The 71083-nt window shown below is 46.1% G+C and overlaps 1 protein-coding gene across 1 annotated transcript; it reads left to right on the top strand.

Moving 5' to 3' along the window:
* Positions 1 to 21882: 21882 nt before the first annotated feature.
* PARP1 (poly(ADP-ribose) polymerase 1) lies at positions 21883 to 70341 on the top strand. Its single transcript, XM_003930290.4, has 23 exons — positions 21883 to 22169; positions 26572 to 26737; positions 35943 to 36058; positions 37626 to 37840; positions 39472 to 39571; positions 42069 to 42185; positions 42853 to 43029; positions 45854 to 45998; positions 47830 to 47970; positions 48876 to 49118; positions 49379 to 49447; positions 49733 to 49865; positions 51958 to 52153; positions 55379 to 55507; positions 59321 to 59404; positions 61423 to 61545; positions 62105 to 62233; positions 65088 to 65186; positions 65967 to 66119; positions 67053 to 67180; positions 67948 to 68009; positions 69315 to 69429; positions 69796 to 70341. The coding sequence occupies exons 1-23, from the start codon at positions 22050 to 22052 to the stop codon at positions 69875 to 69877; spliced, it is 3042 nt and encodes a 1013-aa protein (XP_003930339.3). The 5' UTR covers positions 21883 to 22049; the 3' UTR covers positions 69878 to 70341.
* The last annotated feature ends 742 nt before the right edge of the window (positions 70342 to 71083 follow it).

Raw genomic sequence — 71083 nt, 5'->3', positions numbered from 1 at the left:
TCCAAGCATGCTGCCAGCAAATGAAACAAGACGACCAGCCAGGCTGGAGTAGATCTCGCGGACTTCTTTCATCAACATCACACCTGGTTAGGTTGATCTGTGTTTCCAGAGAGACAAGTGCCGGGTGTGTGTGTGTGTGTGTATTTTGAACACCATCTAGTGGACAGTAGGGCAATTGATTTCCAGGCTATAGAATGAACTCCCCAAGCCCTAGTCAATCTTTCTAACATCAAAGATTTAATAAGTAGCCAGATTTTAAAAGCAAAGATTGTTTTTGACCCCATAACAAGATCAGAGGCAAAGGCAACTTGCAGGCTGTGTTAGGAGCTCCACTCTGCCAATAGGCCAGAGGGACAGGAGGAGTGGGATGGTGCCAAACGCAGGTCACTTTGGCCCTTAAGATCCTTTCATCCATTGCTCTAAGTGCTGGTTCCTTGCTCTCTTCATAGCTTCAGATTCTCAGCTGGTTTCCCATCCCTTTTCCGAAAAGGACAAAAGCCCTGCCTAGCAGATTTCAAATTTCGGTCCACCAAGCACTGCTATTTCTCTTTCTTTTTCTTTCTTTCTTTTTTTTTTTTTTTTTTTTTTTTTGGAGATGGAGTCTCACTCTGTCACCCAGGCTGGAGTGCAGTGGCATAATCACAATCATAGCTACTGCACCCTTGAGTTCCTGGCCTCAAGCCATCCTCCCACCTTAACCTCTGGGTCTATAGGCCCATTCCACCATGACTGGCTAACTTTTTAAAATTTTTTAGAGAATGGTTGGGTGTGGTGGCCCACACCTGTAATCTCAGCACTTTTGGCAGGGCAAGGCGAAGGGATTGCTTGAGCCCAGGAGTTCAAGACCAGCCTTGGCAACATGGCAAAACCCTGTCTCTATAAAAAATTCCAAAATTATCCTGGCATAGTTACACATGCCTGTAGCCTCAGCTACTCGGGAGGCTGAGGTGGGAAGATCACTTGATCCTGAGAGGAGGAGGAGGCTGCAATTAGCCAAGATTGTGCCACTGCACTCCAGCCTGGGTGACAGAGCAAGACTCTGCCTCAAAAAAAAAAGCGTTTTTGTAGAGACAGGGTTTCTCTGTGTTTCCTGTGCTGGTCTCGAATGCCTAGGCTCAAGCAATCCTCCTGCCTTGGCCTCCTAAAGTATTGAGATGACAGGTATAAGCCACCACGCCCAGCCTCCAAGCACTGCTATTTCCCATGGTAAATTAATAAATTGGTGTCCCGATTTTCGTATCAATCTCTCCATTGGTTCCCAACATATTCCTTCTGGATATGTGGACAAAACTGAGTTACGACACTAGGAAAGCTCAGTATCAGACCCTAGAACACGGTGAGCCCATCAGGGTCAGGCCACCTGGTCATTCCCTGAGCACCAGACAACTGACCTCCCTATGGAATGGCCATCTTGTCACCACAACCGTTACATCCCAAGAATGTGAGTGCTCAGAGCATGGCCTCTGCTCAGGCTGGCAAGTCTTGACCAGAGGGCTTTCATTTACTATATTTATGGAGCTTCCTCTGTGGCCACACTAGGGCCTTAACCTGCATTGTCTTTCCTAATCTTCACATTGGCCTCGTAGGTACATACTACTGTTATCTCATTTTACAGGTGAGCAGATGGGCCTAGAGAGGTGAAGAATTTTGCTTACAGACACGGAGCTAGGAGGTCTGTGGCTAGAAGCAGGTCCTCCTTCACAACCTGGGCAATTTAACTGCCGTGCCTTGTATGACTCGGGAATGAGGATAAAGATGATCTGTCAGGGACCTGGTCAGCATCTTTCTTCCTCCCTTACATTCCGAGAAAACTATACGCTGGACTCGTTGAATGGCTAGCTCTCTAATTTCTCAGAGGCATCAGCTCAGTCCTTACTTTTAACAAGGACCTATTGATGAGGGACCCCAAAGAACCTGTCTGTTAATGGGCACCAGCACCCACTGGGCACAGACCCTTGATAAACATAGTTTGTGGCTACAGGGTAGGGCTGTTAATTTATTTCCCCTTTAAGGATGTTCAGAAAGAAGTGATCCTATGGAGACACAGTTCCCTGGACCAAAGACACCTGCCCTTCCATGACCCTTGCTTACACTACAGGCAGACCCCCTCAGTTACAGGGGCTGCACTCAGCAGATGGACACACGCTTCAAGCTGCGATGGATCCCTGCTTCAAACCACAGCAGACTCACTCACTTCAAGGACAGTCTGACTGCCTGAGAGCCCTGCACTCTGTGACATGTTGCTTCCCACCTCCAAAGACAGACCCAGGGCAGAAGTACTGGGGAGAGCTTTCAGCGCGTGTGTCTGCTTTCAGTTTGTTGTTTGAAACTTTTTATTGTGAAATTGGGCCAAGCACAGTGGCTCATGCCTGTAATACCAGCACTTTGGGAGGCCAAGACGGGCAGATCACTTCAGCCCAATAGTTCAAGACCAGCCTGGGCTACATAGTGAAACCCTGTCTCTACAAAAAAAAAAAAAAAATACAAAAATTAGCCAGGTGCGTTGGCAGGTGCCTGTAGTCCCAGCTCCTCAGGAGGCTGCTATGGGAGGATCAATTGAGGCCAGGGGTTTGAGGCTGCAGTGACCTGAGATCCCACTACTGCACTCCAGCCTGGGCAACAGAGTGAGGCCCTGTCTCAAAAAAACAAACAACAAAAACCCTTTTATTATGAAATATATGAATGTGAATATTATATATAACCCCTTTGAAGATTAGTAATAATAGAATCATGTACTCATCGTCAAGCTTAAGAAATGGAATAATACCAATAACTTCGAAGCTCCCTGAGTTTTCTTCCCTTGTTGTATTTCTCTCCATCACCCCAGAAATAACAACTATTTGAAAATGTTAATCATTTCCTTACTTTTCTTCAATGTGTTACAATGCATGTGTATAATTTTAAACAAAGTATTGTTTCATTTTTCCTGGTTTTGGATTTTGTATAAATGAATCCACAATCAATGAATTATTTTCTGAATTACTCACTTCACTTAGCCTTGTGTTTTGAGATTCATATGTATTGACGTGTGGGCTGTAATCCATTCATTTACATTGCAATATGGTATTCTATTGAATGACTGTACTACAATATACTTACCTATTCTACTGTTTGTAGATATTTGTGTCATTTCCATTTGGGGCTATTATGAACAATTCTACTATAAACATTTTGGCAATCTTCCTGTCTTCCTGGTGGCCCTGGGAAGGTTTCCTAGGATACGCCTAGAACTGGAATTATGGGTCAGAGAGGACGATCAAGTTCAAATTTATTAATCAATGGCTGGCAGTGATTTCATGCTCCCCTGTGGTTTGCTCTACATGGGACAGCTACTATTGCTCATTTATTTTGCAAACGTTTATTGAGTTATTTTTGTGCCAGTCACTGTGTTAGGTACTAGGGTTTGAAAGATGAGGAAGATACTGCCTTTGTCTTAAAGGAATTCACAGGTTAGATGGTACAACGGACTGAATGTTCGTGTTCCCTCAAATTCATGTATTGAAATCCTAACCCCCAAGGTGACAGTATTTGGAGGTGGGGCTTTTGGGAGGTGATTAGGCCTTAAGGACATAGCCCTTGTGAATAGGATTAATGCCCATCTATAAAAGAGACTGCAGCATTTTGGGAGGCCGAGATGGGCAGAGTGCTTCAGCTCAGGAGTTCCAGACCAGCCTGGGCAACATGACAAACCCCGTCTCTACAAAAAAAAAAAAAAAAAAAATGCAAACTTTTTTTCCTTTTCATCATGTGAGGTTACAGTGAGAAGGCGGCATCTATGAGGAAGCGGCCCTCCTCAGACACTGAATCTGCCAGCACCTTGATCTTGGACTTCCCAGACTCCAGATTGTGAGGAATAAATTTCAGTTGTTTGTAAGCCACCTGGTCTACGGTATTTTGTTATTGCAGCCCAAACAGACTAAGACAGATGGGAAAGCCAGATATGCGAGCAGATTATTGTAAAAAAAAAAAAATATATATATATATATATATATATATATATATATATATATATATATATACACACACACACACACACACAGAATTCAGCACATGGCAGAGGAAAATCTGTCAGTTTAGATTAGGCTCTGGGCAAATTCGCAAATGCCAGTCTGCTGTCTTGGGTTCTTAACTATAGCTGACTGGTCAGCTTTGAGAGAAGGGCCTCTGGGTCATGTCCACAGGACACAGTCCCATTGCTGATTCTAAATAGGGGCCTGTGCTCTGTGCCTGTCTGTGGTATCATCAAGGTGACCAAGCCTGTCTTGGGTCAACCTGCTTTCTGAGCCGAAATCATCACAGGCTTGCCCATGGCTACCTCCTTAGATCCCTGCCCACTTACCATCTTACAATTATGGAATGCCTCTTTCTAGAACACTAGCCCTCAACTCATAAATTAATTGTCTCTGCTGGGCCAGTGTGAGGAAGGCATGGATCTTGGGTAACCTTTGGAAAAGCAATTACCTCTGCCCTTAGCTGTAAATCTAGCAGACCAGGAGTGCCTCCACAAACCCTCTCTGTTTTAAAAGTCTGAAGGTTTTGGCCTGGTAGAAGTGGCTCACACCTGTAATCCCAGTGCTTTGGGAGGCCAAGGTAGAAGTATCACTTGAGCCCAGGAGTTAGAGGCTGCAGTGAGCTATCGACCACACCACAACACTTCAGCATGGGCAACAGAGCCAACACCCTGTCTCCAAAAAAAAAAAAAAAAAAAAAAAAAAAAAAAAAGTCTGAGGATTTTGGCACATGTAATTGTATACTAGAGAACTCAATTCAACTCAATTATTTTTCAATGTCAAATAACAAATTCTACCACAATAGGGTTCTATTGTAATTCCAAAAAATCAAATCTTAAAACATTAAATTATGACTGGACGTGGTGGCGCAAGCCCATAATCCCAGCACTTTGGGAGGCCAAGGCGGGTGGATCACCTAAGGTCGGGAGTTTGAGACCAGCCTGACCAACATGGAGAAACCGTTTCTACTAAAAATACAAAATTAGCCAGGCACGGTGGTGCATGTCTGTAATCACAGGTACCCGGGAGGCTGAGGCAGAAGAATCATTCACTCTGTCTCAAAAAAAAAAAAAAATTAAATTATTTGTGTTTAGTTCTAGCTGAATTTTCTGTCCCCGAAATTGTAGAGAAAGAAGAATCACAGAATTTTGATGCTATTCTTTTTTTAAAGAAGAGTTATTGGAAAATAAATCATAACAATTGAAAAGAATGTCTGTGTAAATATGGTTAGGAAATCTACACTCTGATTAGAATTATGTAACAATTTCCGAAGCAGCTCCATTTCATAAAAGCAAAGATGCCCAGCTGGGTTATAATGTAACTGTGGTTTGCTGAAGCTATTTCCCTCTTGGATTGGTAAACTATCTGTAGCTTTATTTTCTTTCCTTTCCTCTATGGTGTGTTTAAAAGAACAAAGGAGTAACATAAGATCCACTCAGTCACTAAGAAAACAAGGACAAAGATTCTCAAACTATAATCAAGGAAATGAAACAATCTACAGGTCTCATGGTTTTGCTGTCATTTGAGAAGTCAGCTGGCTGTGACCACCGACGCTCCCACATCAGGTCCAGCCCTACAGATCAAGTTGTGCTCTCCCGACATTTCTTTCCAGGGTGTCTCGTTCCCTCACAACAAAGCCCCATTCTTGACAGAAAATCAGCATCCAGGACAATTGTGTGGGCTTGGAAAGGAACATAATTTTCGGAGGCAATTGCGAGTTTCTGTATGCTGGCCTCATGTTTTAAAATAACTGGGCTTATTTGCTCTGTGAGAAATGTGCTCAGTAGAACTGGTCTACGTGGGCAGAGCTGTGGCAGCGCGCCGGGCAGAGCGCTCTGCACGTGGCAAAGACAACCAGCATCAGCTGAACCGAATTAACTAGATGCCACCCAACTAGCTCTGCCCTTCATCTCACCCTGTTGAACTTGTCCTGACTTCTTTAGACGCAAGTCCAAAAAATTCATTTGACATCTCTATGTATGTATTCAATCACTCATTCATTCACTCAGAAATGTTTACTAAGTACCAACTGCGTGCCAGGTACTAAGCTGAGTGTTAAAAAGACAAAAGACTTCACATGTTAAAACTTAACCTATACTGCCAAGTAGGAGGACTGTGCTGTTCATTCATTTTCTCATTCATACATTCATTCACTGGGCAGTGGGGGTATAAAATGAGTTAAGATTCTCGAACAGAAAGTGTCAGTCCTCAATGTCTAGTGGAGTAAGAAAATGTAATCATCATGGTAAAGACTGTTACAGACAGCTACCTTTAATTAAGGTATTGCTTATTTCTTCTCTGGAGAGACTATTTTTTCTAAGTTAGCTGTCCCTTTGGAATAGATCAGTGTTCAAGTGTTGTCAATCACTTAAAAAGAGCTGGGCGCGGTGGCTCACACCTGTAATCCCGGGCCCTTGGGAGGCCAACGTGGGTGGATCACCTGAGGTCAGGAGTTCAAGATCAGCCTGACCAACATGGTGAAACCCTGTCTCCACTAAAGATACAAAAATTTGTTCTGTGTGGTGGTAGGCGGCTATAATCCCAGCTACTTGGGACGCTGAGGCAGGAGAATCGCTTCAACCCAGGAGGCAGAGGTTGCAGTGAGCCGAGATGGCGCCATTGCACTCCAGCCTGGGTGACAAGAGCAAAACTCCACTTCAAAAAAAAAAAAAAAAAAAAGAACAGAAACCCCCTAGTTCCCCTACAACATTGAGGTGTGGCTCCACAAAGATACCCTGTACGCTATTCCTTAGCAGGTAGAGCTGCTCCTGGTGTATGGAAGAAAATAAAACTGCCCAAGAGCCAAGGAGACTCCTAGGAGAAAAGGGCAGGACCCCAACCTCCCCAGCCCTCTCACCAAAACTTCTCTGACTGATTGAGATTGTTCCGTCTGGGTTCCGTGGGCAGTAATGGACCCGAGGGTTCCAGAGACCCCAGGGCTTAGACTATCAGGTGGGTACAGTTTAAAGCACAACTTGTGGTCTGTGTTTTGAACTAAACAGTTAGAATCTCGTGGCTATTCCCTCTTCTCCACCCTGAGCCCCAGGAGGGCTTAGTGCCCAAGATCTTCCTTTGGTGCAAACCATGCATCTCTCCCTTGCAGAGGCTTGGGAAGCAGTCATGAAAGCGAGGGGAGAGCCCTGGGGTCATCCATGCAGTCATGTTTATGCCAAGCTCTGCTCCTGGTTTGAGCGTTACAGCAACCAATGAAAATTGAGACCCAGGACTCCTGCCCCAGGATGCCTGCCTTCTGGGGTAGTCACCGAAGCATTAAGGCGGTCGGATAGCAGGTGTTGTACATTCTTCCTTATACTTCAGAGGAATGTGGTTTTGTCTTGTTTTCACCGACTTTGTACATTATTTATATAATCAGAAAAAGAGACAACAAGGCTGTTTATATTGTGGTTTTTTTAAAAAAGGAAAAAAGAAAAGGAGAGGCGTATGTGGTACAGGCAGCCATGGAAACCAAGCCCCCTCTGCCTCTCACACCTCACAGGCCTCTGGCTTAATCCACCCACCACAGGCTCCCTTAAGCGTTTCTTTCTTCCTTCATCATGCGAGAGCATCTTTTTTCTCTAGTCTCACTCTTTTAATAAACCAGGCAACATAATGTGTGTTAAAGAGCATTTGGAAGTTAAGAGCAAACAAGGGAAATAAAGTAAGCCGTGTTTATATCACTTTTTAAAAAAAGACTGTGACGCTTAAAGTAAACAACATCGGGAATTATTTTTAATGGGCCCAAGGTGGTACAGGAAATTCACAGTGGAAGAAATTGCGACAGCCAATGAAACATAAAAAGACATTTAACCTTGTTGCCAACTGAAATCTACATGAATAAAAATAACATGGTGGCTCACACCTGTAATCCCAGCACTTTGGGAGACCAAAGAGAGTGGATTGCTTGAGTCCAGGAGTTCTACCTGGCCAACATGGTGAAAATTTAGCCAAGCATGATGGCACCTGCTTATAGTCCCAGCTACTCAGGAGGCTAAGGTGGGAGGATCACTAGAGCCCAGGAGGCTAAGGTTGCAGTGAGCTGAGATCACACCACTGTACTCTAGCCTGGGGGGGCAGATTGGTCTCAAACTCCTGGCCTCAAGCAGTCTCCTACCTCAGCCTCCCAAAGTTCTGGGATTACAGGTGTAAGCCCCCACACCTGGCTCAAATTTTTTTTAATACAAAAGTTAACTAAAAAGTGACAAACGCAAGGGTGCCTGTCTGTAGTCCCAGATACTCAAGAGGTTGAAGTGGGAGGATCACTTGAGCCTAGGAGTTTGAGCCTACAGAGAACTATGATCATGCCTGTGAATAGCCACTGCACTCCAGCCTGGGAAACAGAGAGAGACCATGTTTCTTAAAAAAAAATTAACTCAAAATGGATCAAAGTTCTAAACGTAAGAGATGGCAAATTATATGTGCATTTTACTAAAATTAAAATACATTTTTAAAAAGCAACTTTTAATCTTTTATATTTTACCTTCATTTCTTAATTTCACTGATATCTGCTCTTATTTATATTATATCTGTTCTTATACTTTCTTTAGGTTAATTCCATTGTTTCTTATAACTTCCTTTTTTACTTTTTCTTTTTCTTTTTTTTTTTGAGATGGAGCCCAGGCTGGAGTGCAGTGACATGATCTCAACTCACTGCAACGTCTGCCTCAGAGGTTCAAGTGATTCTCCTGCCTCAGCCTCCCCAGTAGCTGGGATTACAGGCATGCACCATCATGCCTGGCTAATTTGTTTGATTTTTAGTAGAGATGGGTTTTCACCATGTTAGCCAGACTGGTCTTAAACTCCTGATCTCAGGTGATCCACCTGCCTCAGCCTCCCAAAGTGCTGGGATTACAGGCCTGAGCAACTGCACCCGGCCTATTTCTTATTCTTAGCTATGGACATTAGCTCACCCATTTTGAGGCTTTCTTCTTTTCTAATATAAGTAAGACTGCAAATTGCCCTTAAAGGACCAATTTTGCTTCGTCCCAAAAGTTTGAAACAAAATGTTTTCATTCTTGTTCAGTTCTGGGCATTTACTTTTTTTCAATTAGCTCTGTTTTTTTTAAGAGAAGCATGACTTTGTAAGACATCAGAGTAAAATTTGCTACAATAAAATACACAGATCTTAAGTGTTCAGTTTGGTGACTCTTAACAATTGTAAAACCTAAGTTATTGCAATGCAAAACAAGATACAGAATATTTCCATTGCCCCAGAAAGTTACCACATGCCCTTTCTTATAGAAATTCTCTCCCTCCACCCCCAAATACTGACTGGATTCTATCACTAGAGTCATTCAGTATTAATGTTTGGTATTTGGCTGCTTTTACTCAATATAATGTTTGTAATATCTGTCCATGTTGCGGCATATTTCAGTAGGTCATTCCTTTTTATTGCTGAGGTGTAGTCCACTGGGAGACTATACAGTGTGCTTATCCACCATCCTTTTGCTGAATATTTGGGTTGTTTCAAGTGTTTGGCTACCATAAATGAAGTTGCTATGATTCTTTACAGCAATTTTTTTTTTTTTTTTTTTTTTTTTGAGACAGAGTCTTACTCTGTCACCCAAGTTGGAGTGCAGTGGAGTGATCTTGGCTCACTGCAACCTCTACCTCCCTGATTTAAGTGATTCTCTTGTTTTAGTCTCCCAAGTAGCTGGGATTAGAGGCGCCCACCACCACACCCAAGTAATTTTTGTATTTTTAGTAGAGACGAGGTTTCACCATGTTGACCAGGCTAGTCTCAAACTCCTGGCCTCAAGTGATCTGCCTGCCTCAGCCTCCCGAAGCGCTGGGATTACAGGCTTGAGTCACCTCACCAGTCACTCTTTACAGTCTTTTCATGGAATATATTTTCATTACTCTTGAGTATCTTGGAATGGAATTCCTGGATGATGGAATAGATATACATACAACTTTATAAGCAGCCAGGCCAGGCATGGTTGTTCACTCCTCTAAACCCAACACTTTGGGAGGTGCAGAGGACAGATCGCTTGAGCCCAGGAGTTGGAGACCAGCCTGGGCAACATGGCAAAACCCCATCTCTACAAAAAATACAAGAACTAATCAGGCATGGTGGCACATACCTGTAGTCCTAGCTACTCTGGAGGCTGAGGTGGGAGAAAGGCTTGAACCAGGGAGGTAGAGGTTGCAGTGAGGCAAGATCCCACCACAGCACTTCAGCCTGGGCAACAGAGCACAACTCTGTTTCAGAAAAAAAAAAAAAAAAAAAAGGCAGCCAAACTGTTTTCCAAAGTAGTTGTACCATTTCATAATCCCATCAACAATGTAGAAGACAGCTTTAATTCCTCCACAACCTCATCAGCACTTGATATTGTCAGTCTTCTTAATGTTAGCCATTCTAGCAGGTATGAAATAGTATCTCAACACGGTTTTAATTTGCATTTCTCTGCTGATTTATGGTGTTAAGCACTTTATATGCACTTATACGTTATTTGTATATTTTCTTTTTTTATTATGTATTTATTTTTATTATTTTTTTTTTGAGATGGAGTCTTGCTGTCACCCAGGCTGGAGTGCAGTGGTGTGATCTCTGCTCACTGCAACCTCCAACTCCCAGGTTCAAGTGATTCTCCTGCCTCATCCTCTCAATTACAGACACGTGCTATCATGCCCAGCTAATTTTTGTATTTTTAGTAGAGACGGGGATTTTCAATGTTTGCCAGGCTGGTTTTGAACTCCTGACCTTGTGATCTGCCCGCCTCAGCCTCCCAAAGTGTTGGGATTACAGGCGTGAGCCATGGTCCCTAGCCAGTTGATGCCTTTTTCTTCTCCTAAAAAACATGTATTTTGGAATATATCTCTGAATTTCTTCTCATCAATACTACACAATTTTGCTGTTGAAAAATCTGATGTCAAATTGATTCATTCCTCACTGCAATCTGTACTTTCCTCTGTAAGTTTTTATAATTTTCTCTTTATCTTTGAAATTCTTGTGATGCTATGTAATGAGTCTGTGGGTGGGTTTTTTTTCTTTTCTTTTCTGTCTGAATTTTTATAGCCCTTCCAACTGAAGGTCTTTCTCTCTCTTTTTTTTTAATTTCGAGAAATTTATCTTAATTATTTCTTGAAATATTTCCTTCTCTGCATTAATATTTTTCTCTTTTTAGGATTTCTGTTATTCAGATATTAGCATTTTTATTTCTAGCCTCAAGTGGGTAGGTAACAATGCCAATATCCAAAATCTAAAATAATGAGCACTGGAAAAAGGAGAAACAGGAAGAGTTCACTGTCTTTAATAATCAAAAGTTAGTCATACATTACTTAAGTACAAGTAACTTTATCTGTAATTGAAGTACTTATGGAAAATAATAATCTTTTTCAAAAACAAAAGCACCATATGCAGACAAAATCTGAAGAATGTGACCAAAGTCGTACTCAGGATAAAGAATATAGCCTTAGCAGCCATCACCTAAGCGGGAGCTGCCAAAATGAAGTTCAGTCCCTTTGTGACTTCCGACCGAAGCAAGAATCGCAAAAGGCATTTCAATGCACCTTCCCACATTTGCAGGAGGATTATGTCCTCTCCTCTTTCCAAAGAGCTGAGACAGAAGTACAACGTGCGATCCATGCCCATCCGAAAGGATGATGAAGTTCAGGTTGTACGAGGACACTATAAAGGTCAGCAGATTGGCAAAGTAGTCCAGGCAAAGTAGTACAGGAAGAAATACGTAATCTACACTGAACGGGTGCGGCGGGAAAAGGCTAATGGCACAACTGTCCATGCAGGCACTCACCCCAGCAAGGTGGTTATCACTAGGCTAAAACTGGACAAAGACCGCAAAAAGATCCTTGAACGGAAAGCCAAATCTCGCCAAGTAGGAAAGGAAAGGGCAAATACAAGGAAGAAACAATTGAGAAGATGCAGGAATAAAGTAGTCTTGTATACAAGATTTCATTAAAACTTGAAACGAGGTAAAAAAATATAGCCTTAAATACGTATATTAGAAAAAAATAAATAAAAATAACTGACAACTCAGGAATGGAGGCACAGGTGGATAATGAAGTAAAACGTCCATCTTTTGTTCTGTATACTTTTGTATTATCTTTTTTTTTTTCTTTTTTCTTTTTTTTTTTTTGAGATGGAGTTTCGCTCTTGTTACCCAGGCTGGAGTGCAATGGCGCGATCTCGGCTCACCGCAACCTCCGCCTCCTGGGTTCAGGCAATTCTCCTGCCTCAGCCTCCCTAGTAGCTGGGACTACAGGCACACGCCACCATGCCCAGCTAATTTTTGTATTTTTAGTAGAGACGGGGTTTCACCATGTTGACCAGGATGGTCTCGATCTCTTGACCTCGTGATCCACCCGCCTCGGCCTCCCAAAGTGCAGGGATTACAGGCGTGAGCCACCGCGCCCGGCCTTACTTTTGTATTATCTAAATCAGCTCATCCCAAAGAAATATAATACAAGGCATACACGTAATTTAAAATTTTATATTAGCCACATTTAAAAAGTAAGAATAAATTGGTAAAACTGGCTGGGTGCAGTGTCTCACACACGTAAAATTTATTTTAATAATATATTTTGAAGCCAACATCCCAAAATATTCTCATTTCAACATGTAATCAATATAAACAAATTACTAATGAGATTTCAAACTCCAATGTGCATTTTACTTACAGCACATCTCCATTCAAACTAGCCACATTTCAAGTGCTCAACAGTCACATGTGGCTAGTGGCTACTATATCAGACAACACAGATCTAAGTCTTTTACAAAAGATGTATTTCTATATCACATGTGAAATACGAAAACTCGGCCCCGGCTGTGGCCCCTGGCTGCGGAGGAGTCCGAGACGCTGCTGCTGAGCCGGTGCCGGAGCGGCCGCCACCTCCTCCACCGCCCAAAAACCCGGAGTACCCCACACAGGTTTAGACCCTGGTGGGCTGTGCCCAAGTTCAGAGTCATGCCACCCCGTGGGTGAATCTTGAGGCAGCAGCAACAGAAGCAGCCACACCTGACTCCTCTGCAGATGGATGCCAGAGAGAAGCAGGGCCAGCAGATGGGAGAAGCCCAGCTCTTATCCAAGAGCTGGCCACACAGCCAACTCTCCTTCTGCCACACTGGAAGGCCTTCTGGCAGCACTCCCTTGGGTCCATTAGCCAGAGTTCCAGCCACCACAGCAGTGGCCCAAGGTTTTAAACGGGACAACGTGCACTCAGAGCCTGAGGAAGAGGAAGGAGATTTGGAAGATGAGGATGGGGATGATGAAGACCTGCGCCTAAGCCTGTGTCCCTGAAGCCAGCAGTGGAGCCTGGCCCAGGCCAGCCTCCAGGATGGACACTCAGTTTCATCTGCTGTACAGGTATGGCCCCCAGTGTCTGTCCTCTCTGTGCAAAGCCTGGGCAAACTAAGAAATCACCTGTCTCTGCCTTTTGGAACTAAGAATTCAAATGGATTCAAAATCAACGGAAAAAAAAAAAAGAAATATGAAAACTCAGTCTAGATGAAATAAATTCAAGTAACTTTATCATTCCTTCAAAAAAACTATCACATTAATACAAGTATGGTTCACCTACATGACGAATTGTCTCACAGCTGTTAAAAGGAATGCAGTGTCCCATATGCTGACAGGAATAGGTATCTCTGAGAGGCTGAAGAAAAAAAACTCAAGGTACAGTATGTATATAATGTGATCTCAAATTGTGTATGTGTGCAATTGTGTGTGTGTGTGTGTGTGTGTGTGTGTGTGTGTGTGTGTGTGTGTAGAGAGAGAAGGAATCCAGCAGGAAAGAAGCCAAACTAGAAACAGGGAAAGTGATGACCTCCAGGGTGTGGGGATGGAGAGGGATTGAGGGGAAGGAAGGTTTTCACTTATGCCTGTGCTCTTTAAATTTTTGTTTCTTTGTTTACTTTTATCCAAGAGAAACCACAAGAAAGCTCAATCTCTCTGTCTCTGTCTCTCTCACACACACCCCAGGACAGCAGTATTTGAGCTCTGGAGTTCCATGAGGGACTTCTGGGCAGGTCCCACGAGACAGCGAGCCTGTGAGGTCACATTTCCTTGCTCCTGCTCAGCCCCTCTGCCACCCACCATGCCAGGAACTGTGGTTTATTTTGGGTCAATAGACACTGGGAGCCATAGACACCTACAAAATTCAGAGAAAATTGAGGATGCTTGAAAAACAGGGATTTAATTAAACACACATTGTTTGAGGGTCAATGAAATGTCAGGCATCAAGAGAAAAAAAAAATGAGTAAGCATAGTTTCTGCCAAGGAAGAGATGAAACTGGCAAAGGGGCCAGCTCTGGACGCAGCTGACTGCAGCACAAGGAAGGGACAAGGAGGCAGCAGGGCGATCAGCCCAGAGAGCAAGGAGCCTGGGACGAGGTCGGCTTACAGGGAGGCTCTGCAAACAGGGAACGCATCTCTCTAGTCCATCTGCATTTTAGTTTAGTTCTTCCATAATTTTTTGTCTCTTCTTTCTATTCTATGAGATACCCTGGTATCCTTCCAATGCATTTCCCTTTTGATTTATCTTCTTTCAAGCTAAGTTTCTATCATACATAACCATTAAGTTTATTACAGGAGTTCAATAGAGGGTTTTAAATAAAGTAGAAGTCATGATCAAATTTATTTTTAAGAAATAGAACTTTAGCCGGGCGCGGTGGCTCAAGCCTGTAATCCCAGCACTTTGGGAGACCGAGGCGGGTGGATCACGAGGTCAAGAGATCGAGACCATTCTGGTCAACATGGTGAAACCCCGTCTCTACTAAAAATACAAAAAATTAGCTGGGCGTGGGGGCACGTGCCTGTAATCCCAGCTACTCAGGAGGCTGAGGCAGGAGAATTGCCTGAACCCAGGAGGTGGAGGTTGCAGTGAGCCGAGATCGTGCCATTGCACTCCAGCCTGGGTAACAAGAGTGAAACTTCACCTCAAAAAAAAAAAAAAAAAAGAAATAGAACTTTAGGTGCGGTGGCTCACGCCTGTAGTCCTAGCACTTTGGGAAGCCAAGGAGGGTGGATCACCTGAGGTCAGGAGTTGGAGACCAGTCTGGACAACATGGCAAAACCCTGTCTCTACTAAAAGTACAAAAATTAAGGCTGGGTGCAGTAGCTCATGCCTGTAATCCCAACACTTTGGGAGGCCGAGGTGGGTGGATCATGAGGTCAAGAAATGGGGACCATCCTGGCCAACATGGTGAAACCCCATCTCTACTAAAAATACAAAAATTAGCTGGGCATGGTGGCGAACGCCTATAGTCCCAATTACTCGGGAGGCTGAGGCAGGAGAATCACGTGACCCCAAGAAGCAGAGGTTGCAGTGAGCCGAGATCACACCACTACACTCCAGCCTGGAGACAGAACGAGTCTCCGTCTAAAAAAAAAAAAAAATTTCAGGTATGGTTGTACATGCCTGTAATTCCAGCTACTCAGGAGGCTGAGGTAGGAGAATTGCTTGAACCCAGGAAGCAGAAATTACAGGAAGCCAAGATCACACCACTGCATTCCAGCCTGGGCGACAGAGCGAGATTTCATCCAAAAGTAAAAAAAGAAAAGAACTAGAAATTTAACAACAGATGGGTTGGAAGAGGGAAAGGATGATGGTTAGATGACGGATGAGACAGTAAGGGCCATGACAGTAAGGGGAATGGTCAGGTGGTGAGGTGGCAGACAAGGTCTAACGACCAAAGCATGAGCAATTCACCAGAACTTTCTTTTTCAAATTTTTAAAAATTTATTATTTTTAAATAGAGATGGACTCTTGGGCCAGGCATGGTGGCTTGTGCCTGTAGTCCCAGAACTTTGGGAGGCCGAGGCAGGCAGATCACTTGAACCCGGAAGTTCAAGACCAACCTGGGCAACATGGTAAAACCCTGTCTCTACAAGAAATACAAAAAAATTAGGCTAACGTAGTGGCATACACCTGTATTCTCAGTTACTCTGGAAGATCACCTGAGCCCAGGGAGGTAGAGGCTGCATAATCAAGCCACTGTACTCCAGGCTAGGTAACAGTGTGAGACCCTGTCTCACAAAAAATAGGTAGGTCTCAGTCTCACTATATTGTCATCTCAAAACCAGACCCCAGACAGGTCTTGAACTCCTGGCTTGAAGCGATCCTCCTGTCTCAACCTCCCAAAGTGCTGGGATTACAGGTTTGAGCCACCACACCTGGCCACACTAGACTTTTCCAGGTTCATGTTGTTATCTGAAAACCAGGTTAAAAAAAACCCTACCTCAACAGCTGTGAAAAGAAGGTGGAAAAAAATACCTACCTAGAGGCACTGCCAAGGTGAGGGCTGAATGGACATTGAGTGAATCTGTGCGTCACTGAGCAGAAATAACTAAACATGGGGAAGGAGAACCCAGTGATCCCGGGGGCAAAATGTCATCAAAGACATCCTGCACACACTTGCCAGCATACAGGAGAAGCAACCAGACACTTTGTTCACCTTCTCAGAATGTTCATTAACAGGCTGAGAAAGGTGGAAAACCGTACTTGCTAAAGAGAAGGAAATTGGAGGCATAGCCAAGAGTGTTCAAGCCCTTTATGAAAAAGAAATGAAAACTTATATCAAAAGAGATATAGAGAAATAAAAAAGAAAGAAAACAGAAACTCAGGGATTCTACTGCCCCCGATGCATTTCCCTTTTGGTTTATCTTCTTTTGAGTTAAGTTTGAAAGGTCTCCGTTGGCCTTTCACTTTGTGTTCTGAATTCTGCCCCCAAATCAAAGGTGATCCTTGTCTGTCCATTGGCAGTGATGCCAAGAACCTGGGAGGGACATGAGTGACCATGCTGCAGGCTCCTCGACTGAAGGAAAAGTACCAAGAGCAGAATGCTGCATAGCCGGCAAAAGGAAAGCTGATGTGGCAAAAGCGATGCTGTCAAGGCCCAAAAAAGCAGGGTAAAATACGAAGAGAAGAAAGACAAGAAAGGTAAAGTTAAAAAATAAAGTTGATAATGATGACAAATCCGGAGGTTCTATGCAGCTTTTTTTTCCCTCTTGTCTATAAAGTATTTAACCTGCCTCAACACAGCTCACTCGTTTTAAAGAAAAAAATTGGTATGTAAAGCCCATAAGATTTATTTGTAAACTGAATGGGGCCGGGCGCGGTGGCTCACGCCTGTAATCCCAGCACTTTGGGAGGCCAAGGCGGGTGGATCACAAGGTCAAGAGATCGTAGACCATCCTGGTCAACATGGTGAAACCCCGTCTCTACTAAAACACAAAAAATTAGCTGGGCATGGTGGCGTGTGCCTGTAATCCCAGCTACTCAGGAGGCTGAGGCGGGAGAATTGCCTGAACCCAGGAGGCGGAGGTTGCGGTGAGCCGAGATCGCGCCATTGCACTCCAGCCTGGATAACAAGAGCAAAACCCCGTCTCAAAAAAAAAAAAAAACCTGAATGATGGCATTCTTTTTTCATTTTTGTATTATTAACAAGAATTATCAAGTAATTCTTCAGACAACCCTGTCCTGATGGTATTTTCAATAGCCACCAGCCTTGCCTGGTATTTTATAGAGGTTATAAATCAGCATGGGAATTTCAAATTTAAGGTTCTTGTTGGTGCACATTATAAGTTAATTATACACAAGTGTGAAGTAACATTATTAATTAAACAGTTGGGCTGTGCAAATGGAGGGCCAACTGTAGGATTCAGTCATTCATTCAACAAATATTGTTGAGTATTTGGCACCATTCCAGGCACTGAGGATATTGCAGCAAAACAGACACAAGCTCCTGCCCTCATGGAGCTTACATTCTGGTGAGGAAGACAGATAGTAAACATATATATATAAATACGCATTAAATATGCTGTGAAGGATAATAAGTGCAAAAAAGAACTTAATGTAGGGCAGGAAGCAGTGGCTCACACCTATAATCCCAGCACTTTGGCAGGAGGATTGCTTGTGTTTAAGACCAGCCTGAGAAACATAATGAGACCTTCTGTGTGGCTGGGGCAGTGGGATCCCTGGGGAGCAGGCAGCAACAATATCTGAGAAGTAGCCAGGGACCAAGTCCAGCCTTGGGGACAAACTTGCATTTCTGTCTAAGTGTGATAAGAATCTGTGGAGGGTTTTGAACGTGGAATTGACACTAGTTGAGTTCTAAAGGGACCTCACATGCTTTCATGGGGAATAAAAGACTGCAGGAGGGCAGGCATGGAAGAGAACAGGTTTGAGACTGTCTCAGAGCCACCAAAAAGGATGGCGGCTGGGCCATGAGAAAGGATCAAAAGTCAAGAGGTTAGAATTCAGAGATGGGTTAAACGTGGGGCCAAAGAGAAAAGAGCCAAGTTGACTACAAAGCACTTGGCCTAAGTAACACGGAGAACGGTGGGCCATTTCCTGAGATGGGAAGCTCTAGGGCAGTTTTGAATATAAATGGAGGTGCACATAAGCCATTCAAACCGAAATATTGAGAAGACAGTAGACGATAGCTGGCTTTTCTTAGGTTCTAGGACAGGAATTCTTTAAATTTTTTTTAAATTTTTTTTTTTTTTTTTTTGCGATGGTGTTTTGCTCTTGTTACCCAGGCTGGAGTGCAATGGCGCGATCTCAGCTCACCGCAACCTCCGCCTCCTGGGTTCAGGCAATTCTCCTGCCTCAGCCTCCTGAGTAGCTGGGATTATAGGCACGCGCCACCATGCCCAGCTAATGTTTTGTATTTTTAGTAGAGACGGCGTTTCATCATGTTGACCAGGATGGTCTCGATCTCTTGACCTTGTGATCCACCCGCCTCGGCCTCCCAAAGTGCTGGGATTACAGGCTTGAGCCACCGCGCCCGGCCCTAGGACAGGAATTCTTAACCTTTTGTGTGTGTGCTTAGGACCCCTTTGGTGGTCCTGAAGCCTGTGGACTCCTTTCTAGAATAAATATTGTGGAGGAAGCTACCTTAATGCAATAGTAGCTTCTAAGTACATTATCAGGCAAACTACCCCGGAAGTTACAAAACAGAAAGCCCCACAGACCAAATTATGATGCCCGAATTGTAGGGTGTATTGAATCCGTTTAAAACCACTTACAGCAGGGACTCAATGGGTTGGATAACATACACAGCACAGGGTACAGGCAAGGTGGATGGACCACACCACCAGAACCCAGAGTTAGGCAATAGTTGCATCTTTTCTTTTCTTTTTCTTTTGAGACAAAGTCTTGCTCCGTTGCCCAGGCTGGAGTGCAATGGTGCAATCTTGGCTCACTGCAACCTCTGCCTCCCGGGTTCAAGCAATTCTTGTGCCTTAGCCTCCCCAGTAGCTGAGATTACAGGTACCCACCACCATGCCCAGCTAATTTTTGTATTTTTAGTAGAGATGGGTTTTCACTGTGTTGGCCAGGCTGGTCTTGAACTCCTGACCTCAGGTGATCCACCCTCCTCAGTCTCCCAAAGTGTTGGGATTACAGGCATAAGCCATATCACCTGGCCAATATTGATGTTTCCCTCTCTCTGCTGCATCAGCCTGTCCCACTGATGGTGGGGTTTTGAGAACCAGAGTTGAGGATGCTCATGGCGGCTCAACAGAGGGTATCTGGAGTAACTCACACTGCTCTACAGAGAGACACAGGGGCAAGCACACTCAGTCACAGCTGCAGCTCACCAATCAGCCTGCTGAACAGACCTGAATTTTATCTGCGTTTTTGGGGGCAGAGCATATGGTTGCCGGGATGAGACCATAAACTTATCACCAGTGAGTGGCCCTTTGAGGATGATATAGCTGTCAACCCAGAGGATGGCACAATCACACCTTTTGACTTAATCATCCTCTAAGGAAAACTCTTCTTCGTTCCATCCCATTTTCCACTTATTCTGTTTACCTTCAAAAAAAAAATTATTTTTTGAGACAGGATCACACTGTCACCCAGGCTGGAGTGCAGTGACACTATCACGGCTCACACAGCCTCAACCTTCAGGGCTCAGGTGATCCTCCCACCTCAGCCTCCTGAGTAGCTGGTACTATGGGCACCTGCCACATGCCCAGCTACCTTTTGTAGAGATGAGGTTTTGCCATGTTGCTCAGGCTGGTCTTGAACTCCTGGGCTCAAGGGATACGCCTGCCTCAGCCTCCCAAAGTGCTAGGATTACAGGCACGAGCCACCGCTCCCAGCCTACCTTCAACGCATCTAACTGGTTACTAACTTTTAGGATTCGGCCTATGTCTCACAACATTCTTGCTTACCCAACATCCTTATCTCTTAAGCTACTGACTTCTCTGCGGTTAACACTTTTTATGAGTTTTATTCATCTGCTTATTTTTCCTGTCCCCTACAGCAGAGCTGAATATTTTCAAACACAGCACACTCATGTTACAATCTTTGAGATGAAAAAAAAAATGCATAGGATTAGAAAAGAAACCAATTGTAATAAACTATATTTTAAAGTATAATTCTATATTAAACAGCAAGATCTAGGCCAGCTGCAGTGGCTCATGCCTGTGGAGAAACATTAAGTTTACCCTGCCCCCACGGCTCCCTGGTGGAAGTTGCTTTTGGTTTGTCATTAGTGGTAGCCAGGTAACACCTACCTACCTGGTATATTCCTGAGTTATTCGTACATGTAGAACATTTGTGTATTAATAAGAATCACCTGTCAAAGAGCAAATAACTGTGTGGATGAATCTCTGTGGGGCCTTCAATCCTGGAGAGCTGTCAGCCCCACAGGCTCTCAGGCTGTTGGTCCCTAGGACAGATACACTCCGTTGCCTATGTGGGTGTCTGCCTCTATCAATACCTTCAGCCCGCCTGGGTGGGAGTCTCTACTGCCTTAGCTGGTTCTTTGTACATTCCTGTAATCTAATCCCAGCACTTTGGGAGGCTGAGGTGGGAGGATTGCTTGAGGTCAGGGGTTCCAGACCAGGCTGGGAACATGGAGAGATTGGCCATCTCTTTCTTTACACACACACACACACACACACACACACACACACACACACAGAGAGAGAGAGAGAGAGAGAGAGAGAGAGAGAGAAACAAGATCTAGTAGCAACAGGTCTAGTCATTACTACGATTTCAAGTAGTGAGGAGCTTAAGAATATTCTGAGTTACCACCAACAACTGTAAAGTAACATAAACACATCTGTGATGACTATTGCCCACAAAGTCACAGGTACTGCTAATACTCCTGGGATTTGTAGTCAAATTCAAAATGAAGAAAATGCTAGGTTTTAGTTGGTATTTTGTCCCAATGGTCTATGGACGGCAGATTAGAACGCTCGCCCAAGCCAGGCGGGCTGGCCTCGAACTTCGGGAATATGGTTGGGCTGATCAACCATATTCCCGAAGGGGCCCTGCGCCTCCGGGACCCAGCCGCCCTCAGGGGAGGGTGGACACACTTATAAAGCGAGTTTGGGGCCGACCTAGTGGCTCACGACCGTGACCCCAACACTTTGGGAGGCTGAGGCACGAAGATCACTTCGGAGCCAGGAGTTTGAGACCAGCCCGGCCAAGCTGGCGAGACCCTGTCTCTAAAACAAACAGAAAATTTAATTAGTTAATTGTGCTGGTGTGCCCCTGTAGTCCCAGCTACGCGGGAGGCTGGAGTTGGGAGGATCACTGGGCCCGAGAGTTCCAGAGTGCAGGAGCCATGATCACGCGACTGCGCTCCAGTGCAGTGAGACTCAGAGCGAGACCCAGTCTCAAAATAAAAAGGCGGGGGATGGGGGGGAGCGGGGAGACTGGGGGTAAAGTTAGTTGTGAAAACAAGTAAGATTTCCTGGGCTAAACGATTAAAGGGGCGGCGCCCGGTCCACCAAAGAGTTACCAGCGTAGCCCAAGCCCCGCCTCAGCGCCCCAGGCAGCGACCCGCAGACCTCCACCCGCAGGCGCCCGGAAAACTCCGCCCCTCGGCCCGCAGGGCGCGCGCGCGCCGCCAGCCCCGCCCCGTGGACGTAGGCTTTGGGGGCGTTCCCGCGGCCAGGCATCAGCAATCTATCTGGCAGCGGCGAGGGTCGGCAAGGCGTGCTAGACGCGGTTCTGGGCGCTCAGGCGCCTGCGGCCGGGTGAGCGCGTGCAGGGCGGCGAGGCGGCGGCGTGTCTGCAGGTCTTGGCGTTGGGCTGCCGAGCTTCGGCGGCGGCTGGAGTAGAATGGCGGAGTCCTCGGATAAACTCTACCGAGTCGAGTACGCCAAGAGCGGGCGCGCGTCTTGCAAGAAATGCAGCGAGAGCATCCCCAAGGACTCGCTCCGGATGGCCATCATGGTGCAGGTGCAGGCCGCTGTGCCGTGGCGGGGCGGACACGCGGCGCTCCGTGTTAACTGTGTCGGGGAAGGTTGGGGGAGGGCGGGCCAGGGGAGCGAGCGGGCCTGGGCCCTCGGAGAGGCGCTTGGGGCCTGTGGGCCGCGGCCGCCCCTTCTCCCCCGAGCGGCCCGGCAGTGCCTTCCGGAAGGTTTTGCTGATGTTGCAGGAAAAGCCCGGGAAAATACAGGCTGCAGCTGGTGCTACCTTTCGCTTTGTGAAACCGAGGAGCCGCTTCTCTCCTCCTAGCTGGGTGGTGGAGTTGTTTTATTATTGCCTTTTGCCTCATGCGTGGGGGGTGGGAAATTGTGCATGGTCTTCTTAGGCTAATCTGATTTTGACCTATTTTATTCTCTAAGATTTTTATCCTACATGGATGGTGGGGACGGGCATGCGGGGATTTTTGTTTTTGTTTTTGTTTTTTTTGAGACGGGGTTTCACCGTGTTGGTCAGGCTGGTCTCGAACCCCTGAGCTCAGGTGATCCACCCTCCTCTGCCTCCCAAAGTGCTCAAGTACAGGCATGAGCCACGGCGCGTTTTTTTTTTTTTAACCTATTTTTGGCCGTTATTTCTACACGTTATTTCAACGCTCACCCTCATTTTGTATTTTAATTAGGCGAAACTATGCAGAGTTGTCATTTCTGTACAGTGCATTCACTTTGAACCTAATTTGTCCTTTAAAGTAACATTTTTCCCAGACTTTCCAGGTTCACAGTCACGTTCTCTTGGTGCATTTGCAGCTGTCTGGTTTGAGTTTTACATGTTGGCTTTTTGATCGATTGAAGAGGTTTCCCGAGGCTTCTGTGAGGTGCTGGGCTTGAAGGCCCCTGACAGTTCCCAGGGGCTCCTGCCTGCAACTTCAGTTTGCTGATGTCTGCCTTTGTGTTAGTAATTCTGGTTCTCCCCTTCCCTGTTCCTCCTCATTTCCAACGTATTACCCAAGCTTAGTGTCCTGGTCAAGGTAGCTTGATTTTCCTCCCTGCCAAGAGCTGTAATGTGTTTTAGGAATGACCGGAAAGGCCTCAGTGGATTTTCAGTACTTAGAGAGTACAGGGGAGGGTGGGTGAGGTTTACTGAGTGGGTACCTAAGCGCCAGGTGTACTTCCGATATCTTATTTCACAATGTGTCTGTCATCTTGGTGTCCTCAGGGCATACCTAAGTCCCTACATGGCACACATTACTTGTTTGGTAGGCATTTGTTAAGTTCTAAGCACTCTGTTATGTTCTAAAGACCCTTGGATTTCCAGTTTGGTTAAAGGGGAAGTGACTGGTAAACAAACATTGTAATCCCAGCACTTTTGGGGCGGGCAGATCACTTTAGCTCAGGAGTTCCCAGACCAGCCTGGCCAACATGGTGAAACCTTGTCTCTACAAAAAAAAAAATGCGATGATTAGCAGGGCGTGGTGGTGCATGCCTGTAGCCCCAGCTACTTGGGAGGCTGAAGCTGGAAGATTGCTTGAGCCTGGGAGGTGGAGGTTCATTGCTGTGAGCCAGGATAGTGCCACTGCACTCCAGCCTGGGCGACAGAGCCAGACCCAGACCCTGTCTGAAAAAAGACAAAAAATAGCAATAACAGCATTCTGGGCTTTCCTTTGGTATACTTGGTAGTGAAAGAAACTCTTTATTAAAAGTAACTGGTTTTTCTGTAATTGTGATTGAGGGTGGATTCGGAGTTTTAATTCAGAATTTGAAGTTGGTCTGGTAGGCTGAGCTGGTGAAGGCCAGAAAGAAAGAAGCCTTTTTTCATCGTGCTTGAATTTAAATATCTTCTTTTACATTTGTATGGGAGTATTGTTCTCTGAGTATCAGATACCTGGTACTTTAGCCCTGGGGCATCCTGGGAGGGATGAGCTGGGCCCTCCAGCATTTTGATGGCAGGAGGATGGTGGGTGGACCTGTGAGTTGCTTTGTCCTGGGAGGGTTTGAGCACCCGGAGGCATACGGGTGAGGTCAGTTCCCTCTGGCTCTGGTGGGCCAGTATCGAACTTAGTTCCCCAGCTGCTGTTTGGGTGAGGACCCTGGTATGTGTCAGGTGCTCAGTTTTTGCTCGGGTACACAACCAAAGATTCTGTGCCTTTTGTGAGCTGTGCAGCTAACAAATGGAGTCGATAGTCTCGTGACCTTGGTCTGGTGCCTTTCTGCCACATCATTCTCAGTCCTAAGTTTTGGGGTAAAGCATATCTTTGGTCAAGGATTCTTCCACTGGGCCCTTGTCCTGTAAGCTTATGCTGTGATTGCACCATTGGGCAGCACCGTGCCGGTGATTGGGGGAGACAGCACCCAGAGCAAAGGGCAGCAGGTCTGGGGCCCCTGGCAGAGCCAGGAAGAAGTGCCCTTTTATACAAGGTAACCTGAGCATTGCACAGGAGGGGTAGACAAGCAGGCAGAGCCAGGTTGAGGCCACTGCAAATGTTCCATGATAGCCAGATGCTTAAGAATCTGTATCAGCAGCCTGGGGGAGAGCTGGTGGAATGTTTGAGAACTGGAACATGACTGCTCTCAGAAATGCCATTTGTTGTCTCTTCTACAGCGTCCTTCCTTCTTTTTTTCTTCTGTCTGACTTGGAGACCTCAGCAAACACTGTGTGCCCCTGTGACAGGTGTTGCTAGAGAATAGCAATATAGGCATCTTGCTCCTTCACGAGCTTCTAACTGGGTGCAGGACACAGGCATTGATCAAATAATCTCCAAGTGCATAGTTCCATTGCCCAGGCTGGAGTGCAGTGGCGCAATCTCCGCTCATTGCAACCTGCGCCTTCCCAGGTTCAAGCAATTCTCCTGCCTCAGCCTCCTGAGTAGCTGGGACTGCAGGCGCCTGCCACCATGCCTGGCTAATTTTTATATTTTAGTAGAGACCAGGTTCCACCTTGTTGATTAGGCTGGTCTCAAACCCCTGACCTCAGGTGATCCACCCACCTGGGCCTCCCAAAATGCTGGGATTACAGGCATGAGCCACTGCCCCCAGGGCTCTGAACAGGGCCTGTAGCATTCCAGACCCAGGGGAAAGCTGATGTTGAGCTGCCATAGCCTTAGGTTTGCATTTTAATCCATCACGTCCAGAAAGAGGTTATTCACAGTGGAGAGAGCTAGTGGAACACCTTATTGTTGCTTTTCCAGAGTATTTTCCCTGTCCCCACAACTCCGCCCTAAAAATTCAGTGCAATATTTACTTTTAATGCTGTTTTAATATTCTTACTGCATCTGTGTGACATTTAGTTTCATGTTCTGTAAAAGCAGATGTTTGGGACTTCCTTTACTTTAGTTAGATCTCAGTTGGTATATTTTTAAGTAGCTCTTCCTGCTGGGCAGTGGAGTGTGGTGGGAGGAACCATGGTGTCACGATTATTCATTTGCTGCCTCTATGACTCCCAACCCCCCAGGCAAGGATTTCCAGCCCCACTGTCTCTTCTGTGAATGGAAGTGCTGATTCCCACCCAGAGGCAGGTTGTGATATTACACTGGATGGTTTAGGAAAGGCATAGGGACCCACTATATGCCGTGTCTTCCTCTTCTTCCCAGTTGCTGTCCCCGCCCACTCAGTAAAGCCAGGGCTAGGCAACAGAGTGAGACTCTGTCTCAAAAAAAAAAAAAAAAGGTCAGACAGTGCTTGAGGCCTGGGAGCAGAACCTGACCCTGTCACAATGAAAGGCCTAGTGGGAAGCAAACCACCTGGAGAGGGGAACCGCTTCCTCCGTGGCCGGACTTCCCCGGTCCTGCACCTGGGAAACTGCACCCCCGAAGGCCAGTGAGCAGCTGACTCCAGTTCCAGGCATACTGCCCCGAACCATCCAAGTCAGGGTCCCTTCACAGACCTTCATTCATTCCACTCCCATCTGTGTGGTGCTGCGAGCTTGACACTTTTTTCTGACACACTTTCTCTGCTTTGCTCCTTATCTGGGTCTTATTCCTCGTTATTCTTAACTGCAGAAGCACTTAAAGAGCCCTTTCTAGGGCACACAGGCCCTTTGAGTCCAGGCGTGCCTGGAGCAGTTGTCTGGCCGTTCCCAGCAGATGCCACAGGGTTGTGATTCTGCATGGTTGTCTTTGTGTGTTTCACTAGGCCATGAGGCAGCTCACCACTGAATGTAGAGGGATGTGGGGCAGAGCTCAGTGGTAAAAGGCCATCTTTCTCATGGCTGTGTTTGGTATCCTGGGAACAGTGGGCCACAGTCTTGTAAGCTGTGGGGAAGATCGTGAGAAGGATGCCGCAGCTCTTCACGTGAGAGTGGAGACTGTCCTCCTTTCACAGATAGGAAAACAAAGGTTTCATGTGCTGTTCCAGGGCTGGCGCTGGGCCTGGGGTCAAGGTCTAGTGGGTCTAAGCCATAAGTTAACTGCTCACTTACCTCCCTCTGTTTCTCTTCCTTCTAGTCGCCCATGTTTGATGGAAAAGTCCCACACTGGTACCACTTCTCTTGTTTCTGGAAGGTGGGCCACTCCATCCGGCACCCTGACATTGAGGTGGATGGGTTCTCTGAGCTTCGGTGGGATGACCAGCAGAAAGTCAAGAAGACGGCGGAAGCTGGAGGAATGACGGGTGTGTACAAACAGGGGCACACAGGCATTCAGCCCCCACCCTGAAGCTACCAGGGGGGCCTCTTCTCACAGAGCAAAGGCAACTTTCCCAGCCTTCCCTATCCCACATGTGCAGATCAACCATATGGTACCCATGTTATTTCAGCAACAGCCCCTGGACTCTGCATCATCCGTTGCACAATATTTGGTATTTTATTTTCTAGATGCTTGGAAGGTAGCCTTTAAATTTGTTTTTTTGTTTTGTTTGAGACAGAGTCTCACTCTGTCACCAGTTGGGAGTGCAGTGGTGCCATCTTGGCTCACTGTAACCTCTGCCTCCCAGTTTCAAGCAATTCTCCTGCCTCAGTCTCCCGAGTAGCTGGGACTGCGGGTGCATGCCATCACTCTCAGCTAATTTCTGTATTTTTAGTAAAGACCGGGTTTCACCATGTTGACCAGGATAGTTTTGGCACCGTGACCACATGATCTGCCTGCCTTGGCCTCCCAAAGTGCTGGGATTACAGGCATGAGCCACTGCACCTGGCTCGTTTTGTTTAATAGACTTTATTTTTGTTCATGGCAAAAGTAAGCAGAGAACAAAGAGTTTCTGACACCTCTCCCCCTCCCACCACACAGCTTCTTCCTTGTCAACGTCTCCCACCAGAGTAACTAACACAGTTGCAATTGAAGCACCTACATTGACACATCATTATTGCCCAGAGTCCAGAAACTCCTGACGTGTACATTCTATGGGTTTGAACAAATGTATAGTGACATGCATCTGCCTTTATAGTATCATAGAGTAGCTTCAGACCTGCACCGTTCTGCAGCCCCTTTAAGATAAAGGAAGAATAGCTCATCTCTGAGAGGGGAATGAGGTCGGAGGAAGGGCTCAGACACCAAACCAACCTAAAGACTACCTAAAGCAGGGACGGGGAGGAAGCAGCTTTCCATAAAACACCCACCAGTGTGCCGTATCTGTTAACTTTTGCCACGGCAATACCTGGAAGTTCCCACCCCATTTCTTAACATGTCTGCATAATCTACCTGTTAATTTGCATGTAATTAAAAGTGAGTGTAAATGTGACCTCAGAACTGCCTTTGAGCTGCTGCCCTCGCCTGTGGGGTAGCCCTGCTCTGCAGGAGCAGTCATGGAGCTGTAACACTGCCGCCTCAATAAAGCTGCTTTCTTCTACCACCGGCTCACTCTTAAACCCTTTCCAGAGCAAAGCCAAGGACCTTCCGAGGCTAAGCCCCAATTTAGGGCTGGCCTGCCCTGCATCAGTTTCACTGCTCTTAAAATCCCATGTGCTCTACTTGTTCATCCCTACTCCTTCTAATTCCTGACAACTACTGCTCTTTGTAACGTCTCCACAGTTTTCTCCTTTTGCATCTTCTCCCATGTCTTAGTGCAGGTCATGTCAGGTGACGTGGAGAGCAGAGCAGAAAGGAAAGCTATTAAAAGCTTTATTAGGAGATGTAATCCTAGGGCAGCAAGAGAGAGGAAGGGAGGTAGGAGGGCAAGCACAGTGCTCTATGTTATCAAGCTGGCCATGGCTTCATGAGAGACAGCCAATGGCTTGGTCATGCAGGATGCCCTCGCCCAAGTCCTTTGCCACCAAGCTTCAGAAGAGCCCCTTGGAGCAGGAGGAAGGGAGCAGCGTTATCCATTCTCCTTTGTTTCTCATTGCTTCAGGCTCGCCTGAGGTGCTGTGGTACTCTGCACTTGCAGATCGTGTTGCTGGCCTCTGTACAGTCACAGCCTGCAGCCAGAGCTGCCTCTAGATCTGGAAGTGGCGGGAGGACTCATAGTCCCTGGTTTTGACAAAGTTTGCCTGTTGGTGACAGTGCTGTGTTTGCTACTGTGGTGGTCACTACAGGGTAGGTAGGTATGCCAGGATGTAGCCCTTACCCTGAGGTAGCAACAGTGCTAGGGAACAAGGCTATGGCGCCAGTGGCCACTGTCAAGTAGCCCAGCCTGGGGATGCGAGTGAACTATGTCTAGTATGTGTATTTTTAGTTTATACTAAACTCCGTCTAGTATGTTTCTTTTTTTTTGGAGACGGAGTCTCCACTCTGTCGCCCAGGCTGGAGTGCAGTGATGCCATCTCCGGTCACTACAACGTCTACCTCCCAGGTTGAAGCAATTCTCCTGTCTCAGCCCCCTGAGTAGCTGGGATTACAGGTGTCTGCCACCAGGCCTGGCTAATTTTTGTATTTTTAGTAGAGATGGCAGTTCACCATGTTGGTCAGGCTGGTCTCAAACTCCTGACCTCGTGATCCACCTGCCTCTGCCTCCCAAAGTGCTGGAATTACAGGCGTGAGCCACTGCACCCACCAGTTCCTTGTTTCTTTTAACATGTAAACGTGTACTCTGTTGGAAGTTACCCTGGTGTGTGCTGATGTGTTGTATGAGGCATGACTCCAGTTTCTTTTTTCCCCCAGATGATGATAATCTAGTTTCCCTGCTTTGTTTATTGGCTTATTCATTTCCCCCATTGATTCCATTGTATTTTGGGGTCCTTTTAAAAATTTCTGTTCCATTGTCTGCTTAACCTTCTTTTTTTAATAGACTTTTTTTCTTGTAGCAGTTTTAGGTTCACGGCAAAATTGAGCAAAGTACAGAGTTTCCATTTATCCGCTAGCCCTCCTTACCCCACACATACACAGCCTTGTCCACAATCAGCATCGCCATCAGAGTGGTCCATGGTTATAATTGTTGTGCTACATTGACATATTATTTCCCAAGGTCTGTAGTTTACATGAGGGCTCACTCTTGGTGTTGTACGTTCTGTCAGTTTTAACAAGTGTGCACTGATAGGCATGTACCTTTAGGTAGCCTTCAGAGTCCTTTCACTGCCTGGGAAATCCTCTGTGCTTTGCCTATTCATTCCTCCCTTCCCTCTAACCTCTAGTGAGCACTGATTTTCTTGCTTTCTCCATTGTTTTTCCTTTTCCAGAATGTGACATAGTTGGAATCATACAGAAGGTAGCTTTTTCAGTTTGGCTTCTCTCACTAGTAATATACCCTTAAGATTCCTCCATGTCGGGCTAGTCACGGTGCTCACTCCCGTAATCCCTGCGCTTTGGAAGTCTGAAGCAGGCAGATCACGAGGTTAGGAGTTCAAAACCAGCCTGGCCAATATGGCAAAACCCCATCTCTACTAAAAATACAGAAATTAGCCAAGTGTAGTGGCACGTGCCTGTAGTCCCAGCTACTTGGGAGGCTGAGGCAGAAGAATCCCTTGAACCTGGGAGGCAGAGGTTGCAGTGAGCTGAGATTGCATCACTGCACTCTAGCCTGGGTGAAGAGCAAGACTCCGTCTAAAAAAAAAAAAAAAAAAAAAAAACAGATTCCTCCATGTCTTATCGTATTGATAGCTCATTTCTTTTTGTTACTGAATAATACTCCATTGTCTCGATTACCACATTTTTTTAATTCATTGACCTGCTGAAGGACATCTTGGTTGCTTCCAAGTTTTGGTGATTATGAACAAAGCTGCTATAAACATCCATGTGCAGATTTTTATGGAATATAAGTTTTCACCTCCTTTGAGTAATCAAGGCGTACTGTTACTAGATCATGTGGTGAGAGTGTATTTTGTAAGCAGCTGCCAAGCTGTCTTTCAAAAAGCTGAATCATTTTTGCATTACCACTAGCAATGGATGAGAGTTCGTCGCATCATCCATCTTTGCCAGCATTTGGTGTTGTCAGTGTTTTGGATTTTGGCCATTCTAATAGGTGTGTAGTATTTTAGTATTGTTCTAATTTGCATTTCCCTAATACTGTAACTATCTTGAACATCTCATACTGTTTATTTGCCATCTGTATATATTTGGTGAAATGTCTTCTGCCTGCCCCTATCTCCACTTTTTTGTTTGTTTTAAGATTGTCTTGCTCTATCGCCCAGGCTGGAATGCAGTGGTGTGATCACAGTTCTCCGCAGCCTTGACCTCTGCTCCTACCTCAACTTCCTGAGTAGCCGGGACTTGAGGTGCACACCACCATGCCTGGCTAATTTTCTTAAATTTTTTGCACAGACAGGGTCTCATCTGTTGCCCAGACTGTCTCAAACTCTTGGTTTTGCCCTTTTTAAAATCAGATTGTTTTCTTATTATTGAGTCCTAAGAGGCCTTGGTATATTTTGGATGACAGTTCTTTATATCATATGTCTTTTGAAAATATTTTTTCTCAGTGTATGGCTTGTCTTCCACAGAGCAAAAGTTTTTAATTTTATGAAGTCTAGTTTATCAGTCACTTCTTTAGCAGATTGGGCTTTTGGTGTTTATAAAAAGTCATCATCAGACCCAAGGTCACCTAGATTTTCTTCTAGAAGTTTAACAGTTTTGTGTCTCACATTTAGGTTTGTGATCCATTTTGAGTTACTTTATGTGAAGGGTGTAAGGACTGTGTCTAGATTTCTTTTTTTTTTTTGCATGTGGATGTCCAGTTGTTCCAGCGCTGTTTGTTGAAAAGACTATCTTTTCTCCATTTTTGCTTTTACTTCTGTGTCAGAGATCAGTGGACTGTGCTTGTGTGGCTCTGTTTCTGGGCTTCCTGTTCTATTCCACTGGCCTACTTATCTTTTTGCCAGTACCGCACTGTGTTAACTGGTGTGACTTCATAGTAAGTCTTTAGGTTGGGTAGTGTCAGTCCTCTAACCTTGTTGCTGTGTCTCCAGCACAACCTTAGTACGATGTTGGCTGTTCTGACTCTTTTGCCTCTCCATATAAACTTTAGGATCAGTTTGTCCGTGTCCACAAACTAACCTGTTGGATATCTTTAAATTTTTAAAAATCAGTTTTTGAAGACAATCTGAGACTGCATTCTCATTTCTCTGCCTTCCTAAATTGAACCAGTTTAACCTGTTTTCATGACTCTAGATATTGATGGGAGCTCAGCCATCTTCCACAGGGAGGCTCTTTGTGCCTGCACTAAAGTATGTCTTCTCCATCTACCTGTATTAGTCTGTTCTTGCACTGAGACTAGGTAGTTTATAAAGAAAAGAGGTTTAATTGGCTCATGGTTCTGCAGGCTGTACTGGAAGCATGATGCTGGCATCTGCTAAGCTTCTGGGGAGGCTTCACAAAACTTAACAGTCGTGATAGAAGACGGGGGAAGCCGGCAGTTCACATGGCCGCAGCAGGAGGAAGAGAGTGAGGAGGTGCTACCCTTTTTTTTTTTTTTTTTGAGACAGTCTCACTGCGTCCCCAGGCTATAGTGCAGTGGTGCAATCTCAGCTCACTGCAACTTTGCCTCCCAGGTTCAAGCAATTCTCCTGCCTCAGCCTCCCAAGTAGCTGGGATTACAGGTGCGCCACCATGCCCAGCTAATGGTGCTACACATTTTTAAACAACCAGATCCTGTGAGAACTCACTTAGTATCATGACATAGTACGATACTAAGGGAGAAATCTGTCCCCATGATCTAGTCACCTCCCACCGGGCCCCACTTTCAACATTCAGAATTATAATTTGATATGAGATTTGATTGGGGACACAGATCCAAACCATTTCACTGTCTGTCCTTCTTGCAAATGGTCCTTCTTGCACCTGTTGGTATGTTTGACCAGCTGCTTGCTGGAATCAGGTTAGTAACCACTCAGAATTGGGAATTTAAAAATAAATAAATTTGCCAGGAAAGGGTTCAGAGGGTGATTATATGTCAGTTTTAGCAGAGGACAAGTCTCACACTTGTCTAGGCTGGAATGTACTGGTATGATCATAGCTCACTGCAGTCTCTAACTCATGAGCTCAAGCAATCCTCTCACCTTAGCCTCTGGAGAAGCTAGGACTACAGATGCCCAACTAATTTTTTAACTTTTTTTTTTTTTTTTTTTTGGGTAGAGACAAAGTCTTACCGTGTTGCCCACGGGATCTTGCTATGTTGCCGAGGCTGGTCTCAAACTCCTGGCTTCAAATGATCTCGCCTCTGCCTCCTAAAGAGCAGGAATTACAGGCATGAGCAACCACACCTGGCTGACATTTTTCTTGTTCTGTGGCTGTTTTCTCTTTTGTATTCAGGATACTAGAAGTTACAGGTTTAGGGGCATAGATGTGTTATATCTAGTTGTAATTTAAATATGCCTAAGTACATAGATAGATAGATAATCTCTGTCACCTAGGCTGGGGTGCAGTGGTGCCATCTAGGCTCACTGGCCTCTGCCTTATGGGTTGCTGGGATCACAGATGTGTGCCACCATGCCTGGCTGGGTATTGATAATGAATATTATGAATAATGCTGTAATGAACATCAGTATACAACTATATGTTAGAGACCTTGCTTTCACTTCTCTGCTGTGTATACACAGAAGTGAAATCACTGAATCATTGTAACGCTATGTTTAGTTTTTTCAGGAGCCTCTATACTGTTTTCCACAGCAGCTCTTCCATTTCCACCAGCAAGACAGGGGGTTTCCAGTTTGTCCTCATTCTTATGAACACTTTTTTTTTTTTTTTTTTGGATAGTAGATAGTAACCATCCTAACGTGTGTGAAGTAGAATCTCGCTGTGGTTTTTGATTTGCATTTCCCTAACAGCTAGTAATGTTGACCTGTAGTACTTTAGCAACTTGGTATTTGGTCTTTTCATGTTAAAAGTTTACAGATTAAAGTGTACGTAGTAGTATTTAGTGAGGTCTTGCTAAATTTTGTGCAGTATTCCAAGCACTTGACATATTGATCTGATCGTGTCCTTACAATAGGTCTTTCTCAGTTTTTACAGTTCAGGAAGTTCAAGCACAGAGAACTTAGGTAACTGACTCAAGGTTATACTGGTAGTAAATTCCTGAGCCAGGATTCAAATCCAGTCTGTCTTGCTTTTTTTCTTTTTTTTCAAGACAAGGCCTTGCTCTGTCCCTCAGGCTGGAGTGCAGTGGAACAATGACAACTTCCTGCAGCCTTGGCCTCCTGGGCTTAAGCAATCCTCCAGGCTGCTGAGCAGCTGAGACTCCAAGTGTGAGCTACCGCACCTAGCCTTGTCTTGTTTCTGAGACTAGAATTTTAACTTTTCAGTTATATTACACATAGAGCTGCTACAAACTTCTCGTACATCTCAGGTACCTGTACAGTTATTTCTTTAATTCTAAGATGTGTAGTTACTGTTCAAAGGGATGACCAATTTTAAGGCTTTCTATGTATATGCCAAATTGCCTTCCAGAAAGGTTGCTTCAGTTGCAGCTACTGTACAACAATACACAATATACCCATTTCTCTACTTCCATACCATTCCTAAGTGTCTTCTTTTTTTTGGAGACAGGGTCTCACTCTGTCACCTGAGCTAGAATAGAGTTGCACAGTCCTAGCTCACTGTAGCCTGGAACTCCTAGGCTCAAGCAATCTTTTCACCTTAGCTTCCTAAGCAGCTAGGAATACAGGCATGTGCCACCATGCTGGGTTGTTTTGTTTGTTTCTTCCTTAAATGGAGGAGATCTCTCTGTTTCCCAGGCTGGTCTCGAACTCCTGGGCTCAAGTGATACTCCCACCTCATCTTTGCAAAGGCCAGGCATGAGGCAGCATGCCTGGCCTTTTCTTTTTCCTAAGGAAATGTACATTCTTACATTTTTTTAAGGAAATGTAAATTCCTGATTCCTTGTCATAATATTTACAAATATTTTTCCAAGTTTGACATTTTCTTTTAGTTTTGTCTATTGTATTTGTTTTGCCACATTAAAGTTTCATCTTTCACTAACATTTATGTAGTCATGTCTGTCGTCATTTGTGGTATGTCTTTGGTATTATATTTGGAATTTTAAAAATAATTTACATAGTTACATGCACAGATCTTACGTATGCAGTTCAGTGAGTGTTGACAAATGTGTATACACATCTAGCATATACACCATCAAGTTATAGGCATTTTTCCCTGACTCAGGTAACCACTGTTCCGGTTTCTATCCCCATAGATTAATGTTGCCTGATAGAATTTCAGGGGGAAAAAAATTGTGTATACCCTGTTACATGCTTCCTTCACTCGGTACAGTGCCTGTGAGACTCATCCAGGTCATTTTGTGTGTCATTAGTTAGTTCTTTTTAGTTCTGGGGAGAATCCTTTGTTTGGATATATCCATCTGTTTTTCCATTTTTCTATTGGTGACCTTGGGCTTGTTGCCATTTTGGGGCTATTACAAATACAGCTGCTAGGAATTTGCTTGTCATCCCACGGAATCTCTGGATCAAATTGCAGATAATTGATATAACAATCCACGAACATAATGCATTACTTCATTTATTTAGGTCTTCTTTGATTTCAGCAAAGTCTTAAAGCTTTTAGCATAGAGATCTTGCATGTCTTTTGTTAAATTTATCTAAGTATTTTACGTATTTTAACACTGTTTGAATAACAGTACGCTTGCTTTTTCCAGTATGTTTATTGCTAGTATATAGACATTTTTGTATGCTTGTATATGGACAGCATGCCCTGTGTATTTGCTAAATTCACTTAATTTAGTAGCTTTTAAAATAAATTTCTCAGGGTAGCTCTTAGGAGTATTAAATAGAGTCATCTACAAATAAAGATGGCTTTATTTACTCTTTTCCAAACTTACAACTTTCTTTTTCTTTTTCTTTCCTTAATGCACTTACTAGAACCTCCAGTACAATGTGGAATAGAAGTGATGGGAAAATAGCTTTGTCTCTTATTCCTGATCTTAGGCAAGAAACATGCAGTCTGGGAACATATTTTTATAATAAGAATCTAGCTTTTGTCCCAAATGACTAGCCAGGGATCCCCAAAACTCTATTGAATAATTCAGCCTTTCCCCACTAACTTGAAATGATACCTTTACCACATATTTAATTCTTACATATACTTGTATTTGACCTCTATCAAAATATTTCCTATAATTCAACACTTAACTTTGGTAGATAAAAGCATAATGGAAATTAGAAAGCTTAGTTAGACTCTAGTATGGTTCCAGGCATTTAAGGTAAGCCCCTAATAAATGCTTTCCAAAGTGCGGGAGGGAACGCCAGAAGTAGGGGAGGAGGCAAACAGCTGACTACCCCCTAATGTGCTGCTCTAAGGAGCTCATCTGAGAAGGGTCCAGAAAAGAAGCTCTATTAGCTGACTACTGTTGTTACAAACACGGGGAGATGAACGAATGATGGTCTCCCAAGCACAAAATGTTTTAGTGGAAGGATCCTGGGGAGGTGGAAGAGGACGGCGGCTCCTCTGAGCTGCACTGTGGGGCTGTTGAGATGAGCATTGCTGTGTGTCTGATTCTTCAGGCAAAGGCCAGGATGGAATTGGTAGCAAGGCAGAGAAGACGCTGGGTGACTTTGCAGCAGAGTACGCCAAGTCCAACAGAAGCACGTGTAAGGGGTGTATGGAGAAGATAGAAAAGGTAAGATCTTGGGGCCTCATATCCCTCAACTTGATGGATTGCTTGCATTGATGTCATTGACTATCTCGAGAGAAAAGAAGAAATGAGTGCTTTAGGATGCTAGCTCAACGCAAGTGATTAAAAATAAAGTGAAGATGTTAGTACTGACCAGATATGGCAGTGACTTCCAGACAGGTCTGGCCCTACTTATCATGGTCCATTTCTCGTGGATGCATGCATCTGCTCTTGGAAAGCATTAACAAAAGGGATCTCTTTTGCACCCAGCAGTAGCTGGGGAAGAGACTCTCTGTGTTTTATGGTAGAATTAGGTGTTGGGCGTGTGTTTGCCCTGATATGAGCCTCCAGCCATCTTCTGTTTAATCAAAGGAAATTTGTTAACCAGGCTTTCCCACCAGTTCTAGTTCCTGAAGGCTGACAGCTAGTTAGACAAAATGGACAGAGACACTGGTAGAAGGGAAAGCTTGTGCCCTCCAGCCTTCTCACCCTTCTCTAATGTGACATGCACATACTAATTGATTCATATAAGGCATTAATTGAAAGTTTCTGCCTCCTGGAGGTATTGTACAGAAAATTGAGGTAAGCAGTGGGTATTTAGAAAAGAAAAACATGGAATTGCTTTATCTTTTCCAGCTACCTTCAGCCACCAAAAATTTAAGGCAAACATTAAGATCCTCTTCACCTCAAGGGGAATGCCAGGTGCTATGTGCTGCTGGGTTGCTGCTTTTATGTGTTGTCAGGAGCCCATTGTTCTGCATTCTCTGGGTTGAGCCTCGTAGGCATGGAACTCTCCAGGGAATATCGGGCCTGGGGATTGGGGGCCTGGGCAGGCTGGCAGGACTGGATTCTTACTGTGGGTTTATTACTCCTTCTTAGGAAGTATAGTCTCTAAAGAGACTGAGGCCATTGGAGGGTGGGGGTGGACAGAAAATCTCTGCTAGTACAAAAATGCTGCATTGGGGGCTGGGTGCCACCGGTGGCTCACGCCTGTAATCCCAGCAGTTTGGTAGACTGAGGCAGGAGGATTGCTTGAGTCCAGGAGTTCTGGATCAGCCTGGGCAACATAGTGAAACCTCGTCTCTACAGAAAATTAGCCAGGCAAGGCTGAGGTGGGAGATTCGTTTAAGTCCGGGAGATGGAGGTTACAGTGAGCTGAGTTCAAGTCACTGCACTCCAGCCTGGGCAACAGAGCGAGACCCTGTCTCAAAAAAAAAAAAAAAAAAAAAAGGGGGTGCATTGGAATCCCATGCACGTGTGCTTTTATGCCTGCCCCAGGTCAGCAGAAACATCTTAAGGGGAATGTTAGCAATTCTTCACATGTCCAGACAGGTAGGTAGGTAGCCAGCCAGCCATTTGGATTTAAGGAACTCTGAGTCTTGAGGGTAACACACAATCCTTGAAGACCTGAGCGAGCCAAAACCTCTCGAAAGCCCTTGAGTCCTCAAGTTGTCATGCAGGCCGCCTTGGCTTGGACCCGCAGCCCCTCACTGACTGGAGCACAGGCTGCCCCTGTCATGTTCACCATCATTCCTCATCACTCCCTTGGTACCACATACGGTTTTTCCTGCAGGGCCAGATGCGCCTGTCCAAGAAGATGCTGGACCCAGAGAAGCCACAGCTAGGCATGATTGACCGCTGGTACCACCCAGACTGCTTTGTCAAGAACAGGGAGGAGCTGGGTTTCCGGCCTGAGTACAGTGCGAGTCAGCTCAAGGGCTTCAGCCTCCTTGCTACAGAGGATAAAGAAGCCCTGAAGAAGCAGCTCCCAGGAGTCAAGAGTGAAGGGTGGGTGGAGTGCCTCGGGGTTGCCCTGGGGGTTCAGTGAGGGGCTTGAGGGAGGTCTGAAGGCTCTACAGGTTCCACACCACTCCTGTGTTTTCCTTCGCTACTGTCAGTAAGCCAGGGAGATGCAAACTGAGGAGCAGTGACTGCGGAGATGTTGGGGCAGAGGACAGGGTAGGGAAGGATAGCAGGGGGTTTCCATGGGCCGAGAGCCCTCTGCCCTGTGAGACCTGCTTCCTGGTGGTCTGTTCCCCTTACAACATCTGATCTCCACGGACAGGCTAACTACACTTTCCCACGACAGCCCTTTAGATGCTTAAAAGAGCACCCTCCTTCCCTGGGCGAGTATTCATTTTGCCTGGGTTGATCTCTAGGAACGATGCTGGGAGAATTCTGACCATTTTTAGTTAGTGGGTAGGCAGTAGATAATTTTCCTGGCTTAAGAGTTCAAAATGATAAGGATTTGGTATGGTGATAAAATTTAGAATGGGAGGGCCCATCAGTGACTGTCTTGAATCCATGGACGCCTCTTGCTCTCTCCAGTTAACCCTCTGCTGGTCCCTCAGCCTCAGTTTGGAGAATTGGTTGTTAGCAAGTACCCCAGGGGTGGTGTGGCAGGGCCTAGTATCACCCTGCTCTTTGGACAGCGACTGGGCAACCATCAAACAGCAATCACGTTATCTCAGTTCATAACGCCTGTTCATTACAGCAGCACTTGTAGCTCCAGAATGTGCAGGAAAACTGAGAGATCAGGCCATGGGTCAAAAAGCCCACAGGGCATTGCAGAACGTGATACAGGTGTCAAGAGTTAATCAGCTCCCACTCAGGCCATGATAACCAGCAGAATATGTGGAGCACATTTTGTATACCAGGCACTGTATCGGGCTCTGTATTTGGGCTGTTTCGTTTGCCCATCACCAGAGTTCTGTGGGGCAGATGGTATTATTTTCCCTATTTTATGGACAAGGAAAATGCAGGGTTTGTGCTCAGGTCTATGCGATAGCTGAGACTGACTCCAGACCACTGTGGCTGTCCTGCCCCTGTGCCAGCTGGGGTAGGCTGGTTAGCACTGCTTTGACTCTCACTTCTTGTGGGTTTTGCATGGCAGTACAGCCCTACCTCTGCGAGCAGCTTCTTGGCCTTGCAATCAGCTATGTGTTTTAGCTGGAAAGGCTTGGCCTCCCCACACTTGTGCTTTGTCTTTCTGCAGTCCCTGTCCCTTGGCCATGGCCTTACGTCTAGCCTAGTCCCTGCTAGAACCTTCCAGGCCAGGAGATACATGGGTTTGTTTTTTGTTATTATTTTTTGTTTTTTTTTTTACTTTAGACAGGGCCAGAGCCCTGGATTCTTAGAATGGGCTGTTCTAAGTCCCTGGCACAACCTTAGCCCCTCTCTTCGGCTGGGAGAGTATGTTCTGAAATGGATGGTGTCTCCTGCTGTCCTGGTTGCAAATACTGCCTGAGTAGACAGTGATTGCCTGAGACCACTGAGTGGGGCAGGGGTTGGGGAGTGACAAGCGTGAGCAGGCCCTACAGGGAGTTGATAAAATGACATTAGGATACTGCATCACCACAAGTCATTGGGTATCAGATTTTTAATGGCTCTGGCTCTTTCTCATATCCCGTGTCCTTCAGAAAGAGAAAAGGCGATGAGGTGGATGGAGTGGATGAAGTGGCTAAGAAGAAATCTAAAAAAGAAAAAGACAAAGATAGTAAGCTTGAAAAGGCCCTAAAGGTGAGTTGTCAGCTCTGTTTCTCCTTTTGGCATTCTGCTGTCTGGATTCTCTCCCATTCTGGGAAGACAATTCAAGTTATGTCCCACTTATTAAGACCTAGCAAATTGATAGCTCTCATTAAATAGCATGGCTTTTTCCCCAGGTTGTTTTCCCTCATCCCAAAGAAACCATTTTTATTTGGAAGAAAATCCACATTAGGTTGTAGATGTCTGACCTGCAGCCAGGCTTGAGCAAGGCCTGAGTGCTCTGTTCCCACTCACCAGCCTCATACCAGGTGACAGAGTCATGCTTCTGCCAAATTATGCACCACTGTACACCCTGCACCTTCGTGGTCACTTGCAAACATCAGAAAGTAAATGCTAAATTAGAGGATGCCAAAGATTCTTAGCATAGACAAATGGATTGAAGAGATCAAGTGTCTTCACGTTTTTTAAATTAGTATCTCTCATTTTTAAAAAAGGAATAGATGCATGATAATGACAGGAGAAGACTATCCATTAAATCAGTGGTCCGTGACCAGAAAGATTCATCCCTGTGTTGATTATTGATTATGTATGTGTTGAAGCAAAGCAAAAATTTTTTTTTTTTTTTTTGAGACGGAGTTTCACTCTTGTTACCCAGGCTGGAGTGCAATGGCACGATCTCGGCTCACCGCAACCTCCGCCTCCTGGGCTCAGGCAATTCTCCTGCCTCAGCCTCCTGAGTAGCTGGGATTACAGGCATGTGCCACCATGCCCAGCTAATTTTTAGTAGAGACGGGGTTTCACCATGTTGACCAGGATGGTCTCGATCTCTTGACCTTGTGATCCACCCGCCTCGGCCTCCCAAAGTGCTGGGATTACAGGCTTGAGCCACCGCGCCCGACCTTGCAAAGCAAAAATTATTAATCAGACAATGCTGGGTGTTTGGGAAATTGGGGGGGGACAGTTGGTCTCTTCTTGAGAACATGATTTCCACCAGCCATCTGCTTGTGTCTCTTGTATGAGTATTCAGCTTTTACTGGTGGTAGTAAAATTAGAAGCAATTTCTGATATGTCTCTAGTCGCTAAAGAAGAGTCACACATTTTGTTCAATTGTCTTACAGTAAAAAAGTGTCATGCCCCAAAACTGGCTGCAGAGAACCATGGTGCCACTTCACATTGGCCATTCAGTGAATTTAGTGCTCTTCCCCAATAATGGCAGAGATGTTGAGTCAGAAAATTAAAATACCCCTCAGCATTCCCACCCTGGCACATCTGTGTCTGCCGGCTCCCCGTCCTTGGTCACCTAGGTGAGATTGTACTCCTTCCATTTAACCTTGTAGCTCTCTACCTTTTCCTCATGCTCTCGTGTCTCTATTCCTGGTGTCCCAGTCTGTGCTGTGTGCATCAGAGAGGGGACGTGAAAGAGCCCTTAAGAATGAAGCTGGGAAACAGGTGCAGACGTGTGCCTGCAGCTTCGCCAGTGGAGTTAAAATCCTCTCTTGGTGCTAATACCAACCCTGTGGGGTATGATAAGGCTGGCATTTTTGTCTCCCTTTTACAGCAGTGGGATCTGAGCTGAGGTGGTGAATAACTTGCCCATTTTCCTGGGGAAAGAGGAGACTCACCTTAGCCTTTAAAATGGGGAGGCTGATACCTTCCTCAGCAAGCTTGATTGTTGTGAGAATAAATTAGATGAGGCCGGACGCCATGGCTCATGCCTGTAATCCCAGCACTTTGGGAAGCTGAGGCAGGTGGATCACTTGAGGCCAGGAGTTTGAGACCAGCCTGGCCAACATGATGAAACTCCATTTCTATTAAAAAAAAAAAAAGTTAGCCAGGCATGGTGGGGCATATCTGTGATCCAGTTCCTCAGGACGCTGAGGCAAGAGAATTGCTTGAACCCAGAAGGCAGAGATTGCAGTGAGCTGAGATCATACCACTACACTCCAGCCTGGGCAACAGAGCGAGACTCCATCTCGAAAAAAAGAAAAAGATAATGAGATGACACATAAAAGCATCTAACCAAGAGTAGGCACTTAAAGATTAAAACTTTCATTTTCAGAAGAGCTTAAATACATGATACTGAATATAATAGACCATCAAGGAAATTGGTATTTGGGAATCAGTTCTACTCTTAAAATTGGTGAAGAACAGTCATACGCTGCCTCTAGTTGCTGATGAACCTGGGCCTTGGGCCCTGGGCTCAGCCTAGCACTTCCAGGTTCCTACCTTTGTCTCCTAGGACTGGGTTCTGAGGGATGGTTTCAGGAGCCTAGTGCAATTTTCCCCACACTCTTAGGGCTTCCTTCCCACTTTCCACAGTATTCTCTGAGAGACCACACTCCAGGTTTAATTTGGTGTCCACAGGAGCATGACTGGGAGTCAGCTCCTGTGCTGATCACCCAGGTTTGGAGGGGTAGCTCGCTGGTGCGCAGCTATATAACTGGAGGCTCAGCATGTCCAGGGCTCCTCCTCCAGTGGGATTCTTTCTTTGAAAAGAGCCGGCCTCTCAGCCTCTGGGTTTTGTCCATAGGCCCAGAACGACCTGATCTGGAACATCAAGGATGAGCTAAAGAAAGTGTGTTCGACTAATGACCTGAAAGAGCTGCTCATCTTCAACAAGCAGCAAGTGCCTTCTGGGGAGTCGGCGGTGAGCTGCCTTTGTGTTAAGTGGGACACACATGTGAGGCTGACCCCGTCGTTGTGGAGTGACTGTCCCAATGGAGTGTGGGAGGCCCTCCGTGTGAACGCCTGCTGGTATTAATTGCGAGGATATAAAAATTCGTGGTTGTGTTGCATGGTCATCACCACCATCGTGGTCACCATGTTTCTGGGGTGGATGGGGCCAGCATTCACACGCCCCACTAGACATCTTCCACATGTTACTGCTTGCTCTAGAGTGCTAGGCCTGTGGAGAGGGGAGAGCCCCCTCATGAGGGGTGGCATGCCAGCGTCCCATCAGTGTCTCCAGCTGGCCCTTCTCTGTTGTCATTCTTGGGAGTTGGCTTGGCACTGACCTTGTTTAATACCACTGGATGCTCTGGGCTCTCCCTTTATTTCTAAATTACTGAGGGTTGGGACGGGGGGTGGCTGTAGGATCACTTGGAAATAAGGTCTCTTACATTACAAGGATCCAAGCTCCAATTTAAACCAAGGATGGTGGGGGGATGGTGTTAAGAGCCCCACACCAAGGCCACAGCAAGAAGCCTCTCTTTGTAGTGAGTGAACTCTGTGCAGTTTCCTCCATCCTACATTAGTAAGTGTCCTTTTCTGTAGTCCCGCATTTGCCTTCTGACATGTGTCTCCACTGGCTGCAGATCTTGGACCGAGTAGCCGATGGCATGGCATTCGGTGCCCTCCTTCCCTGCGAGGAATGCTCGGGTCAGCTGGTCTTCAAGAGCGACGCTTATTACTGCACCGGGGACGTCACTGCCTGGACCAAGTGTATGGTCAAGACACAGACACCCAACCGGAAGGAATGGGTGACCCCGAAGGTAAGGGGCAGAAGATCCTGGGATCTGTGGGCAGAAAAACCTGCCCTACTTCCTGCGTTTGTCCACACTTCAGGTCCCTGAGATTGCAGGGCCATACTCCTCAGACTTCTTTATAGCCGGGTCATCCTCTTAACCAGAATATAAAATTATATGCTTGCAAATGGCACAAATGTAGAACGGAAGCTTCTCTAAGTATGGAGTAGAGGTTTGTAAATTTGGTGTAAAATCTTGCTTGCAAAGACCATGAATAATTTTGATTTATTAAATGCCTCCTATGTGCCAGACACTGTTATAGGCTTGAGGGACATATGGTGAAGAAATAGAATAGTTATTCCTGCCTTCTGATGGAAATTTTTTTCAAGGACATTTCGTTGCCTTAATGGTAGGAGGAGAATTGGATCCAGAGTTGACATATCTCCCAGGATTGCACATTCTCTCTTTTTTTTTTTTTTTTTTTTTTTTTTTTTTTTGAGACGGAGTTTCACTCTTGTTACCCAGGCTGAAGTGCAATGGCGCGATCTCGGCTCACCACAACCTCCGCCTCCTGGGTTCAGGCAATTCTCCTGCTTCAGCCTCCTGAGTAGCTGGGATTAAAGGCACGCGCCACCATGCCCAGCTAATTTTTTTGTATTTTTAGTAGAGATGGGGGTTTCACCATGTTGACCAGGATGGTCTCAATCTCTTGACCTCGTGATCCACCCGCCTCGGCCTCCCAAAGTGCTGGGATTACAGGCTTGAGCCACGGCACCCGGCCATTATTCTCTCTTTTTTTAATGGAACTGCTTATGGAATTCTCAGTGCAAAATACCTCCATGGGGAGCCTCCTTTGGAGCCATGCTGGTGGGGTTCTGGCAGTATCTTTGTGAGTCTGGCTGCTCCGAAGATCTCACCTGTTCCCCCTCAGATTCAGCAGGATGAAGGCCCAGCAGCCAGGGTAGGTGCAGAGCTCTGCCACTTAGCAAGCTGATTCCTTCTCTGTGCCTGCTCCTGGGTGCAACACTTGGAAAAGCGGCGCGCAGTACATGCTCAGGAATTGTTAGCCGAGTAACAATTGGCACCACCTGCTCTACACCTAGATCTGAACTCCATTTCCACTGACCCCTGGCTCACTTGTTTACTGCCATGATTGCATCGCTTCTAGTGCTCTATGCCTTTACTTGAGTGATTCCTCTAAAGTAAATCTGATCTCGTCACTTCCCACACCCTTAAAATCTTATACTGATTCCCCAGTTTTTCTGGATATGCAAATCTTACAGACCCTTACGTGATAATTGCATTTCTTTTACTATCTTTGATGGGGAAATCCTAAGATGGCAATAAGCAATATGCGAGCCCTTGTGTTTTATATATCAGTTACAGAACATCTGTACATTTGTAAAGGGTGTGTGCATGCGTGAGGCAAGTTTCAGCCTGGCAATACTTGCTACTCATGCAGCAAGGCTGTTGCACCCCCGCCCCCTACCGGGCACTTGGCCCACGTAATCAAGACCAGCTCCCTAGCTTGTCCTCAGAGCCCTGCAGCCTCCTTTGCCACCTTCTTCCTCCTCCTCACGTACCACTCTCCTCACCCACCACCAGTGTTGCTCATTCTTTTTTTTTTTTTTTTTTAGTTGAGGCATTAAAGCAGAACTCGTTCTTCTTAGGAGTACATAGCAATAAGACAGCTAGCCAGGATGCCCCACATCCCACCAGGTGCTACTCGGATGGCTGTGTTTAGGCAGTCTTCTGTGTCTTTAGTTCCCAGCAGGCTTAGCAGGTCACTGCCTCCAAGTACATGCTAGCATTCCTGTCTTACGTCACCTTAGCACACCTCTGGCATAGCTTAGCTTCTGTGTTAAAGTTCATCTTTATAGACTGGGCGCCCGGTGGCTCATGCTTGTAATCCCAGCACTTTGGGAGGCCGAGGTGGGTGGATCACCTGAGATCAGGAGTGTAAGACCAGCTGCCTGGCCAACATGGTAAAACCCCATCGCTTAAAAAAAAAAGTTCACGTTTATATAGTTGACTCTCAGTCATGAATGAGATACTTTCTCAAGGGCATAAACTGTCTTTTTAACCAAACTGTAATTAGTAGCACATATTAGGATGGTCAGTGTGTGTTGGAAGGAATCTGTGACCTCTCATATCCAGCTGGCACCCTGAATGTGGGCACAGCTGGGAAGGGCAGTTTCCTGTTTAGATGAAGACCTGGATCTTTCCCTGAGTGTCATGTATTTGATATTTGAGTGACCATTTAGAGCAAGGAGTGAAGATTGAACTGTGCTGACGGAAGAATTTGTAGTGAATACTGTAGGACTCTGCATTCATTTTTCCCTTCTTCTAAAAAGGGAAGGGAATACTGTGATTTCCTTTTGGGTAATAATCTCCCAGTGCACATAGTGTTGGGGGTTTTGGAGTTCTAGAGTAGGTGTGTGACCCCACAGAGCCCTATTAACTCTTGAAGGGAACAACTCAGGAATGAGGCCAGGTAGGCTGTATTCACACAGCAGTTCAGGGGTGGTTCCACGGCCAAATTGTCCACTGATTTGTTTTAAAGGGAAAGATTTTTCTCTTAAAGCAGCCATAATACCAGCCCTACTATAAATGTAAAAATAACCAGAAATAAGTACTATAGCCCCAGTAATAACAGTCTTTCATCCTAGAAGCCCCGCATTTTTCTATTGTTTGTTGTAAGAAGAAAAAACTAAAAAGAAAAAAGAAAACTCTTTATTGTAAGAAGTAAAAAAGAGATGATTTAATTTGGACAAGCCAAATCCTTTTTGGTCTATAGGGTGGTTACTTCAAGGGAGAGCTGGCTTCTTAACTAAAACTTAATATTTTTTAGGAATTCCGAGAAATCTCTTACCTCAAGAAATTGAAGGTTAAAAAGCAGAACCGTATATTCCCTCCAGAAACCAGCGCCCCAGTGGCTGCTGCACCTTTGCCCTCCGCAGCCTCGAAGCCTGCTGCCGTGGACTCTGCTCCAGCAGGTACAGCGCGTGGGGCCCCAGTCTTAGAGCTGCTTTGCAGGAATCATTTGCCCACTACTTGGTGGTGGTATGGAGCTGGTAAGAAAGTATCCTTCAGGGGTCTCTCTTTGCTGACCCCACCATTGGGAAGCCTTGCCCTGCAGAGGATAGGCCTCTTCCTTTGACTTGTTACACGCCCAACCACAGCAAGGCGAGAGGATATTAAGAACATAACATCGGCTGGGAGCAGTGACTCACACCTGTAATCCCAGCATTTTGGGAGGCCAAGGCAAAAGAATTGCCTGACGCTGGGAGTTCGAGACCAGCCTGGGCAATGTAGCGAGGCCCCATCTCTACAAAAAATTTTAAAATTATCCAGCTGTAGCAGCTTGTGCCTTTAGCTCTAGATATTCAAGGAGGCTGAGGCAGAGAATTCCTTGAGCCTGGGAGGTCAAGGCTGCAGTGAGCTATGATTGCACCATTGCACTCCAGCCTGGACACTGGATCTCTAAAAATAAACATCTCTGAAAATAAGATAAGCATGGTAAAAGAGCAAACGACTCTTATTCTGGGGGGCTAGGAGGGAGCTCCTAAGAAAGGCTAGGTCGACAGCCTTACCTGGAGTAGCGCGCAGGGTCTCCTTCCTGACTACACTACAGAGAAGCGTGCCAGGCCCCACTCTTCAGGCCACCCTGTGCGCCTGCCAGTCATCCCGGCCCAGGTGTGATGCTCAAGTCTCTGTTGTATGCAGAGGGAGTTACACCCCAAGCCAACCAAGACAGTGAGAGCAATTTGTTTTTTTGGCAATAGAAGTGACCTCCTGCCTATTTACTCAGCGACACGTGGCATGGTCTAATGGTGAAGGTCACAGTTTGGTGGGTGGAGGATGAGGGTTCCGTCCTTGAACGTAAACCGCATGTTGACCTCCGTTTCATATTCTTAGAGGGACCAGTGGTCACTGCAGTGTGTGGGTGGTCATCCCAAGTCCGCTGTGCTGCTGGCAGCCTTGGGTCCAGGTGCCCACGTGAAAGGCTGGGTGGGGGCTGGCATTCTGACCCCTCCTTGGAGGGTTTCCTCCTCCGCTTTCCCCTGACTTGCAGTTCAGCACAAATCAACAATTTTGTTCTCTGGAGACCACACCAGTTTAAACTGTCGGTGTTTCCTAGTTGTTTGCCTTTACAGGGTAGGCAGGAAGGACTTTTCCTTGTAGCATCTCCAGTTCTGAAAATGTGTCACCAGCACTGTGTTATTTGCTGTGAACAGAAGGCACACCCCTGTCCAGGCCTTTCTGGCCTGGGTCAGTGCACACCTGACTCTACTGCTTTTCGCCTAGAATCGGTTAGCTCAGCTCAGTGTGATTGTGCTGGCCACTGCTTTGAGGGGCTGTCATGGACATGTCTCATTTTTAAAACAGGGTTAATTAATAAGAATTGCAATTTGGGAGGATAACAGAAGGAATTGGGGGTTCATGTGGAAGAACCCCCAATTCCTTCTGTTACTCTCTTCCCATCCCACTCCAGCCTCCTGGTCCCTCGTCCATAGATGCAGCCTTCTTAGGCTGCCCATGGAGCTGACCTTGGGTAACCCCCAGCTGCCTGGTTCACACCAGCAAGGCTGGCCTGGCCATGGAGTGGCATTTTGTGGCTTGCTCCCTGCCCAGTCCTTTCTGTGTTAAGGGACATCTGTAGGTGCTCAGATGGCAGCTTGCTGTCCCATCCGGTTTTCTTCCAAGTGTATTTTCATAGGCTTCCTCAGGAGCTCACCGCTTGGCTCACCTGCTGCCCCACCTCCCCTTCCTGGGGAGCAGCATCAGAGTTGGCCTTGCTGAATGATCCTGTCCTTTCACCCCCAGGTAAGCCATTATCCAACATGAAGATCTTGACTCTCGGGAAGCTGTCTCGGAACAAGGATGAAATGAAGGCCATGGTCGAGAAGCTCGGGGGGAAGTTGACAGGGACGGCCAACAAGGCTTCCCTGTGCATCAGCACCAAAAGTGAGTTAAATCTTAATTTGCAACAGGGATAATGCTTCTGTATCTTATGATTGTGATGTCGGTTCAGTGAGGAAGAGTCGAACACTGCACTCAAAAACTGGATCTTACTATCATCACTCGGTTCTTTATGAAGGGAAACCAGTATTCGCACTGGGTGTTGCTGCTGTGTACTATAGATTCACATATGTTGCATGTTCTCAACTAAAGACTGTAAGCTACTCCAGGGTGAGTCTCCCTAATTCCAAAATCCAAACAAATCGCCTCAAAATTAAAAACTTTTTGAGTGCCAACATGTTGCTCAAAGGAAATGCTCATCGGAGCATTTCCGATTTCACAGTTTGAGATTAGGGATGCTCAGCCAGTAAATACAAAACAAGTATTTTAAAGTCTGAAAAGTTTCCTGTCTCAGGCATCTCGGATAAGGGAAACTTCTCGACCTGTATTCTCATCACTTTGCCCTGCTCTGCAAGATGTGTGTAGATCACTGCCAAAATAAGAGTTCACGGCTCAAGTGTGTTTGGAAAAGGAAGGATGAAACAAAGGTAAACAGGTTTCTGTGTGGGTTTATCATGCTGGTTACCGTGGCAGATCTTCAGGAACCAGAGAAGTAGAATACAGGACTTCCCATGTATATTTGACATCAGTGTGTTTTTTCTGTGGAGTGTCTATTAACATTGTGCTGTACAGTGGTTTGGAGAAGGCTGCTCTGGCTCATCATATCTTAGAAAAGGGAATGTTGCTGATCAAGATGATCATTAGAATGAAAAACACTCTTGGGAGCATTAGACTTGGAAGCAAAGGAGAGCAGAGTTTGGAAGTAAACAGTAAATATAACTAGTAATTTGAGAGTTCAGTTTTGTTTTAAACTTATGTTTAGTTCGGTTTTTTCCTTGCAATTTGAACAGAGGAGGTGGAAAAGATGAATAAGAAGATGGAGGAAGTGAAGGAAGCCAATGTCCGAGTTGTGTCTGAGGACTTCCTCCAGGACGTCTCCACCTCCACCAAGAACCTTCAGGAGTTGTTCTCAGCGCACATCTTGTCCCCCTGGGGGGCAGAGGTCAAGGCAGAGCCTGTTGAAGTTGTGGCCCCAAAAGGGAAGTCAGGAGCTCCACTCTCCAAAAAAAGCAAAGGCCAGGTCAAGGAGGAAGGTGAGAGCCCCGAGCTGCCCCCTCCAGGGCCATTGGTGGCCAGGTCGACCTGCAAGGAGCCTTTCCCTTTGTGTCCCTGACATGGCCTGTTGAGTGCTGCAGAGCCAGACACAGAATGGCAGGCGCCTTCAGGTGGTGGGAGGAGTGTGCAGATGCCAAGTTGACAGATAATGCCAATGAGAACAACTCATTTGCCTTCCACCTTCCCGTTTGTAGATAATGTTTAACTTCATGTTTACGTTTCTCTGTTCCCTTCCAAGGTATTAACAAGTCTGAAAAGAGAATGAAATTAACTCTTAAAGGAGGAGCAGCCGTGGATCCTGATTCTGGTAAGCAAGGAGAATCGCCAGCCGACTGGGCTACACTCTCCCAGCTGACTAGAAGTACACGTCCAAAAGCCTGCAGCACACCTGGGGCAGTGTGGTCATGCCTTTGCCTTTAGGCCTCCTTCACCAGCTTCCCTAGTCTTGAGAACACACGCTGGTGGGGAACCTCTCAAAGGTGGTGTGAGTGTATCCAAGAGTTGTGAACCTCAGGCCTATAGACCCCTTCTCCCCAAGAGCACTGGGCCCTCAAGGGGAGAGAAAACTGTAGAAGCTTTGCCTCTGTGACAGGTCTGGAACACTCTGCGCATGTCCTGGAGAAAAGTGGGAAGGTCTTCAGTGCCACCCTCGGCCTGGTGGACATCGTTAAAGGAACCAACTCCTATTACAAGCTGCAGCTTCTAGAGGATGACAAGGAAAGCAGGTGAGTTCTGCGGATGAAGTCTAGTTGTACAGAGATAGCTGTGCCATGAGCCTTGTGAAACCCAGGCTCAGTGCCTGGGGAATGAAATCTAATCACAGAAAATAAAGACAGATCATAAGGCCTTTGGTTCAAGGGGAGAAAGAAGCCACTCACTAACAGTAGTGTTGCTGTTCTTGTACAGTTGTCCCGAGGTACGGTTTCATGTATTCTCCCAGCTGGGTTTTCTTTTTGTTGTTGTTTTTCACTATTTGTTTTGTCTTTTGAAACAGTTTCTCTGTTACTCGGGCTAGAGTCACAGCTCACTGCAGCCTTGACCTCTTGGGCTCAAGCAGTCCTCTCACCTCAGCATCAGGAGTAGCTGGGACTTGGAGGTGCACACCACCATGCCTTATTTTTTGTAGAGACAGGGGTCTCGTTGTGTTGCCAGGCTGGTCTCAAACTCCTAGACTCCAGTGATCCTCCTGCCTCAGCCTCCCAAAGTGCTGGGAATATAGGCATGAGCCACTGCACCCAGCCCCAACTGGCTTTTCTTTCAGCTACCTGCATCAAGATTTTCTGATTTTACATATGTTTTAAAACTTTGAAACAAATAAAGCTTGGCAAACACTGGACTTAGTCTTTAATGTTCAAAGTCCCTAGTAACAAAGAGGTTTTGGTTTGCCTTTTTTTTTTTTTTTTTAAACATGGTGAAACAGGCAAGGATGGATTCTAGATTGTGGGGTTACAGCAGCTGGGAAGTGGTGAGTGGAGTGCTGGCGTTTTTCCTTGCGTTTCTAGGCAGAGTGGTCCTTATCTAGTGAGTTCATTGCCCCTCAGTACAGCCAACACAGAACAGGATTTATATGTCAGTGGAAAGGCATGTGGAAGGAACTCTTACTGAATTCTACTGTTGCTTGTGGATGTGGACATTTTTCTGGTGGTGTAGATTTGCTGGTGTTAAGTGAAAGGGTAGTGTGGGCTCTTAGGGTCAGAAAAAATTTTCAACATAGATCAAGGTAGTACTTCCCAAAAATTTTCACAGGAAAAACCAAGCCCAGAGAATGAATTTTTATACCCCTGTCCAGTAGCCCAGAAAGTGGCCAGGGAGTCCCAAATTTTCTTTGAAGTCTCTAGTTCTGTCTTTAAAATGTACACAAATCTTGTATGTGGGTTTATGATATATCTGTATTTATTGTAAAATGAAAATTAATTTTTGCATTATTGAGTTAATGAAAAATTAGCTCGTCCGAAGCTGAGCAGCACAGCAGCTGGCTGTGTGATATGTGCCCTCAGTTGAGATGGAATTTGAACATGACAGCCTGCATCTCTGGGTCACCGGGCCTGATGCCACTGCCTCCCTCATTTCATCGTGTCTTGGCCTCTGATCTGAGTCGAAAGTTTATTATTTTTAGGGTACAGCTTTATGGGTTGTCTCCTTGAATACATGACTTCCAGATAATACTTTCTGTATGTCTTGAGGGAGACGAGTGGAATTGTTTTTACGCAAAAGGCTATAGACTCCAGGATTCACTCCTCGGGCTTGGCTCCCAGAACCAAGTTTAACCCATTCTTTGGCATTTTTTTTTTTTTTTTTTTTTTTTTTTGAGACGGAGTTTCGCTCTCGTTACCCAGGCTGGAGTGCAATGGCGCGATCTCGGCTCACCGCAACCTCTGCTTCCTGGGCTCAGGCAATTCTCCTGCCTCAGCCTCCTAAGTAGCTGGGATTACAGGCATGCGCCACCACGCCCAGCTAGTTTTTTGTATTTTTAGTAGAGACGGGGTTTCACCATGTTGACCAGGATGGTCTCGATCTCTCGACCTCGTGATCCACCCGCCTCAGCCTCCCAAAGTGCTGGGATTACAGGCTTGAGCCACCGCGCCCGGCAGCATTTTTTATAGTCCATTTACCAATATGATTTGAAAGTTTAATAAGAGGTAAAATAAGGACCCTTTATTGTTATAGCTGTTCTTTTGTTCTGTGTTAGTCACCATCCTTTTGGGGTGTGTAAAATTCTTCCCCACTTGAATGGAATGACAGGAAAGGGAAACTCCTCCTGAAATGGGACAGCTGACCCACACGTGTATCTGATTGACACCCTCCTTCCCACCACAGGTATTGGATATTCAGGTCCTGGGGCCGTGTGGGCACAGTGATCGGTAGCAACAAACTGGAAGAGATGCCTTCCAAGGAGGATGCCGTCGAGCACTTCATGAAATTATATGAAGAAAAAACGGGGAATGCTTGGCACTCCAAAAATTTCACTAAGTATCCCAAAAAGTTCTACCCCCTCGAGATTGACTACGGCCAGGTAACCATGTAATGCCTTACACGGTCTGCTTCTGGGAAAAGGAAGGGACAACTTATTCTTGAAAATCTACATCATGGATCAGATGACATCATAGTGAATATGCTACCAAATGTTGAAAGGAGAATACCAGTTCTTCCCAAATTCTCCCCCAAAAATGGACGAAAATACTTCCCAGCTCATTGCATGAGGGCCAGTACCACCCTGATACCAGAGTCAGAGCAGCACAGGAGAACTACAGAGCAGTTTCCTGTGAACAGAGATGCAGAACCCCTGACAAAATCCTAACACACCGAATCCAGCAGCATAGAAGGATCTATATACCACTCCCAAGTGGGATTTATCCCAGGAATGTAAGGTTGGTTCAACATTTAAAAATTAATGTGGTTCACGCCTATAATCCCAGTACTTTGGGAGGCCACAGCAGGTGGATCACTTTAGGTTAGGAGTTTGAGACCAACCTGGACAACATGGTGAAACCATCTCTACTAAAAATACAAAATTAGCTGGGCATGGTGGCACATGCCTGTAATCCCAGCTACTAGGGAGGCTGAGACAGGAGAGTCACTTGAACTCAGGAGGTGGAGGTTGTGGTGAGCTGAGATCATGCCATTGCACTCCAGCCTGGACAACAAGAGTGAAAACTCTGTCAAAATTTAAAGAGTTTACGGGCGCGGTGGCTCAAGCCTGTAATCCCAGCATTTTGGGAGGCCGAGGCGGGTGGATCACAAGGTCGAGAGATCGAGACCAACCTGGTCAACATGGTGAAACCCCGTCTCTACTAAAAATACAAAAAATTAGCTGGGCATGGTGGTGCGTGCCTGTAATCCCAGCTACTCGGGAGGCTAAGGCAGGAGAATTGCCTGAACCCAGGAGGCGGAGGTTGCGGTGAGCCGAGATTGTGCCATTGCACTCCAGCCTGGGTAACAAGAGCGAAACTCCGTCTCAAAAAAAAAAAAAAAAAAAAAAAAAAAAAAAAAAATTAAAGAGTTTAAATCAATGTAATATATGAATAGAAGGAAGGACAAAATCCACATGATCATCTCAATAGATGGCAAAAAAGCATTTAATATGGTCAACACCTTGAAGTATGAGATAGAGCTTAAATGACATTGGTGGTAGCATCTTTGCGATGTCAAAGAGGAACAGTCTTTCCAGTAACTCCTGAAACAATAGGGTATAATTGACAGACTCCAGATAAGTCTTTTTGTGGAACCCATGGTCGCCATTGATCATGTGACCTGGTCTGTCATGACAGAATTACAGTAACTTGACCTGCTTGGCTAGGTCACACATTACTAGTCCCAAATTATTTCCTAGTGAAATCTCTATCTGTAGTTTTGGGAGTCTCCTTACATCTGTTAGCGCACAGCATTCCTTTGTCTGTTGGTTGACATTTTTAACTTCTCTTTTTTGTCTTTTTTCTTTGCAAAATGCTTGCCTTTTTAAAAATTAGAATTTATCACTTTTTTAATCAGGGAAAAGAAAACACATTTTACAAAAAGAGAGATCGATAGGTAGGTATTTTAATTCTAAATCTTTGAGGCCTAGCATGTCTCAGAGGGGGAATTCTTTAGTTTACAGAGGGTTTCCTGAACTCTCCATATTAAAAATAGGATTCACTTCTTGCTTATATAATGATGAGGCTGAGGCAGTAGACTCATTCAGAATAGATTTGGTCTGATCGGTAGCACCCTCTATGGAGTTAAATATTTGTTTTTAAAAGTTTGAGAAATAATGATACTAAGGCACAAAAAACTAAGATTGCCCGGAATTAACCACAGTTAAAGTAATAGTAGATATATTTTTCAGTCTGCTTTCACTGCATATGTACCTTTTCCACCACCACAAGTACCATGTTGCAACTGTCTTTTTTCTCATTTCAATACCTCATCAATACCAACAGAATTACTAATGAGAAAATTTCTCTTTTGATTGTTTCTATACTAAGTCTTTGAAATCTGGTGTATGTTTTGCACCTATAGCACACCTCAGTTTGGCCAGTGGCTACTGTAGTGGCCACTGGCTCCACCAATCCCCAGCATTACTTAATTCAATGCACAGCCGCATTGAATCCCATCCTGTATATGGGCTAGAATTCAGAGTTGATTAGAACAGCTTCCTGCCTTCTGTTAGTCACTTAGATTAATTCTGGGCATTTGCTGTAATGACACTGACATACATAAAAATATTTGTGTGCCTCTGTAATAATTATCTACTCTACAAATAGAGTAGTTACTGGGTCATGTGTTACATGCACTTAAATAAGGGTTTTGGACAAATAGATACTTTGTCCTCCAATGAAGTTACACCCAGAAGATAACAACATACATTTAAAACTTGGTTCAATCTGAGAATAGGTCTCTGAAGGTGACAGCAGCAGCCATGAACACTAACAACACAAGTTAGCTCCGCTGCTCGGGTATCCAGTCTGATTCCAGATTCAAAGCCCAACGCTAGTTCCTTTCACTCCAAATACCAAACTCCGTTTTAGTTGCTAGGGACACCGTGCTCGACAGAGCATAGTCTATGCCCTCACATAGTTCAAGTCTAAGGAGTTAAAGCAGTTTGAGTACAGTGTGATTGTAACATAACTTGGGTTCTTCAGTCAGTGGGGGGTGGAGTCTCAATAGTCTATTAGGCAGTGCAGTCCCAGAGAGGAGAGGGGAGTGTGGCAGGAAGAAGACTGACAGTTAAGTTACGATGCACTTTTACACAGTCAAGCTGGCTGGCAGCACCTGGGACTAGTTGCTTGGTCCTTTGGGAATTTAGAGAAGGCCATATAAACTTAGTCTTGCAACTGACCCTTGTGTGAGGAAGTGTAAGAGAAAGGAAGAAGAATTTGTCCACCAGTGTCATGTCCCATTGCTCTAAGGCTTGCCTTCACAGCTGCCAGCACTTCTAGGTTGGACATGAGTGGGCACTAGGCAGGTTCGAAGGCAGGGGACCAGCAGCCCCAGGGTGGTCAGCCCATGCAGATGGTGCAGTGGCAGCTAGAATAATATGGAGCAGCCAAGACGGGGTGGCACAGGAAGAGTCTGACCCACGTACAGTGTGCGGCACAGTCATCCGGACACAGTTTTCCACACCTTTTTGATTAGCACTCAGCTTTTTTTGATGGTGGCACTCTAACCTGTGTCCTTTGTCTGCAGCCCAGCCCCACAGACACAGATACTACCTTGCTTGAGTTGTTGATTTGGGTATCTTGATATTCTTCTTTTTCTGAAGGATGAAGAGGCAGTGAAGAAGCTGACAGTAAATCCTGGCACCAAGTCCAAACTCCCCAAGCCAGTCCAGGACCTCATCAAGATGATCTTTGATGTGGAAAGTATGAAGAAAGCCATGGTGGAGTATGAGGTTATTGCACTTTATCATTTTATCTATGAACATTTGCTGTGGCTGATTATTTGTTGAGCTGGTGAAGAGTTCTCTGCCTGTTCTTGTTTCTGTTTCAAAAGCAGAATACATTGGCTGTCAGCTTCTCATACCTGTCCTTTAATCTTAAATTGTATGAGTGCTGGGGCCTGGCATGCTTGCCCTTTTGCAGAGGGTTATTTGATTTGCTGTGAAACATACGGTGTGTTGGAGAGGCTGTTCCCTGATCCCCAGTCCCCTTTGTGGGTTTTTTTTGTTTGTTTGTTTGTTTGTTTGTTTTGAGACAGAGTCTCACCATGTTGTTGCCCAAGCTGAGCTCAAGCAGTCCACCCACCTCGGTCTCCCCAAATGCTAGGAATACAGGTTTGAGCCGCCGTGCCTGGCCCGCCCTTTGTATTTTCCCCCTTCCTCGTGCTGTGGTAGGGTGTATAGCCATGCTTCTTGCGTGGCCCAACCAACTGGAGTTGTCAAATGGGAAGTGCAGGACAGCCCACTTAGAGTAAAAGAAAATTGCTATGACACTTGATTCATAAAATTCATACCAGTTTTAAAGGAAAAGTTGGCAGTGGAGTAAGGATGATGGTTGTTGGATTAGTCATGCTTCTACCCAGGGCAGAATGGCAGACTGCAGGCAGAGGCTCCGCGTGTCCTGTCTGTCTGCCATCTCATCTCTGATCCTGCCGGAAAAGATTAGTATGAAAGGGCCCTTTGTTCTTGCTGCTCCTAGCATCAGAGCTCTTGAGTATTGACAGGGCCTTCAGAGCAGAGATGGTCCCACCTGGTCCGCAAACACCCTCTCTTCTCTTCCCCAGGCAGCAAACCCAGAGGCTTCAGGCTGCTGTGAAAAACAAGCAGCTGCGGTGCACTTCGTTATTCCCTTCATCCTGGGCTCCTAGGAACCAGCGGAGGTTGAGAGTCTCAGATCAGCCTTAAGCATTCCCCCCTTCTCCGTGGGGTTGCTCCCTTCACACACGTCCTGCTGTCGTCACAAGTCCTTCCTTCTAGAGCCTCCTGGGCTGCCTTAGAGCAGGGAGGACGGGGGAGTCAAAACTGGGCAGTATAAACCACTGGCAGCCTAAGTACATGGGCATTAGGCCAACCCAGTATCTCCCTGCCAAGGGCTCAGCCTGGCAGGACTGTTCACGCCTGTGCAGTTGTAGGCTGGAGTATTGAGTTACATCCTCCAACGGGTTTTTAAATGGCCAGGGCTTGTTCACTGTGCTTGTTCAAATAAGCTGTGTAATCTGACTTTTGTTTGGGAGATCTAGTGTGAACAACTTATGGGTGGGCTCACTAAGAATGAGGGACAGAGGCCAGGCGCGGTGGCTCACACCTGTAATCCTAGCACTTTGGGAGGCCGAGGTGGGTGGATCACCTGAGGTCAGGAGTTCAAGACCAGCCTGGCCATCATGGTAAAACCCCATCTTAAAAAAAAAAAATGTGGAAAAAGAATGAGGGACAGAGGTAGAGGAAAAGGTTGATGGGTGCTAGGGTGAGGGGCTCGTTTCATTATGTTTTAAAGTCCTGCACATCATTTTCCAGTCTCCCACACCCTGGTCTATCTGTGAACACAGAAGTTCTCAACTATTCTCAGACCCAAGTCCTTTCCTGTGAAATGTTTTTGATGTTGCTGTTGTTTGTTTTTTTGAGATGGAGTTTTGCTCTCGTCCCGCAGGCTGGAGTGCAATGGCACCATCTCAGCTCACTGTAACCTCCACCTCCTGGGTTCAAGTGATTCTCCTGCCTCAGCCTCCCAAGTAGCTGGGATTACAGGCGTGCGCCACCATGCCCGGCTAATTTTTTTTGTATTTTTAGTAGAGACAGGGTTTCACCGTTTTAGCCAGGCTGGTCTTGAACTCCTGACCTCAGGTGATCTGCCTGCCTCGGCCTTCTAAAGTGCTGGGATTACAGGCATGAGCCTCAGCACCCAGCCTGAAATGAAATTTTAATGTTTTCCACTCAACAAGTAACTAGTTTAGCAAGAAGAAAAGGGGCAGGGGCCCTGCTTGCTGAAACAAGCTAGAAGGCAGCTAGCTGGAAGTGTGTGGAAAGCGGGGTGCCCCACTCCTGGCCTAAGCAGGGGTCCACGTGGGACTGGGGTGATCATTCGCAGCACCAGGGGCACCTGGCTCTTCCTGTGAGGAGGGCACATCCTGAGTCCAGAAGGGAATGGGGTTTGGGTGGTCAGGACACACGGCAGGGGCCAGGGGTCCAGGCTGCAGCCCTAGGAGCCTCCTTCTCACAGTTGGGGCTCAAGGGTCCCCAGTACAAGGTGTTTCTCCCACTTCTCTCTTTCTCCCTAAACTGGGTAGCTGTGGACCCACTGCTCCCAGCCTACTGTCCAGCGCTGTGCCTGAGTTTCTTTTCCAGGAGTGAGGGTGGCCTATGTGGATGGAGCTCACCTCTTACTTTTATAGTCTGTGCCTGTGTTTTGAGGGGCATACAGTTAGAGAAACTAGGTCTTTTCTTTTTTTACGTAAACTCCAGAATTTTACAGCTTGGGGAATGTCATGCCCTTCAGACCTTTGCCCTCATTCTGGCTATGATGTGTTGTCAGAACTTCTTTTGGGATTCCTTCTTAAGAATTTTTTTCAGAGTTGATTGAGGGTGCATATGAAAGTCAACTCTGTTATTTTATTGTACCTTGTTCTTGGCTTGAAATAAATCATCCACCTTCTTCCCCAGATGTGGCTCCGGCTACTTAATTCCTGCCAGAAATCAGATCTTCCCTTAGGGTGGAGTTTCCAGTGTTGAGGGTACAGGAAAGTGTACGTGCCAGGGCTTGTGAATGTGGTTAGAAGCTGTTGCTGCTGGCTTCTGGTTGGTGCCTGATGAGCCATGAGCACTTAAACATCCTTTTATTTAATGTTATCCCCATAGCAGTTCCATTTCTAAGATTCTTGTTCAGTTCTTTGTTTCAAGGATTGCAGGAAGTGCTGGACATGCAAAAATGGAAAGGTGCAGTCACAGCCCCCAGGGAGCTCTGAAGGATCTTTTGGAAAAGCCCCAGACATGATGCCTCAGGATGTAGAGTGTGGGGCCCATTGGTACACAGGAGTCTCCACTCGGGGGCCAAGCTGAACAGGCAGAGCTGCTTGAAAAACGGAATAGGCGCCTTTTAAGGAAGGTGGCCCCGCTTAACTGATAGAAAGCCAAGGCTGCAGATTTCATGCTTCTTCCACTGCAGCTTGCAGCTTCTCTTGATGTCAGTCAGTTCCCAAGAAGTGAGCAGTAGCAATATTTGTAGGAACAAGTATATGCTTGAGGTGACTGATCTGAAACGGACAGCATTGATTTGAATGTAAGTCCGTAAGTTCAGGAGTGTGTCCTTTTAAAAATATTGTTCAACACTTGAAAACTCTTGGTCCTTTTCCAGCTGGGAACCCAGGGAGGGGTGCACTTACTGCCTTAACTCTGGGACCCCAGGGAAGGCTGCTGGGCAGGGAGCGGGACAGCATGACTGATGAGCCCTCATCTGCACATCGGACTGGTTGGGAATTATGCTGTATCTTTTTCCAGACGTGCTGGGCTGTTTGAAACTGAGCATAGGGGCAGAGGAGATACGGTTGGCTAAGCCTAGTCATAAAGGAAGTGAGCAAGAACCTTCAGACAGACTCCCGTCCCTCATGGTGGGGTGGAGCTACAAACTCTGGAGTTGGGTCACTGATGTCCTCAGGAAATCCCAGCAGGCTCCTGATTGCTCCTAGGGCCCAAGGGTGGGGTGCTCGATCCAGCTCTCTTGCTATCACACTGTGCAGTATCCAGCTTTCAGAGCAAAATCCCCTGTCTCCTCAGATTGACCTGCAGAAGATGCCCTTGGGGAAGCTAAGCAAAAGGCAGATCCAGGCTGCGTACTCCATCCTCAGTGAGGTCCAGCAGGTAAGCATGGGCTGCCAGGGGCCTCTCTGAACCCTCCCCTGGCCAACTTAAGGGGCAAAAAACACCACCTGGGGACAGCAGGGGTAACATGTACTCTAAGGAACTGGAAGTACTGAACTGCACTTCACAAGGGTTTAGATTTTTTTCAGTTCAATAAATGACAAGTGCTTGCTACTTAAAAAGTTTATCACAAAACTAAAGAACAGCAACATTTTCAGTTATCAAGTATGTAGTAAACTGCATATTAACTTGAAGACGTTGGTTACCCTATCTCTTAAAAGTAAAGTCATCCCTCTGTATCCTCAGGGGTTGGTTCCAGGACTCCCTCAGGTCTAACATCCTCAGATTTTTTTTTAAATGGGATTTTTCTTTTTTGAGGCAGAATCTTGGTCTGTTGTCCAGGCTGGAGTGCAGTGGCACAATCTTGGCATACTGCAACCTCTGCCTCCTAGGTTCAAGTGATTCTCTTGCCTCAGCCTCCCAAGTAGCTGGGGTTACAGGCACGCACCACCATGCCTGCCTAAGTTTTCGTATTTTAGTAGAGGTGGGGTTTTGCTATATTGACCAGACTGGTCTTGAACTCCCAAGTTCAAGTGATCCACTCACCTCAGCCTCCCAAAGTTCTGGGATTATAGGCATGAGCCACCACACCCAGCCTGAGAATACTGTATTTTTGATCTGAGTTTGGTTGAATTCTCAGATGTAGAACCCACAGGTATAGAGAGCTAACTGTATTTGTTGAAAACATCTGTGTGTAAATGGACCCACACATTTCAAATTCAGGTTGTTCAAGGGTCAGCTGTGCTGTGGTTTTATTTTGTGCGTCCTTAACAGTTAGACAGAGTTTATTTTGCAGTTACCAGGAAGTCATCAAATGGAAATCTCTTTCATTCATGTTATTTCAACATTCTTTGAGCATCTTTCAAGGTCTCCCAGTCGCGGAGCCTTCCAGCTACATCCTGGAGTAGGGCTGGAGGATTCCGCTTATATCTGTGGGTGAGGCAGTCTTGGCCTATGATAGAAGAAAAGCACACGGGAAGCAAAAGTGGACGCAGGCAGTGGGCTCTGTGGCTGGTGCTGGAGAAAAGGCCCTGAACCAGATCTGTCAACTCCAGTTCCAGCTGGTTCTGAGCAGTGAGCCTCTCACCTTGTTTTTGCCCACTCACTGAGGACTTGCTAGGCTTTCCTCAGCCCCAGCTTCTTCCCATTCCAGAGTCTTCAGGTAGAAGAGCTGGAATAGCATCCTTACCCATTGCCAGAGCTACCTGGGCAGCAGAGATGGAAGTCGTACGACTTGGTGAAGTCCATGTCACAGTGAGAAGCAGGCATGGGGCTTCAGGCCTCCTGGGTGCCACTTCATATCCCCTTGACCTTCCTGTGGTCACCTAGGCTGTCTGCCAAATTCCTGGAATCCCACTGGTCCCACTCTTCCACCTCTGTGCATTTATCGTGCACCCTCTGCCTATAGAGCAGCAAGTGACACTGGCGGTAAAGGTTGCCTAGCCTTTCTGTGCCTGACGACTTCAACCTCCAGGTATAGTAGAAACTAATTCCAATGAAGGCCATGGAGGCAGGGGGCCTGACTGAATTTTACAGCAATGGGCAACCTCCTGTCAACATTATATCATGAAAATGTTTCAGGCATACAAAAAGTTGAAAGAATTTTACAGCAATAGTCATGAGCCCACCACCTAGATTTTATAGTTAACACTTTGCATAGTTGTGGGGGTGGGCCTGGGGGTTAAATGTCTAACTGCACAGTTCTTTGTACAAATGAAATTTCATGGGTGAAGCCCATTATGTGTTGAGTGGTACTTTTAGAGGATGGGGTTCTGCCTTGCTCAGTGATGTAGCTCTAACAGGAAGGCGGTCTCTGGCCGTTTCCCATGCGTCCTGGCATGTGCACACAGCAGGCTACTTCTAGACCTGCTGCAGCTTCCACCTGCTAGAAGAGAGAGCCTGGCCGGGGGCTCGGTACTGCTCCCAGTCTTGCATTCCTTCTTTTCCCTCCTCTCCAGGCGGTGTCCCAGGGCAGCAGTGACTCTCAGATCCTGGATCTCTCAAATCGCTTTTACACCCTGATCCCCCACGACTTTGGGATGAAGAAGCCTCCGCTCCTGAACAATGCAGACAGTGTGCAGGTAGCGCAGGGGTTCAGAAGGGACTGCAGGTCAATTGGGCTGGGGTGCCACTCCCTTGCGACCAGCCCTCCCGTCATGATCCCTAAGGGCAGCGCCAATGCTGGGAGGGCCACCTCCTTGCCCTTGTTTTGAAGTTGGGTTTCTGTTCACATTGGTGGAGGCAGAGCCATTTTTCCTGCCCCTTTCTACCAAATCTACTGGGGAAAGAGCTGTAGGAGAGGGAGACCCTCTCCCTCCTAACAGCATCTCCCTGCCTACCTTTTAAGATAGCTCCTGGCTCAGGAACCATTTGTCTGAAGTGCCTTCATTATAGGTCCCAAATGTCAGTATGTGCGAGAGGAAAGACAGTTCTTCCACCTCTCAACTCCCCCAGCCTGCAAGGCCTTGCTAAATTCCAGGAAGTCCTTATGAGCGCTCGCTGTGTGCAGCAGATAGCGGGCTGGCTCTGACTAGCAGGAAGGTTTGGATGTTCTCTGCATGTAGGTTTTCTCTGCCACCTGGGTGAGTCTGTCTCACTCACCATGATACCTAAGTTGGGGACTTACTTTTGCTCCTCCAGGCCAAGGTGGAAATGCTGGACAACCTGCTGGACATCGAGGTGGCCTACAGTCTGCTTAGGGGAGGGTCTGATGATAGCAGCAAGGATCCTATCGATGTCAACTATGAAAAGCTCAAAACTGACATGAAGGTAACAGGATCAGGCCTCTTCCTGAAGCATCCTAACTTCTGAGAGCGGTGGTACCAAACCCATGTGTGTTAGGATCTCCTGGAAAGCCTGTTCAAACACAGATGGCCGGTGCCCAAGAATTCACTTTTCTAACAAGTTCCTGGACATTGTTGCTGGTGGTCCTTTCAGAACATTTGAGCATTTCACATGTGGATAATACACCTTGCTTACAAGGCAGCCTTCCAAGCCAGTACCTCAGCTTGGCATACAAACTGATATTTGAGGGTCTTACCAAAAGTGTTTTTTTTTTCTCCTTAATCTAGAGAGGAGCTCTGTGTTTTTCTAGACTTGTAGCGTGAACTCTTTTTTTTTTTTAGAAGGAGTCTCACTCTGTTGCCCAGGCTGGAGTGCAGTGGTGCAATCTCAGCTCATTGCAACCTCCGCCTCTTGGTTTCAAGCGATTCTCCTACCTCAGCCCCCCACTTAGGTGGGGATTACAAGCGTGAGCCACCACACCCGCCTAATTTTTGTATTTTCAGTAGAGACGGGGTTTCACCATGTTGGCCAGGCTGGTCGTGAACTCCTGGCTTCAGATAATCTGCCCGCCTCAGCCTCCCAAAGTGCTAGGATTACAGGCGTGAGCATGAACTTTTAGAAGGCTTATTACCACCAGTGTCCGTTTCGGAAGTGGAAATGCTTGATGGCAGGCATGATAAAAACACAATGCTTGGGTTCATTTTTCTCTGGAGCTGAAGTGGCCTGTGTTGGCACACAGTCTCCGAACACCCTGCCCAGACCACCCAGAGAAGGATGGCTCCGTTCTTGACCCTGTCTCCGTGCTCATTTGTGCCACTGTCCTCAGCCCCTTCCCTGCAGTGTTGCGGGGGTTCCGGTGGGCTAGAGAGTCTGTTGAGTCTGGTACCAGGTGTTTACATTGCTAAAGAAAGAGCCTTTGCTCCTTTCCTAGGACAAAGGATAGATCTGTTTGTCCAAGCAGGGTAAGACACCACATATCACTTGTTTTGTGTCCTTGCCCCCCCCCCCCCCAACCCTCCCACTGCAGCACCTTCCTGACGGGAGAGGTGGTGGGGGTAGTTCTTTGTGAAGGGATTCTCATTCTCTCTGTTTACAATTTTACAATCCTGAAGACTTTTAATTAAAAGAGTGAGATAGACCAGCATTCCTAAGTTTTCTGAACTTTGAATATAAATATGAAAATAGAACGTACTAGCCTCCTTTATAATTCTCTCAGGTTAACTTAGCATAGGTTACATCAGCGATTATTGTGTTTTAACTCATGCTGAGCTGGACTCTTCCAGGAGCCAGTTGCTTGTTCTGGAGATGCCCTGTTCACTGACAGTGAGTCCAATGCTCTTTTTTTTTTTTTTTTTTAATAAGAAAAAGAATAAGGAAGAGGGAGAGAGGATGTTCTAAGTTGATAGGATGTAGTACTGATAAGAGTGTATATTTTGTATATTTAAAGTGGAGAGTTCTATAAATGTTAATTACATTTACTTGTTCCAGATCTGAGTTCAAGTCCTGGATATCGTTGTTAATTTTCTGTCTCATTGATCTGTCTAATATTAATGTTGAAGTCTCCCACTATTATTGTGTGGGAGTCTAAGTCTCTTTATAAGTCTTGTATGTCTGCGTATTCCTGTATTGGGTGCGTATGTATTTAGGATCTTTAGCTCTTCTTGTTGTTGCATTGATCCTTTTATCATTATAGAATGTCCTTCTTTGCTTCTTTTGATCTTTGTTGCTTAAATGTAACTTCTGCTTTTCATTTATTTATTTTAGCTCTCTGGTTGGTTGGTAAATCTTTCTCCATCCCTTGTTTTGAGTCTTTGTGTATCCTTGAATGTGAGATGGGTCTGGATGCAGCATACTGATGGGTTTTAGTTTTTTATCCAAATTGTCTGTCTGTCTTTGGATTGGGGGATTTAGTCAATTTAAATTTAGAATTAATAATGATATATGTGAGTTTAATACTGCCATTTAATATTAGCTGGCTATTTTGCCCATTAGTTGATGTAAATTCTTCATTATATTGGTACTCTTTACTTTTTGGTATTTTTTAGAAAGGCTGATACTGTTTGTTCCTTTCTATGTGTAGTGGTTCTTTCAGAAGCTCTTGTAAAGCAGGCCTGGTGGTGATGAAATCTCTGAGTGCTTGCTTGTTCACAAAAAACTTTATTTTTCCTTCACTCGTGAAGCTTAGTTTGGCTGGATGTGAAATTCTGGGTTGAAAGTTCTTTTCTTTAAGGATGTTGAATATTGGTCCCCAGAGTCCAATGTTCTAACTTCTCTAATATCCCAAAACATAGATTTTATTTGAGACGGAGTCTTGCTCTGTCACCAGGCTGGAGTACAGTGGCGCAATCTCGGCTCACTGCAACCACTGCCTCCCAGGTTCAGGTGTTTCTCCTGCTTCAGCCTTTTGAGTAGCTGGGATTACAGGCACGCGCCACCACGCCCAGCTAATTTTTGTATTTTTAGTACAGATGGGGTTTCACCATGTTGGCCAGGATGGTCTTAATCTCCTGACCTCATGATCAGCCTGCCTTGGCCTCCCAAAGTGTTGGGATTACAGGTATGAGCCACCACGCCCCACCCCCCAAACATAGAATTTTAAGACAAAAAGGAACCCTGAGATTGTCTAGCAGCCCAAGTAGATGCTAAAACTGGAGGCTAAGGGAATTGGAGCCACTGGCCCAGGATCTACCCAACCTATAGGCCTGGGACACAGGCTCTCGTGCCTGGCTTCCTTTGAGGAGTGTGGTGTTGAGCTGTGCATCGGCTGAGCCTGAGCGTTACTCCTCAGTAGCTCTCCTGGGGTCTTGTTTGTGCTGATTCCAAGATTTCATTTACCCAGGTGGTTGACAGAGATTCTGAAGAAGCCGAGATCATCAGGAAGTATGTCAAGAACACTCACGCAACCACACACAATGCATATGACTTGGAAGTCGTCGATGTAAGAATCCCTTCTCCCTGACTTCCTTCTGTGTCCTGCCAGCTTTTCCCTGCCCACTCATCCAACCTAGGCCTGGATAGAAAAGAGCAGTTTACTTACTTTAGATAACCCAAAGAAGTGACTCATTTGTTCAGCAGAAAAATCAGTAGGTTTTTTTGTTTTGATTTGTTTTGTTTTTTAACATGGAGTCTTACTCTGTTGCCCAGGCTGGAGTGCAGTGGCACAGTCTCAGCTCACTGCAACCTCCGCCTCCCAGGTTCAGGTGATTCTCCTGTCTCGGCCACCGGAGTAGCTGGGATTACAGGCATCCATCACCATACCTGGCTAATTTTTGTATTTTTAGTAGAGGCGGGTTGGCCAGGCTGCTCTCGAACTCCTGACCTCAGGTGGTCCACCCGCCTCAGCCTCCCAAAGGGCTGGGATTACAAAATTAGTAGTCTTATGCAGTAGTTTGGGGATGGCTTTTTATTCCATTTTAAAGGACATTTCCTTTCCCAAACTTGATCTCAGAACATACGATTATGAGAGGTCCAAGATAAAGTTCCTCAAGTGCACGTCTGCTGCACGGTAATGCTAACTAGCAATGGCTGGGCTCTGCTGGGCGGGACCTTGACCCTCCATCCCAGCCTTGTGGCAAACATCTTCTACACTGCAGCTGACCTGACGTTTTCTAGCCTTGGGGACAGCTGGTCATTTCTCCTGTATCCAGTCCTATCTTTCAGTCAACCAGAGTAATGAATGGCTGCTTTTGTCCCTCCCTCTGTTTAATACTCCGACCAGATCTTCAAGATAGAACGTGAAGGGGAATGCCAGCGCTACAAGCCCTTTAAGCAGCTTCATAACCGAAGGTTGCTGTGGCATGGGTCCAGGACCACCAACTTCGCTGGAATCCTGTCCCAGGGTCTTCGGATAGCCCCGCCTGAAGCGCCCGTGGTATGTGCCTAGCCTGGTGAGGGGTGGGCAATGCCTGTCTCTGCAGGTGTCTCCATAAAGAACTTTGAATAAGAGGTCTTGGCTTAGCTGTGGCCAGTAGGGGATTTTATGAGACATCCTTTCAATCTTCACCTTTATTCTCCTGACCCTAACCCTGTCAGGGGTTTCAAACACAGTTTCTGGAACAGAGGAAGTAGAGCATCCAGGCCAGGGCTGTGATGCAAATACTAATTGGGTATGTTAACAAGCAAAGAACAGACACATGGCCACAGGCCAAGCTGCGAGCAGGCCTACCTCTACCACTTCCCAGCCAGGCCACCTCTGAGTGTCAGTGTCTTCAGCAGCAAAACATAACGATGAGTGAGTAAGGATTTACCCAGACACGAGGGACTATGATGCCACCTGCTGGATTCTAGACAGGTCCAACTGGACAGGGCCTTCCAAGCCTCTCGTTTCACAGTTGTAGAGTGAGGAGCAGAGAGGATTAAATGGTTTTCTCTGGTGCTGTGCAGTAGTGTATGATGGACAAATGGCCTACCTTTTCTGAACCTCATGTTTCACTTGCAAAAGGGAATAAAAATACCATCCTGCTTTCCGTGGGTGTTGACAGGTGCTAGTTTAAGTAACATTGATGAGCGCATTCCATCCTCACAGCAGCTCCATGAGATTATGTTCCTCATTTGAGAAAAGAGGCAAGTAGAGTCCAGAGAAGTGATGTAGCTTCTTGCTCCTTGGCACCTGGCAGAGCTAGGATCTGAGGAACCTGGCTTGTGGGCTAAACCTTTAGTATTTCCTCACCATGGGCACTGTGAGAATTAGAAGTGATAGATTGCAGCACTTAGCTGGGCTCCTGGCTCTAGCTGGCACTCAGTGAATAGCTGCTCCTAATTTTCCATCAGAAGATTCTCAACTGTCCCTTTTCTAACTTTCCAGACAGGCTACATGTTTGGTAAAGGGATCTATTTCGCTGACATGGTCTCCAAGAGTGCTAACTACTGCCATACGTCTCAGGGAGACCCAATAGGCTTAATCCTGTTGGGAGAAGTTGCCCTTGGAAACATGTGAGTAAACTTGGCTCTGGAACTGATGGCACTTCATGGGACAGATGGAGTGGGCTAGGCAGAACTCCCCTTGGCTGGGAGAGTAAAAATTCCCCGCTACAGTTACTGGGCCCGCCAGTCAGGATTCTTTGCTTGTAAATACCAGAATCCAATTCAAGTTAAGGGAGCAAGGGAGATACAAGGATGCCTCACAAAATGCAAGAACAGAATGCAACCAGGCCTCCGGAGCCGGCAGTGTCTTCTCTCCGTGGACTGGGAAGCAGAGAGATTGAGTTGCACAAAGGATGATCCCCCAGTGGCTTCCTCCTCCACTCACCAATGTTTCAGTTTTCTTAGACCAACCCAAATGGAACTAGAATCTTAATCCCACTTCCAGATTCTCCACAGAGAAAGATCTGATTAGTCCAGCTTCATTTGGACATCCTGTGAACTATAACCAAAAGCACAGGGTCATGTAAAAGGCCAGGGGTTTGGGAACTATGGAGTGTGAACAGAAACCCAGAGCCACCGACCACCACTCCAAATAGGGCTCTCCTTGAAAACGGCCCCATAGCAGTGATCGCTGGGCGCCAACTGTTGAGCCACAATTGCAGCTTTGGGTTCTGGAGGAGTTCCAGAAACTCGGGAGGGAGCCTGAGCAGTTAAGATGGTCTGGGTTTCGTGGGTTTTTAACTCGTCTCTGTATCTCACCTTGTTCTACTAATCAAACTGTTGGTTTTGAGAGCCCAGTGTGAAGGCCTCTTCTGAGACTGTCCTCTCTTAAATAGGTATGAACTGAAGCACGCTTCACACATCAGCAAGTTACCGAAGGGCAAGCACAGTGTCAAAGGTAAAGTGTTTCCAAAGCTGCTGCTGCAGCCCCGGGCACCCTGAACAGCACAGAAGCAGGGGCTTGCTGTCTTGAGAAAGCTGCCTGTGGCTGGCTGTCAAACAGCTGGCCATTTTATCTTTTGGGGGCATGTGTGTGTGTGTGTGTGTGTGTGTGTGTGTTGTTGTCTGGGTGGTGGTTAATAATGCTGCAGCTGACTATGATTGGAGGTTCATTTTACTTATTTCTTTTAAAATAGGCAAGATCTACAGCAGGCGGTTCATTTTTAAAAACAGTTCACTCCACCATGGCATGTGTATACCTGTGTAACAGTCCTGCACAAGCTGCACATGTACCCCAGAACTTAAAGTATGATCATTTAAAAACACACACACAGTTCACTCTGTGTGGCTGCGGCTAGTATCACAAATGCCACAGAAGCGGGCACCAGTAACCAGGTACATAGGTTTGGGCTTTAACCTAACTTGCAGCTACTGCAGTGAGGGACCTCTTGTGACATAGTAGTGCCTGGAGCATCTTGGATTGCTAGAAGTTACAGCATATGATTTAGAACAGGCGTCCCCAAACTTTTTACACAGGGGGCCAGTTCACTGTCCCTCAGACCGTTGGAGGGCCGCCACATACTGTGCTCCTCTCACTGACCAATGAAAGAGGTGCCCCTTCCTCAAGTGCAGCGGGGGTCCAGATAAATGGCCTCAGGGGGGCCGCAGTTTGGGGACGCCTGATTTAGAATCTTCCACTGCCTGGTTGAAGTGGCTGCTTCGGAATTCTGTTGAGCAGAAATGTGACCCTATAGGGTATCGCTGCTCTCATTAAACTCAGTGAAGGTTGATGCCCTGGGAACCTTGATTTATTGCCTTAGTTTTGTATCTTAAGAAAGATAGAATATGTCTTTAAAATGAGCACATGAGGCTGGGTGCGGTGTCTCACAACTGTAATCCCAGTACCTTGGGAGGCTGAGGTGGGTGGATCACCTGAGATCAGAAGTTCGAGACCATCCTGGCCAACATGGTGAAACCCTATCTCTACTAAAATACAAAAAATTAGCTGGGTGTGATGGCACATGCCTGTAATCCCAGCTACTCAAGAGGCTGAGGCAAAAGAATGCTTGAACCCTGGAGACGAAGGTTGCCGTGAGCCGAGATTGCACCATTGCACTCCAGCTTGGGCAACAGAGCAAGACTCCATCTCAAAAAGGAAAAAAAGGAAAGCACACGGACTCAATGTCAAGTAGAGCTCATCTCCCTGGAACCTTTGCCACCTCTGTTCTCACAGTTCATGTCACTTACACCTTCTGTTTTGCAGGTTTGGGCAAAACTACCCCTGACCCTTCAGCTAGTATTACTCTGGATGGTGTGGAGGTTCCTCTTGGGATTGGGATTTCATCTGGTGTAAATGACACCTGTCTACTATATAACGAGTATCCTTTCTTGAGTATGCTGTGTGAGCACAAAGGAATGTTCTGGAGCTACAGAGTCAGTGACATGCTGTCAGATTACCCGGGACAGACAAGGCTTAGATGCTGTTCTGCAGCTGTGTCCCATGGTGACTGTTTCCTTTCCGTGGTGTCTCCCTGTGCGTTCCTGGCTGACAGGGTAGAGCCTTCCCTCAGTTTCCAGAGTATGATCTCTTCTCCTCAGTTTGCCTGAAGGGCACCAACCCAGCCCCATGAAGAAGCCTTAAAGTAACTTTCAGGATGGCCCTGGGCATCCTGCCAGCCCGGGGAAGATAAGGCACATGTACTCTCTCTGTGTGGCCGTTGGCTCCTTGACAAGCTTCCCCTCAGGTACATTGTCTATGATATTGCTCAGGTAAATCTGAAGTATCTGCTGAAACTGAAATTCAATTTTAAGACCTCCCTGTGGTAATTGGGAGAGGCGGCCGAGTCACACCCGGTGGCTCTGGTATGAATTCACCCGAAGCGCTTCTGCACCAACTCACCTGGCCGGCTAAGTTGCTGATGGGTAGTAGAACCTGTACTAAACCTCCTCAGAAGGGATTTTACAGAAACGTGTTAAAAGGTTTTCTCCCAACTTGTCAAGTCCCTTGTTTTGTGTTGTGTTTGTGGGGAGGGCTTGTTTTGGGGGGTTTTGTTTTTGTTTTTTCTTGCCAGATCGATAAAACTGACAGAGAAGGCTGGAGAGAGATTCCGTTTGCATAGACTAGTCCTGTGGAGATAAACACGCTCCGTTAGAACGTCTGCCTTACTGGTTTCCCCAGGGAAGGAAAAATAGGTTTCCACCCTTTTTTCTAGGTGTTCGTCTTTAGTTTTGATTTTGGAAAGATACTAAGCATTTATTTTTAGTTAAAAATAAAACCTGGTTTCACACGATTGAGATTTTCTTTTTTCTCTTGCACTTACTGTCCCCTTCGTAGCTGCTTTGTCGGCCTTTGTGGTGAGGGGTGTGGGCTGACCAAAGGAAGGAACGCTAACCGTTTCTCATACTTCGAAACCGAAAGAGCTTTCCTTCTCCAGGAATGCTTGAACGGGGAAGCTCTTGAAATACGTAGTATTAAAAGTTGTATTGGAAATTCTTGACTTTCTCATGGGCACTTCTGTCTTCCAAATTAAAACTGTACCGCTGATATACTGATCCAAGGGCTAATAGTAATACTCGATTAAAAATGCAGATACTTTCTCTATTTGTGTACTGCATGTCTGGTTCATCTTCACAGTGCAAGGTCCCAAGAGACTTTGGGGGGGATTGTTTCTACCCATAACTGAAACCCCAGAACGTGCCAGGCAGCAAACTGCATTGCTCAATGGGAATGCCCCACCTAAGGGGCAGAAAACCAAGCACCAGGCATAGGATCAGCTTATCAGCTGCATTGTGATCAACTCATTCTGCTCTCTGGAAGGTTGCCTTACATATATATACCACGTTGCCTCATGCAGCTACTCTACATTTGAGAATGATACCTAAATGTTTACATTTCAGTTGTCTGAAAGCCAGGGCCAGTGTGGTATGTCACTGTAATCCCAGAGTGTAATCACACCTGTAATCCCAGTGCTTTGGGAGGCCGAGGTGGGAGAATCATTTGAGACCAGGAGTTCAAGACCAGCACCTTTGACC

Source organism: Saimiri boliviensis, chromosome 14 (assembly GCF_048565385.1).
Source record: "Saimiri boliviensis isolate mSaiBol1 chromosome 14, mSaiBol1.pri, whole genome shotgun sequence".
Lineage (NCBI taxonomy): Eukaryota > Metazoa > Chordata > Mammalia > Primates > Cebidae > Saimiri > Saimiri boliviensis.
Note: the sequence above shows the minus strand (reverse complement) of the source record. Positions and strands in the feature narration are given on the sequence as shown.

Coding starts and splice junctions, on each gene's coding strand:
- PARP1 (XM_003930290.4), top strand. CDS start 22,050: ATGGCGGAGTCCTCGGATAAACTCTACCGAGTCGAGTACGCCAAGAGC. Junction 26,738..35,942: donor GGAAGCTGGAGGAATGACGG/GTGTGTACAAAC, acceptor CTGATTCTTCAG/GCAAAGGCCAGGATGGAATT. Junction 62,234..65,087: donor AGCTCAAAACTGACATGAAG/GTAACAGGATCA, acceptor TCATTTACCCAG/GTGGTTGACAGAGATTCTGA.